Source organism: Nicotiana sylvestris, chromosome 6 (genome assembly GCF_000393655.2).
Source record: "Nicotiana sylvestris chromosome 6, ASM39365v2, whole genome shotgun sequence".
Lineage (NCBI taxonomy): Eukaryota > Viridiplantae > Streptophyta > Magnoliopsida > Solanales > Solanaceae > Nicotiana > Nicotiana sylvestris.
In genome coordinates, this window is record NC_091062.1 from 57397146 (window position 1) to 57469234 (window position 72089).

The following is a 72089-nucleotide window of genomic DNA, read 5'->3' on the forward strand; positions in this document are numbered from 1 at the left end:
CATCGTCCGAGCGTACTGCACCCGAAGTTTCTAGTTCTAGAGAGGTGGTTCCTTCAAGCGGTCACGCTTCGACCGGGATTGACTCTTCCACGGCCGAGAGGCCCAAATCAACAGAGGTGTGCTCGGCCTTCGAGGAAGTTTACCGACTCCACATTGCGGGGAGCTTTGGCACAGGCCTTCCGTATCTCGCACATTTACTTGTTTATCAAGTTTTTCTTTGGCAGGCCTTTAACAGACTAGGCCCGAGCTGCTCCATTATGGGGCTAGGATCCCGAAAGCTCTGGATAAAGGCAAGCCCCTTAGGATCCTTTGTGAGGAGAAGGAACTTGATTTGACACACTGGTGATATGAAGCGTACCGGAGCTTGAATTACGAGAGCTATTTGATGGAGCAGGTAATTTCCCATCCCGGGTGGGTATGCGTTTCGCTTTTTAACTTCTTAGGTTAACTCTTTGCTTATCCCAGCTGCAGAAAAAGACGGAGGCCCTGGAATGCCTTAGGGGTGAAGCCGACCGAATTAGGAATGACTATGTAGAGCTAAGAGCTCAGGCGCAGGTTCATGCTTCAGAGGAGAAGGGTGCCTTAGCTAAAGTTCCTTCCTTCGAGGTCCAACTCCACTTAGCTCGTGATAACGCTTGAGTTCAAGCGGATATGATCACAAAGCTCAAATCCGAACTTTCGAAGGTCAGGGATGAGATCGTTGATGCCCGGACTAAAGCTGCACTGAGCCGGGCTAAGGCTGATCAAGGGATAGCAATTTATTTGAAGGATGCCACCAATGCCCAAGCTGAGTTGAAGAGGGTCCTCGATTGTGAAGAGAGGATCAAAGAATATGCTATTTGCAGATCTCAAAGAACGTTTCTCGAGGAGATCAGTGCTAGGGGTTTTGTTCTCCCGGAAGAGTTGGCCCAAACGAGGGCGGACGAGCGTGATGCTCGGTTACTTCTATCTGACGCTGAGGAGAGTGAAGATGAGGTTGGTAGGCCATAGCCCTTAGGGGAGGGGCATAGAATTTTCCATCTTGTATGTGATATCTTCACAGAATGTTTGTAGATGGATAATATACTTTTTCACATCTGTAGATAAAAGAAAAACTTGAGGTTTTATTACTTTTGTACCCCTTTCATCTTTACTTCTGATCAGGCGGACTGGTTTCAGAGTTGGTGAGAATCATTATATTTGTGATATGGCCCTGGGGCTGATTAGGTAGGCATGGAGGCTCTTACGCGCTCGATCGATGTGACCTTTAGTGTAAGCTGGCGTTAGAGCTCTTACGCTTTTGCTCAAAGGTTTTGGGTTTAGTCTCCTAGTCGGGCTTCGACTCGAGCCCATTCAACCCTCAAGCTTTTGTGTGTGTATGGGCAGGCGGCAATGGCTCTTACGCCTTGCCCCTTGGGCATTTGTATTTTAATTATTTTGGGTTCAGTCGGCGAGTCGGGTTTCAACTCGAGTGCAATTGACCCTCAAGTTTTGTATTTGCACAGGCTGGTGACAACGGCTCTTACGCCTTGCCCTTAGGCATGTATAGTTAGCTATTTTAAGTCCAATCTCCGAATTGGGTTACGACTTGAGCCATTTTGACCCTCAAGCTTTCAAATTTTAAGCTGGTGACAGTGGCTCTTATGCTTTTGGTCGTTGCGTCCTTTTAGTTTGTGGCCCTGAGGCTCGTTAGGCTGGAGACAATGGCTCTTATGCTTTGCCCTTAGGCATATGTAGGCGTTGTTTTCCTCTCGTTAAGGACTTTTTGAACTGATTTTGCCTGAACCATTGTTAGTTCTAGAAGAACCTCGATTTCAAGTTATTTGAGGCGATGTTCGAGCACCTCGAAAGGTTTAGCTCGTAGGCTGAGTAGCTCGAAGCCTTATGATTTGGAGCTGACATGGTCGAAGCTGTTTTGCCTGTCGAGGGTAGCCTGTTTAACCGGTTCTTTTCGAAGTAGATTCAAAGTAATGGCCTATGATTTTATAGCGACGGTCGGGCGTCCCCATGTCGCGTTAATTTGACTGGTACAACCACATGACCGTAGTTATTTGTGTTTGACCTATGTCGAGCCTATGATTTTATAGCGACGGTCCGGCTTATGCGGACACGGTTCACTTGACCATTTGGCCCAACACATCATTTCTTATTGGAACCTTGTTTGTCGTTCCCTGGTTCTTCCGAGTGGATGACCTCCCAAGGAGGTGCCCACCAGTGTTTGAGGTTGAGTGCAAAAGAAGCCTTGTATGCTTTTCGGATCCTCCTTACGTAGCGTGTAAGTGTTGCCTCATTAAAAACCTTGCCGATGAAAACCCTCTTCAGGACAGAAGTTCGGCCGAAGGAAAAGAGTACAATGGATGTCGTTAAGGCCTTAAGATCTTCGGGTTGTGTTAGTACTATTGACTGCCCTAATCGGGCGCCTGCATATGGGTTAGTGTAAAATAATGAAAAAAAAGAGGTGGTATTACCTTATCGTGGGATGCACCGGCGGTGTTCCGAGATCCAATGTGTCCCTATCGTTTTGGACGAGGACTCGGTACGGTCCTCTGCTGTGTTTAATCGAGCTTAGCCAAAGGCGAAGTTTGATTATCCTTTGGCTCTTTTGATAGTGGAGATATTAGTGACGGCGCTACGTTGCGTACCACGAACACTTCCCTTTCCACATGTTGCTCCCCGTATATGGTCTTAAACCCATCCTCTACCGGGAATTTCATCATTTGGTAGAGGGTGGATGGTACCGCTCTTACATAGTGTATCCATGGTCGCCCGAATAAGGCATTGTATCTCATGTCCCTTTCAATGTCATGGAATTTGGCGTTTTAGGTCGTGCTGGCCATAGTGACCAGGAGGATAATTTCTCCTTTCGTTGTTTTGCTTGCCATGTTGAATCCGTTGAGGACACAAGTGGCAGGCACAATTTGGTCGAGTAGTCTGAGCTACTCTACCACCCTCGACCTGATAATGTTGGCTGAGCTACCTGGATCTACGAGTACACATTTTATCTGAAAAGAATTTACAAGGAAAGCGATTACCAGTGCGTCATTGTGAGGTTGAGACAAGGTCTCGGTGTCTTCTTCGCTGAATGTGAGGGAATCCTCGGTAATATATCCCCAGGTTCGGTTTTCTCTGGTGATGGATATTTTTGTCCTTCTCATCAAAGGTTCTTGGGGAGTGTCGACGCTCCTCCAATATAATGCGGATAACATGTCGTGGCTCATTTGATTCATTTTTCTTGGCCGCCTCTCTTTCTCAGAACTAAATTTTAGCCCAATAGCTCGAAAATTCTTGGCGGTGACTTTTAGTAAGTAGCTTGGCTATTTCCTTGTAGAGCTGGTGGCAATCTTCAGTCCTATGGCCATGTGTATTATTAAGTTCACATACTATGTTGCGATTCCCCTGGGAAGGATTCAACTGAACAGGCCTGTGCCATTTGGTGTCCCTGTTATTGTTGATGGTGAACACGATGTCCGATACATAGAAGTTGAAGTTGTATTCCGATAGGTGAGGTGCCCCTGTTGGCCCTACATTCCTATCGAATATGGCTTTGTTGATGAGTCCTCGAGGGTTCTGCCCTCAGTTCGCCAATCGATCATTGCAAGGCGGATTGCGTCTCGAGGAAACCTACCTATCTTCGGGTTACGGCTGATACCACTCTTTGTTCGTTTCGACTCCTTCTCCAGGAGTCTACTCGGATATACTTAGCCCGAGGGGGCTCCCAACTGGTCATCTTTGATTTTGATCTTTGACTGATACCGATCGTGGGTGTCTGACCAGGTTATGGCAGGACGCTCGATCATATTTTCTTTCAGCTGCCTTGAGGCCACTAAGCTTCGTTCATTTAGTCCTTAAGTGAAGGTCTGCACTGCCCAGTCATCGAAGACCGGGGGTAGTTCCATTTGTTCCGCTTGGAAGCTAGATATGAATTCTCGCAGGATTTCATTCTCCCTTTGCTTAATTTTGAAAACGTCGGACTTCCTCGTCGCTACTTTGATGGCACCGACATGTGCCTTTTCAAAGAAGTCTGCTAGCATGGCGAATGAATCTATGGAGTTTGGATCCAAGTTGTGATACCACATCATGGCCCCTTAGAGAGTATTTCCCCGAACTTTTTCAGCAACACAGACTCAATCTCATCGTTCTTTATATTGTCGCCTTTTACCGCGAAAGTGTATGAAGTAACGTGTTCATTGGGGATTGAGGTCCCGTTGTACTTTGGGAGTTCCGGCATTCTGAACTTCTTTGGAATGGGTTTCGGGGCCACTTCTTCGGGGAACGTCCTTTGTATGAACCTTTTCGAATCCACACCCTTCAAGACCGGGGGTGCGCCCGGAATTTGGTCGACCCTGGAGTTGTAGGTCTCGACCTTATTATCATTGGCTGCTATCATTTTCTCGCCCGATTCGATCCTTTCGGTGAGGTCTTTGACCATTTTCACAATGGTATGGTTGGCTATCTATCCGTTGTTGCTCTATCTCTCAGGTATATGTTCGGCTAGGGAGGCAGTCCCCGACCGATGAGGGGCCTCGAGGGCGATGCTTGAGCTCAGGCTCAAGCTATCGGGGATGATCGGGAGAGGTCTAACAACTAGGATATAATTAAAGGAGGCTCTTTATGGCCAATGACGAACAATAAGTGAATAACAAGTATGAAGGCAATAAATATGAGCAATAATATCGAGAGAACAAGTTATAGAGAAATGAGGGAGAGAGAGTTGTTATTTATCTTGTGTAGAATAGTTGGAGTAACAGCCGCCCCTTACAAAGTGGTAAGGATCCCCGATATACAGGAGGGGAAATCCTACATTGTACAAAATGCATTAATTGTAAAGATAGGGAGATGGTATGGCTAGATGCGACACTTTGGTACATGCTCCGGACAGGACGGCTTTGTCAGACTTAGCCGTGTGCCTTGGGAACTCCCCATTTTTACTCTAACCTCGATCGACATCCCCTTGAGTTCTGGACTCGACCAGCTTCGAGGGAGGGAACTTGGTCACAGCTTTGCATCCTCGAGGCCTCAAGATATTCTTCCGAAGTTAACCAATAGCAAGAAATCGGACCCTCTGATTTCGCCGCATACAAAAACAAGGAAAATTTGCGCCTGTATCAAAGAAAAAATAACTTAGGTTTATCTGAAATTCCAATCAACACCCTTTTAAAATTTTAAAGTGATTATGCAATATAATAGTTCTCAGTGGCAAATTGTATTTATTTAATTTTATTAATTTAGTAATATAAGAGATTTTCCATTGTTTTATATTTTTCTTTATATTGTTTGCAATAAAATAATTATTTAGAACTAATTGTTCTCAAAGTAGATTCAAATACAAAAGTGTCATACTCACTATAATTTAGAGAAATAGAGAGAATAGAAAATTCGCAAGCTACAAAACAAAATATTCTTCCTAAAAGACTTTTCTATACCACTAATTTTGATGAGTAAGAAACTTACTCACATGAGTGTTTTACCAAATCAATTAAAACATGACACATATTTGTACATAAAATTTTATTATTTAACATGATTTATTAATGTTTGTTTTCTATTCATTAATTCACTTAAATATAATAAGTTGAATTGCTCTGATATAAACTCAAATAGAGGTAAAGAGCTACTATTGCTAAGCTATTATGCACATATGATCTATAAGCTTTTTTAATCCTATTATTATAACGACTCGGCGAGTTATTTTGAGTATTTTAGTTCCGTTTATCCTATTTGATGCTTTACATGTGTGTATGTCACGGCCAGGATTTCTCACCCTAGGGAGTCGTGATGGCGCCTACTAGTGAAAGCTAGGCAAGCCAACTATTCCGATTAATTTACCCTTTTTCATTTATTAATCTCTTAACAATTGCAAGTTAACATATTATAAACAACGGAAATAATAAGGCGGAAGAAAGAAATTTAACAATTAAGCTAATACCAATATGAATCCATAAATATAAACCACCCAGAACTAGTATCACTATCTCACTGACTATCAAAGAATACTATAAATAGGGTCTGAATCAAAGAAAATACATGTCTGTCTCTGAAATAGGAAAGAACGGAAGGAAACAAGATAAGAAGGGGACGCCAAGGCCTGCGGACGCCTGCAGGACTACATCGGGTCTCCGATGGACTAAAGGAAGCAACCCCTAGCTAAGATCCGTATGCTCCAGTACTGGGATCTGCACAAAAGAGTGCAGAGTGTAGTATTAGTACAACCAAACCCATGTACCGAGTAAATATTGAGCCTAACCTCGGTGAAGTAGTAACGAGGCTAGGACAAAACAAATAACATAACCTGTAGTTAAACAGTATCTAGCAGAATAGCACTAATAGAAGAAATTTAAAAGTAATGAGGGAGGGGTAACACTCTATGGGGGAAATACCAACGTAAAGAATCACAGTAATAACGAAATAAAATAATTAAGGCACTTGAACCGATAACAACAAGAAATCATAACAAATAGGCAATAAGTGCACGACATCACCCTTCGTGCTTTTACTCTCAATCCTCATCAATGCAATCAAATAATGAAATTGTGCAGGGCATCACCCTTTGTGCTTTATCTCTCTTCCTCACCATATAAGTATAAGAAATGTGCACGGCATTACCCTTCGTACTTTATCTCTCTTCCTCACCATATGCATCAATATTAATGCAAATGTACACGGCATCACCCTTCGTGCTTTATCACTCTTTCCTCACCATATGCATAAGTATGAATGTGCACGGCATCACCCTTCGTACTTTATCTCTCTTTCTTCACCCAATCAATATCAACAACAACATCCCGACAAGGGAATCAACAATAATAATAAATACATCCCGCAAAGGAATCAACAATAAGAATTAAATACGTTCCGGGAAGGGAATCAGCTATAACCAAACTTGTACCAACATTTAACTTCACAAATGAACCTCACTGGAACCAATGATCAACAATAAACAAATACTAAGAAGATAATCATATGTCTTGCTCAACATGGATAATCAACAATTTAGGCATTTATAGTACTTATTAAGAGATACAACGATCACAATTTAAGACTCACGGGCATGCTTGACACCAACATATAGATACTCGTCACAACACCTATACGTCGTACACTACATTAGCACATAGCAGATAAGGCACAATACCTATTCCCTCAAGATAATGTTAGACCAAACACTTACCTCGAACTTCAACGTCCAAACTCAAGCCTCAAACACCGCTTTCCCTTTAGAATTCGACTCCAATTTACTTGTATCTAACCCAAATTAAATTAACAACATCAATAAATGGTAAATAATTCGACTCTAATGCTTGATTATAGGTTTTCTATCATTTTCCCCAAAAAGTCATAAACCGGCCCCGGGTCCGCTTGGTCAAAACTCGAGGTTCGGACCAAAACCCAATCACCCATTCACCCACGAGCCCGAATATGCAATTAGTTTCGAAATCCTACCCCAAAAAGAGGTCTAAATTTCAATTATTCAAAAAGCCCTAACTCTACCCAAATTCTCAATTTCTACCATAAAAACACTAGATTGCTGGATGAAGATTGATAAATGAAAAGGGAAATCAAAAGAAAAAGGTTTAGAATCATATACCAATACTTTGGGGAAGAACATGATTCTTGTAAATCGCCTCAATGCTCTCTAGTTTTTAAAATATGAAAATGTGGGCTAATTCCCGATTTTGCTACTGTTTTAAGAAGACTGGGCAGGCCTTCATCGTGTTCGCGATTGGCCTACCGCGTTCGCGATGGATCAGGCCCAAATGGCCTTCACGTTCGCACTGGATGGCCCGTGTTTGCAGAGCTTTATCTCCTCAGGCCTTCGTATTCGCGGTCAAACTGCCGCGTTCGCATAGAACAAATCGAGCTCCCCTCCCCCAGGCCCACTAACCCTGCGCGTTCGTATGGGCTAGAACGCGTTCGCAAAGGGGTAACCCACCAGAGCTTCACGTTCGCGTCCTGAGCTCCGCGTTCACGAAGAACAAAATGACCCCTCAACTATTTAACTCTACGCGTTCGCGATTGGGGTAACGCGAACGCGATGCACAATTAATCTGAGCACCAGCAGCAGCTATGACAACAGAAAATTCTAAGTCTCAAACATCCCGAACCCCATCATAAACTTACCCGAGCCCTCGAGGCTCTAAACCAAACATGCATACTAACTTAAAAATATCATACGGACTTGCTCGTGCGATAAAATTTCCAAAATAACACTTAGAACTGCAAGTTTAGCATCATAATCAAAGAAAATTCTCAAGAACTCTTAAGTTTCAATTTTCAAATCTGAGGGTCCGATTCACGCCATATGAATTTCGTTTCTTACCAAATTGCACAGGAACAACTTAAATACCATGTAAGAGCTGTATCGGGCTCCGGAACCAACATACGATCCTGATACCATCAAATTCAAACATCTTTAAATTTTTAAAAACTCTTATAATTTCAGTTAAACAATTTTCTTCAAAAATTCATTTCTCGAGCTTGGGACCTCGGAATTCATTTCCGAGCATATGCCCAAGTCCCATATTTCTACAGACCCTCCGGGATCGTCAAATCACAGGTCCAGCTCCGTTTACCCAAAATGATGACCGAAGTCAACTTAAATTTAATTTTTAAGGAAAAATTAGCATTTTCCTCAAATGTTCACATCAAAGCTTTCTGGATTTATGCCTGGGCTGCGCATGCAAATCCAGGTGAGGTAAAAGAAGGTTTTTAAGGCCTCGGAACATAGAATTGACTTTTAAATCAAGTGATGACCTTCTGGGTCATCATATCCTCCACCTCTAAAATAATCGTCCGTCCTCGAACGGATATAGAAAAGAAGTACCTGAGTCGGGAAAAGATGGGGATATCGGCTCCACATATCAGACTCGGACTCCCAAGTAGCTGCCTCGGCAGGCTGACCTCTCTACTGCAAACGAACTGAAGGGAAACTCTTCTATCTCAACTGAAGAACCCGCTAGTCTAGAATAGCTACCGGCTCCTCCTCATAGATCAAGTCCTTGTCCAACTGGACAGTGCTGAAGTCTAAAACGTGGGATGGATCGCCGTGATACTTCCAAAGCATGGACACATGAAACACCGGGTGCACAACTGATAAACTCAACGGCAACGCAAGTCTGTAAGCCACCTCTCCCACTCGATCAAGAATTTTAAAAAGACCAATGAATCTAAGGCTTAGCTTGCCCTTCTTCCCAAATCTCATCATACCCTTCATGGGCAACACCTGAAGCAATACTCGCTCTCCGACCATGATTGCCACATCACGAACCTTATGGTCAACAAAACTCTTCTGCCTGGACTGAGTTGTACGAAGCCTATCATGAATGATCTTAACCTTATCCAAGGTATCCTGAACTAAATCTATACCCAACAACCGAGCCTCTCCCGGCTCAAACCACGCAACTGGCGACCTATATTGCCTACCATATAATGCCTCATAGGGAGCAATCTGAATGCTCGACCGGTAGCTATTCTTGTAGGAAAACTCTGCTAATGGCAAGAACTGACCCCAAGAACCTCCAAAGTCAATAACACAAGCTCGGAGCATATCCTCCAAAATCTGAATAGTGCGCTCGGACTGTTCGTCCATCTGAGGATTAATTGTTATGCTCAACTCAACCCCCATACCCAACTCACGCTATACTGCCCTCCAGAAATGCGAGGTAAACTGTGTACCCCGGTCAGAAATGATAGATACGGGCACACCATGAAGACGAACAATCTCCCGAATATAAATCTCTACCAACTGCTCAGAAGAATAGTAAACTGCCACATGAATGAAATGCGCTGACTTGGTTAGCCTATCAACAATAACCCATACTGCATCGAAATTCCTTTGAGTCTATGGGGGTCCAACAACGGAATCCATAGTGATCTGCTCCCACTTCCACTCAGGAATCTCAATCTTCTGAAACAAACCACTAGGTCTCTGATGCTCGTACTTTACCTGCTGACAATTTAAACACCAAGCTACAAACGCAACATGAATGAAATGCTGCCGCAAATCTTGATACATCTTAGTGGCGCCCGAATAAATAGAATACCGAAAACTATGGGCCTCCTCTAGAATCAACTCACGAAGTCCATCTACATTAGACACACAAATATGACCTTGTATTCTCAAAACTTCATCATCTCCAATTGTAACCTGCTTGGCACCTCTATGTCGCATTGTGTCCTTAAGGACAAGTAAATGGGGATCATCATACTTCCGATCTCGGATACGCTCAAATAATGAAGAACGAGCGACTGTGCAAGCTAACACACGACTGGGCTCAAAAATATCCAACCTCATGAATTGATTGGCTAAGGCCTGAACATCCAAAGCAAGCGGTCTCTCCCCGATCAAAATATACGCAAGGCTGGCCATACTAGCTGACTTCCTACACAAAGCATCGGCCACTACATTGGCCTTCCCCGGATGATACAAGATGTTGTTATCATAGTCTTTCAATAGCTCCAACCACCTCCTATTCCTCAAATTTAGCTCCTTCTACTTGAACAAATATTGCAAACTCTTGTTATCCATGAACACCTCACATGACACGCCATATAAATAATGCCTCCAAATCTTCAATGCATGAACAATGGTTGTTAGCTCCAAATCATGAACTGGGTAATTCTTCTCGTGAATCTTCAACTGCCGCGAAGCATATGCAATAACATTGCCATTCTGTATCAACACTGCACCAAGTCCAACACGAGATGCATCATAATATACTGTATATGGCCCTGAACCTATAGGCAAAACCAACACCGATGCTGTAGTCAAAGCTGTCTTGAGATTCTGAAAGCTTGCCTCATACTCGTCTGACCACCTGAATTGGATACCTTTCTAGGTCAACCTGGTCATCGGGGCTGCAATATATGAAAATCCCTCCACAACCCGACGATAATAGCCTGTAAAACCCAAGAAACTCCGGATCATAGCTAATGTGGGTCTAGGACAGTCCTTGACTGCTGCAATCTTCTTAGGATCCACCTGAATACCCTCTGCTGATACAACATGACCCAAGAATGCAACTGAACTCAACCAAAACTCACCCTTCGAAAACTTAATATATAATTGATTGTCTCTCAAAGTCTGAAGAACGACTCAAAGATGCTGCTCATGCTCCTCCCGGCTGCGAGAATAGATCAAAATATCATCAATGAAGACCATCACGAAGGAATCCAAATAAGACTTGAACACTCGGTTCATCAAATCCATGAACGTTGCCGAGGCATTTGTCAACCCGAATGACATCACTAAGAAATCATAATGCCTGTACCAAGTGCGAAAAGTTGTCTTAGGGACATTGGATGCCCTATTCCTCAACTGATGGAAGCTTGATCTCAAATCAATCTTCGCAAAAACCTTGGCACCCTGAAGCTGATAACACAAATCATCAATCCTCGACAATGGATACTTGTTTTTGATGGTGACCTTGTTCAACTGCCGATAATCTAAACACATCCTCATCGACCCATCCTTCTTCTTGACAAATAACACCGGTGCACCCCAAGGCGCGACACTCAGTCCGATAAAGCCTTTATCCAGCAAGTCCTGCAACTGTTCTTTTAATTCTTTCAACTATGGCGGGGCCATACAATATAGCGGAATAGAAATGGACTGAGTGCCCAGAGCCAAATCAATACAAAAGTCAATGTCCCTGTCGGGTGGCATCCCCCGCAGGTCTGAAGGAAATACCTCTGGAAACTCATGAACAACGGGCACAGAATCCATAGAAGGAACCTCAGCACTAGAATCACGAACGTATGCCAAATAGGCCAAACATCCCTTATCAACCATATGTCGCGCCTTCATATCTGAGATAACCCAATTGGTAGAATGACTAGTAGTCCCTCTCCACTCCAAATGAGGCAACCCCGGCAATGCTAAGGTCATGGTCTTGGCATGATAATCCAATATAGCATGATAAGGGGATAACCAATCCATCCCAGAATGACATCAAAATCCACCATATCGAGAAGTAGGAGATCTACATGGGTGTCAAGACCCCCAGTAACGACCACGCAGGTACGATAAACACGATCTACCACAATAGAATCATCCACTAGTGTAGTATACAGGAGCACTCAAAGAATCACGAGGCATAACCAGATAAGGGGCAAAATAAGATGATACACAAGAATATATGGACCCTAGGTCAAATAGAACTTAGGCATCTCTACTGCATACTGAAACTGTACCTGTGATAACTGCATTAGAGGCCTCAACCTCAGGACTGGCTGGAATAGCATAACAGCGGGGCTGGGCCCCACTACTCTGAACTGCATCCCTAGGATGGCCTCCTACTGGCTGGCTTCCACCTCTAGCTGTCTGGCTTCCACCTCTAGCGGCCTGACCTCCACCTCTAACACCTCTACCCCTACCTCTAGCTGGAAGAGTGGGCGGTGGAACACCCAGTGCTGGAACCATAGCACGAGAACCCTAGTGTTGCTACTCGAGACTCGAGGGCAAAACTTAGCAATGAGCCTCGTATCACCGTAAGTATAGGAAGACTTCGATTGTTGAGATTGCTAACTCTGAAACTGACCCTGACGGCCTAGATAACCACCCTAAAAACTCTAGAGCAGAGGTGCACTGATAGGAGCTGGTGGTGAACTGTAGGGAAACTGATCAGAATACTATATATGAGAACCACGACCACCTAGAGCACCATGATAAGCCTGAAGTGCTGACTGAAATGGCCTAGGAGGATGGAATCTACCAAAAGAATCCCTGCCTCCAGATAAGGCACCATTGAATCTGTCAGAATGACGAGGCATCTTATCAGACCCCTAACCGCTCCCCTGAGCTAAAACTATCTCAACCCGCCTGGCCACATTGGCCACATCCTACAAAGAAATCTCGCTACCTATCTCCTTAGCCATCTGTAGTCTAATAGGTTGAGCGAGTCCCTCAATAAACCTCCTCACCCTCTCTCTCCCGGTGGGGAGTATCAGAAGACCATGACGAGCCAAATCAATAAACCTCGTCTCGTATTGGGTGACAGTCATAGAACCCTATTGGAGATACTCGAACTGCCTGCAGTACTCCTCTCTCTGAGTGATGGGAAGAAACTTCTCGAGAAATAGCTACGAGAACTGGTCCCAAGTGAGAGCTGGTGATTCAGCTGGTCTGGCCAAACAATAATCTCTACACCATTTCTTGGCAGAACCTGACAGACGAAAAGAAGCAAAGTCGACCCCATTGGTCTCCATTATCCCATATTCTGAATAACCTCATAATAGCTGTCTAAACAATCTTGGGTATTCTCTGAATATGTACCACCATAAGTAGTAGTGAACATCTTGGTGAACCTGTCCAACCTGCACAAAGCATCGGCATACATAATTGCTCCATCATCGGTCTTAGCTACTACACCCAGCTGAACTGCTCTAACTAGGTGAGCTGCTGAAGTCTGAAATTGGAGAGCTATCTGCTCTGGAGTGCGGGTAGCGAGAGTCTGTGTACCTCCCCCAGCCTGAGAGACGGCTGGTGCTACAGGAAGTAAGCCTACTTGGGTGACACTCTCCATAAGGCCCATTAGATGCACCAAATTATCCTGGAGTACTGGGGTAACAATGAACCCTTCTAGGACCTAAGCTGGGCCCACCGGAACTGTCTGGGTCGGAAACTCATCATCAAACTCTACCTGAGGCTCCGCCTTTAGTGTTGCTGCTCTAGGGTGAGCTCTGCCCCTAGCACGGATTCGGCCTCATCCTTTGCCCCTCGTGGGAGTTGCTGCTGGGGGATCGAGCTGCTGATTAGCGGATGAAGAAGCGCGTGTTCTCGCCATCTACGAAAGAACACAGTAGAAGTTCAATTAGCATTAAGTAACCAAATCGCAAGACAGAGAAGAATAGATGTCAAACTGTTCCTAACTTTGTAGCCTCTGGGGATAAGCACAGACGTCCCCGTACCGATCCCTCCAACTCTACCAAGCTTGTCCGTGAATTGTGAGACCTAAGCAACCTATAGCTCTGATACCAACATGTCACGACCTGGGTTTCCCACCCCCGGGAGTCGTGATGGAGCCCACTAGTGAAAGCTAGGCAAGCCAACTATTTCAATTAATTTACCCTTTTTCATTTTTAATCTCTTAACAATTGCAAGTTAACATATTATAAATAGCAGAAATAGTAATGTGGAAGAATGAAATTTAACAATTAAACTAATACCAATATGAATCCATAAACATAAACCACCCAGAACAGGTATCACAATCTCACAGACTATCTAAGAATACTATAAATAGGGTCTGAACAAAGAAAATACATGTTTGTCTCTGAAATAGAAAAGAACAGAAAGAAACAAGACAGGAAGGAGACACCAAGGCCTGCGGATGCTTGCAGGACTACCTCGGGTCTCCGATGGACTGAAGGTAGCAACCCCTAGCTAAGGTCCGTATGCTCAGTACCGGGATCTGCACAGAAGAGTGAAGAGTGTATTATCAGTACAACTGACCCCACGTACTGAGTATGTGCCGAGCCTAACCCCAACGAAGTAGTGACGAGGCTAGGACACAACAAACAACATAACCTGCAGTTAAACAGTATCTAGCAAAATAGCAGTAATAGAAGCAATTCAAAAGTAACGCGGGAAGGTAACATACTATAGGGGAAATACCAACATAAAGAATCACAGTAATAACCGAATAAAACAATTAAGGCACTTGAACCGATAACAACAAGAAATCATAACAAACATGCAATAAGTGCACGACATCACCCTTCGTGCTTTTACTCTCAATCCTCACCAATGCAATCAAATAATGAAATTGTGCACGGCATCACCCTTCGTTCTTTATCTCTCTTCCGCACCATATAAGTATTAGAAATGTACACGGCATCACCCTTCGTGCTTTATCTCTCTTCCTCATTATATGCATCAATATCAATGTAAATGTACACGGCATCACCCTTCGTGCTTTATCACTTTTTCCTCACCATATGCATAAGTATGAATGTGCATGGCATCACCCTTCGTGCTTTATCTCTCTTTCCTCACCCAAATAATACCAACAACAACATGTCGGCAAGAAAATCAACAATAATAATAAATTCATCCCGTCAAGGGAATCAACAATAAGAATTAAATACATCCCGACAAGGGAATCAACAATAACCAAATTTGTACCAACATTTAACTTCACAAATGAACCTCAGTAGAACCTAGGATCAATACTAAACAAATAATAAGCAGATAATCATAAGTCTTGCTCAACATGGATAATCAAAAATTTAGGCATTTATATTACTTATTAAGAAACACAACGATAACAATTTAAGACTCACGGGCATGCTTGACACCAATGTATAGATACTCGTCACCACACCTATACGTCGTACATTACACTAGCACATAGCAGATAAGGCACAATACCTATTCCCTCAAGCTAAGATAAGACCAAACACTTACCTCAAACTTCCACGGCCAAACTCAAGCCTCAAACACCGCTTTCCCTTTAGAATTTGCCTCCAATTTTCTTGTATCTAACCCAAATTAATGTAACAACATCAATAAATGGTAAAGAATTCGACTCTAACGCTTGATTATAGGTTTTCTATCATTTTCCCCAAAAAGTCAAAAATCGGCCCCGGGCCCGCTTGGTCAAAACTCGAGGTTCGGACCAAAACCCGATCACCCATTCACTCACAAGGCCGAATATGCAATTAGTTTCAAAATTCGACCCCAAAATGAGGTCTAAATTCCAATTATTCAAAAATCCCTAACTCTACCCAGATTCCCGATTTCTACCATAAAAACCATAGATTTTTGGATAAAAATTGATGAAATGCAAAGGGAAATCGAAAGAAAAAGGTTTAGAATCATATACCAATAATTCCCGATTTTTCTACTATTTTAAGAAGACTGGGCAGGCCTTCATCGCGTTCGAGATGGGCCTACCGCGTTCGCGATAGGTCAGGCCCAAATGGCCTTCGCGTTTGCACTAGGTGGCCTGTGTTCGCGGAGCTTTAGCTCCTCAGGCCTTCGCGTTCGCGGTCAAACGGCCGCGTTTGCATAGAACTAATCGAGCTCCCCTCCCCCAGGCACACTAATCATGCGCGTTCGCGTGAGCCAGAACGCGTTCCCAAAGGGTAACCCACCAGAGCTTCACGTTCGCGTCCCGAGATTCGCTGTGAAGAACAAAATAACCCCTCAACTATTTAACTCTACGCGTTCACGACTGGGGTAATGCAAACGCGATGCACAATTAATCTGAGCACCAGCAGCAGCCAGCATAAATTCTAAGTCTCAAACATCGCGAAGCCCATCCGAATGTCAGCCGAGCCCTCGAAGCTCCAAACCAAACATGCATACTAACCTAAAAACATCATATGGACTTGCTTGTGCGATCAAATCGCCAAAATAACACTTAGAACTACAAGTTTAGCATCAAAATCAAAGAAAATTCTCAATAATTCTTAAGTTTCAATTTTCACAACCGAGGGTCTGATTCATATCATATGAATTCCGTTTCTTACCAAATTGTACAGGCACAACTTAAATACAATGTAAGACCTGTATCGGGATCCGAAACCAACATACAGGCCCGATACCATCAAATTAAAACATCTTTAAAATTTCAAAAACTCTTATAATTTCAGTTAAACAATTTTCTTCCAAAATTCATATCTCGAGCTTGGGACCTCGGAATTAAATTTCGAGCATACACCCAAGTCCCATATTTTCTATGGAACCGCCGGGACCGTCAAATCGCGGGTCCAGGTCCATTTACCCAAAATATTGACCGAAGTCAGATTAAATTCAATTTTTACGGCAAAATTAGCATTTTCCACAAATTTTGACATAAAAGCTTTCCGGATTTACGCCCGGGTCGTGCACTGTTGATACCCAATTTTTCCATATATATTTTAAATATGCAAAATACCTTCAATATAGCATATATATATATATATATATACATATGCATATATAAGTATGTCCAAGGTTTTTATTATTTTTACCATAATTTTAAGGTTTTAAATTGATTTATTTTTCACCCATTTTATCCATAAAATCCACAATAATTATTTCCAAAATTATTGTTTTGATAATTCACCTATTGGATTTCTATATTTATGCCAAAATATGGCTAAGGTAATTTTATAAATTTTTATAATTACATTTAGTATTTTTAAAGCTAAATTACACATAATTGCAATATTAACCCTTTTAAGATTTAATTATGTTCTATAGGCATACAATTGGATCCTGTATTTTTAAATTATTAATTATGTATTTTAAATCATTTTGGCCTTAATTTATTTTCCACAAATTACCTATTATTTTTTATAAATTAAATGGGGGGACATTGGCTATTTAAATAACAGCCAAATTTGGCTTTCAATTATAGCCAAAATTTGACCCCTTTCCGGCCCAATTTCACACCCGAATCACCCGACACATACCTTATTAACCCTTACCCAAACTCGGAACCCACCTACCTTTTTAATCTCGACCGTTGATCTCCCAGATCAATGGTCCTAACGCACCCTTTCCTTTTTAATTTCACCCGACCCCTAAACCTAGTCTCATAATTTAAAGACAGCTGCCCTCAAACTCTCTCATCTCCAAATTCTCTCTCAACTCACCCTAACCCTAATCGCCGTCACCGGCAAGAACCATTGGTGTTTTTGTGCCTTCTACGACCTCCTCTGGTTTCCTATACTCCATGGCTTTTCGACTTCATGAGTCGTTGAGAAGATCTCAAGGAAAGCCACCCTGCTCCGGTTTGAAACTCATTTACTGGCCTGTCTCCGGCCATTTTCGTTTGTAAGAAAGGATTTCCTCTTGTTTTTTTCGTTTGAATCCATGAGTTTTTAACTGATTCTCTTCATCTCTACTATTTTCTGAAAACCCTAGTTCGCTACTGTTCGATTCTTCTCATATCTTTATAGATCTGAGGTGATTTGAGTATTATTAAGCATTTTCCTTTAAAAATATCCTGTTTTAAGTAACTATTTTGATTTTAGTCATTCTTTTCTAAAACTAGGGTTTCTCTGAGTTTTTTTACGCATGTTCTAACTGATTCGTTATGATTAAACATTTTCCCTTGTTTGTTTTGACCGATTTTGTGCTCATACTGCTTTTAACTTGACTCTGTTAAAATCCCTATTTCTTTAAGATTTTCTTTACTTTGTTTCTATGAATGTTAGCATGATTTTCCTTACTTTGCTTCTATGAGGGTTAGCATGCTATCTTTACTTCGTTTCTGTGTGTTATCCTGGTTAATTGAAGTCCTGTGATTACCCTGCTTCGAATATGTTTTCCTGAATCCCTAGCCTACTTATGTCGTTTATGTGTGACTATGCTCACTTTGTTTATTCATCTCTTGCTTCTTTCTGTGACTATGCTTCGAATATGTTTTATTGCTACGTCTGTGGACCTCCTCTATTTATATGTTGAAAGTGCAGACTCATGACTCCCTTTTGATCGATTCTGGTTTCCTTAATTGATGGTGATTGAAAATTTTCTTTCAAAACCCTAAAAGCTCTGCCCTGACTATTAAGCTGACTGATTTCCTTACCATATTTGCTATGATACTTATTTCTACTGAGTTGTGTCCTTAATCAACGCTTTATGAATTTGGTCCTAATCAACTACTCTATGCTACTAAATCTCGACTCCTGCCTTTCCACTTAATTTGATTATTTGCTTGCCTTAATTAATTTTCCCTTGCCTTGTCTGCATTGCTACTTAATTCTTACTGATTGTTTTCTTAGTTTAAAAACTTTCTGAACCTAGCCTTAATTACCTACTCTATACTGGTACTACTTTGAAATCTTTCCTTATTTGTTATACTCCAACCATGTATGATTTCTTTCCTTACTTGCCGCCTGCTCTTTACCGTTTACACTAACTCCCTTAATTAAAGGGAGATTCGAACCAATTTTTTATACTGAGTTCTATAATTAGTGAAGAATTGATTCTTCCCTTATTTTTAACTAGTTTTCAAACTATTATATAAATAACTTTCTTTTACAGTCTTAACACGAACAATTTGTTCAAAAACACACACACACATAAGTTTTCTCTTATCTGTTAGTTGTGCTAACTGCTTGTCTAGCCGGCTGAAAGCCAAGGCTAGACTGTGGAACTCTACTTGCTTTACTTTCTGCATTTTTGCTTCCTTAACTAGTATGTCTCTAGTTTAAATTTGAAACTCAACTTTATGTGTTCCATGCATATACATCCATGCTTGTTACTGTACTAGTTTTTCAATTTGTTTCTAGGTTTGTTGTTATTAAGCATGTCTAAATTTTGCCCTTTATGTGTAATCATCATATCAAACTTTACTTAGTTATTTGATACTTGTCCAACATGTTTACTTGGTTACCTTACCCCTCCCTTGACTGGTATAACCATGTAGTCACTTATTCTTTTAGTGCATTCTATTGGCCCTAATGGTATGTCAAATTTTGTTCAACAAAACTCTTGTCTTCAACATGATCCTGTTGCATTCTTCCCTATGTTTTAAATGTCTGTTACCATGACTGTTTTGTTCAATAGACTCATAAATGTTCTGTATATTTGTTGTGTGAAATGTTTCCCTATTTATGTGGTTTCAAACCTATATGTTCCCAAACCCTTCACCCCTGTTTGTAAGTCTGCTTGTCAAGCACTACAAAAAAAATGGAATTAGCTACGAACGTAGTCGATAATCCGTCGCTACAATGCTCGTAGCTAGTAGAATTTCTTGATAATACGTTGCTAATCCGGCACTAAATGAGATTAGCGACGGATTGTTCTGTTTAGCTACAGAATTTGTCCGTCGCTAAAACCTAATTTTTTAGTAGTGAAGTAAATCTGGGTATTCTATGGTTAATTAGGTTGTTTGTTGAGTATGCTCTTCTCAAAGAATGATTTCAAAACTGATAACTCCTAGTATCTTTAAAAAACTATTTCTAAACCATTTCACTTCTAAACGGCTTTACTAATTCTTTCATCACTATGTCAAGTACTCTCACCTTACTCTTAGTCCACTAAGTTCTGCACCTTTTGTGTGAGACTTGCCGTGGGACCCTTGAACACCCTCTAAACTTGGACACATGAAAGCTGGCCTTTCTACACTGCACTTACTCCGTCTTGGCTATGAAATCTAGGTGTGAGCACTGCCCTGGATCCCTTGAGGTCCTTAGGGAACTCTAACACACCCAGATATGAGAAAGGCTATGAAACAATCTTGGAACTTGAGGTGATTTATTACATAACTCAGAGGGGAAGTCTTAATCATGTCCTAGAAATCTGGGCCTGTTTTCAGGCTCCCTATAGTGTAACTTTTATTTTTCTTATGTAACCCATTTCAGTATTGGTCTGTAATAATCTGTCGTAAATAAGTATTGGGGCTGCCTTAAGTAAAGAAGGAGAGGGTAGTTATATATGCTATCAACATCAATGGGTAGAAACCATGCCTTAGGTTTACATTTCCTATATGTGCATTAGAATCCATGTGTAAGATCAACATATTCAAAGCATGTCATGCATTAGATACCATGTTCTTAGGTTTACTGTTTCAGCATCTCATTTGACATCACTTGATCACTTAGAAATCCTGTTTTAGGCTAAATAAAAGCATTAACATAAAATGTTGCTCCTGCACTTAGAAACCATGCTCTAGGAATTCTGCATATTCTGCAATCATTCTGCATTTTCATATGTGCATATTAGATACCCTGTTTTAGGAATTCGCTCAGTCACACCTAGCTAAACTAATAATACATGAAAAATGACATAAAACAGCCTCATGTTTGATTATCATGTTAAGTGAAACTTGTCACGATCCCTGCATGTCTTTGCAGTATTTAGAATAGCAGCTTTAGGTAAAATAACTTCCAAACTATTTCAATGATTCTGGTAACTGCTACATATTATTTTACGCCTAAGCAAGCCTTAGGTAATATAGCTTAAATAAAACCAGAACCGTCTTTGTTTAACTGTCAGCATGTTAAAATCAGTAGGCATGCCTGATTAAGACTTCCTATTTGAGTTATGTTATGAATATGACTTTGCTATTATCACTTAGATACCATGCTTATGATCTGAATTCAGACCTTAATTGTGTATGAGTCATGTTGTATGTATGTACTCTGTGGAGGTATATCTGAGCCTTTCATTTGTCTTCCATGCTTCCCTTAATTGAAGTCCCACTTGTTTATTATATGTCACCTAAGTATTTTGCCTTTAAACTTGAGGGTCTGCCTAGAACACCCTTCTTATAGGATATGAGTCTTAAATTCCTTCGGGACTGATAGGAAGGGATGGGTAACAATATGCAATAGGGGTCGAGACCAACCCTCGCTTTAATTACCTTCACGAGACAAGAAAGGGTAGATATGGACATGATGACCGATGTGTTAATACCACGTGTAGCCCCTCTTTGAGGAGTGTCATACCAGGTATTACATTGATGTGATCCATATTATAAACACACATAGGATACCCCTCTTTACATTTACAAACATGCTTAGATTGTAATTCTTTTTAAAGTCTTGCATTTCATTAATTGTTTTCAAACATCTATGTAATTAAACTTAAATCCCCTACTATTTAAGCCATACTTGTTTATTTGCTAATTGTACAAATTCACACAAAATTGTTTGGCCGGGAACCACAATAGTGGATCCTGAGGGGTGCCTAACACCTTCCCCTTAGGATAATTTCAAGCCCTTACCCTGTCTCTGCTTACCAAACGTAGTTATAAATGAACTTTATAGGTGCCCTAACTCACCTTAAATCATTAGGTGGCGACTCTTCAAAAATGGAAACCCCCTTTCCCTAAAGGAAAGAGTTGTCCCAACCAAAACGTCATAAACCCAATTTCTAAGGAAAAAGGGGGCGCGCCAACATGGCGACTCTACTGGGGATGACTTTAGGCTTTTACCATTTCATACCGTTTTTGTGAATTTGTACCTCCCAATGTGCAATTACTTGTTTAATTTCTTTAAGCTTTTAAATTCTTCTTCAAAAGCAAAACTGACATATCTTTCTTGTTTCCTTCCTTTATAACTGCTTTAAATTATAAAATTGCTATATTTATCGCCTTCTTAACATGCAAATACATGTCAACATGCTTTTAATTATTGCATAATCATGCTCAACATCATACTCCACTCACGCCAAACAAATACTATAGCAATGCTTGATGAGTGGTTGCGCCATTCCTATATCATTACCACTTAAATTCAAAAAGGCTTATTTGCGGTAAAACTAGTCGATCAGCGGTGCAGTCGACAGTTCTGTGCCTTCCCCCTTGAGTTGTCCGCTCAAGGGTACCAGTCTAAAACCCCATTGAAACCTTACTCTGTTTAAATTGCGCATGCATCATGGTCAAACCTAGCCGGGTCAGTTATGTTGTCCACGTAATGATCCTTTAAGATATCCTTGTCCAAAAGTCTTCCCTAAATCAAGACGGATATCATCACATTCTGTGCATTCATTTGGAGAAGTAAATGCTTCATGCAAATTGTTGATATTTAATAGTCGAGTCCGGTGGGGGTATGGTCTTAACCCTTTTATTTTGCAGAAAATGAAGAACGAGGTCCCCAGCTTATGTATGGTTAGTACACCCTCACTCTTGCTAGACTGGTGGAGGAATATTCCGTCAAATGACCAAATCAACGAATGGAAAGGGAGGGCTGCCAAATCCAGCAAAAATCTGGAATATCTGGAATACAGCCTGTTGGAATTGGAAGGAAAGGTGAGGAAGAGAGTCACCGATTTCCAAAATGCTGAGGGAAATGAAGGAGAACATTTGGCAAAGGCATTTTTACTAGTGAACCTACGCAAACTGGAGGATTTGATCAACGAGAACATTTAACCCAAGAAAGGTCCTTCTAGGACCAAATAGATAAGAATTTACTTTTTCTCTTTATGAATGTAATAAGGCCAATGACCATTAGTGACTTTTGTTTCTTGCATATTTAGTGTCGTTTTGGGATTAGCCTATCTTTATCAATAAAATGAGGCATTTAGCATTAAAAGTTCTCCAAATCTATTTGTCGCTAGGCCTACCTCGGAGACAAAGAGGTTCCCCAATTAGGACACGCTTTACGTTTCCCTACCTTGTGTTTAAATATTGCAATACTTTTTATAATCCTCACTGACTTGATTACCTTTTGTTTTTATTTTTGTTTTTATTATTCCCCTCCTCAAAGGTTAGTTCATTCACTCTAGCATCATCATCTTATTTCACAAGATCTAGGGGCCCTTCATCCACTCCTCCTTTTAGTCACATTAAAGGCAAGAACAAAGGAAAGTATAAAATGGAAGATTTAAACAACATCACGAGAGAACACAGCTGAATGGGTAGAGGCCGTTGATGGCCAGGATATTCGGGTTCCTAACGAGAATGTGTCACAACTTGAACAGAAACTGTTGAAATTCCAAGAAGAGCTCGATCAGGTTCGAAATCTGGCAAACCTCTTATTTTCCCTCAACACCCCAGAAATCAACTTCCCCAACTCTCAAAACCCTACACTTCCTCAAAATATCCAAAAACAGCAGAATCATCCTGCGCCTTATCATCACGCTGCTCTACCAAAGAACCAATGTAACACCTACCATACCCCAAACAACACTCCACTACTCATCCCAGAACTTCAGAACTCCACAAACGACCATTTCCACACGCATACAACAGGCCACCATAACACTCCTATCTACGTGAAGACGATACCACACTCCACCCAACCTATCTCATGCACACCTAAGTCTGATGAAAAGGATCTGCTTATCAGGAACTTGGCCGAGGAACTTAAGAAACTGACCAGCCGGATTCAGGGCATTGCGGGAAGCAAAGGAATCGAGGGGCTGAACTATGAGGACCTTTGCATACAGCCTGATGTCGAACTGCCTGAGGGGTACAAACCTCCTAAGTTCAAAATGCTTGATGGAACGGTTGATCCAAGGGTCCATCTGAGGACATATTGTGACAAGCTGGTTGGAGTTAGGAAGGATGAAAGGATCCGCATGAAGCTTTTCATGAGGAGTTTGAAAGGAGATGCATTATATTGGTACATCAGCCAAGATCCTAGGAAGTGAACATTCACGGAGACAGTAGCAACCCTATATATAGTCGCCAGACCATTCGGGTGATCGAGGGAAGAATGAAGTTGGGTGGAGAAACTTACCACCACATTGAGTGGGTCAATGCTATCGACAAAGACAAATGGTGGGATAGAAAAATCAAGAGTATACTGAGTTGGAATGGGTACGAACCCGGCAAAGGGCTCGGCAAGAACCTCCAAGGAATCTCTAAACCCATAAAACTCAAGAAACATGGCACTACCTTCGGTTTGGGATATGAATACACCTGGGAAAAAATCAATAATTGGTCGCCACCATGGCGTGGTCCTTACTATCCACTAGAGCAGCCAATACTGCATCAGGAGCAGACCTTCCAACAGGCCAATATTATTTATGGGTCAGATGAAGAATAAGCACTTGCAGCAGTGAAGAACTTGTTTCTAGAGGACAGTTATGTAGACTATGGCGTTATTCCTGAGGATGAGGGGGAGGAAGGCCCTTCTATACAGGATGTGAGCAGAGGGTCACATCTCAAGGACCATCAAGACAACCAAAGTCCGACGAGCCTCTGGGTAGTAAGGCTAAAACAAGCATTATTCACTATTTTTTTTACTAAATGATTTTCTTTTCGCATTTTTCAATTCCTGCAATAAGATCTTCGATGTTCAAAAAGGTTATTCAATTTATCAAAGCATTATGATTTTTATTATGAATTAATATTTATTGCTATCATTTTCTCTCATTGCATTACCAATACAACATTACTATTACTTGTCTTGATGAACCAATGATTGTGACATGCAATGAGACAACGCAACAAACGGACATGGATTGAGAAGATGACATTCCTGGCGAGATTGTCAAATAAGTTGAGAACTTTGAGAACATACCTAAGTCCAACCTGGATGAGACCGAAATTATCAACCTGGGAGATGCAGGAAACGTCAAGGAAATGCGAATCAGCATTCAACTATCACCATCAGAAAAGAAAGAATACACAGAATTTCTAAAGGAGTATGAGGAAATATTCGCCTTGTTGTATGATGACATGACTTGTCTAAGTACATCTATTGTGGCTCACAAACTGCCAACCGATCCAACGTGTCCACCGGTAAAGCAAAAGCTCACAAAGTTCAAACTTGATATGAGTTTGAATATCAAGGAAGAAGTCACCAAGAAGATCAACGCTAAGGTTCTCAGGGTAGTAGAATCCCCGACATGGTTATCTAATATTGTGCCAGTGCCAAAGAAGGATGGAAAGGCCAGAGTCTGTGTCGACTACTAGGATCTCAACCGGGCCAGTCCAAAAGATGACTTCCATTTGCCAAATATTCACATCCTGATTTACAATTGCGCCAAACATGAGCTCTAGTCATTCGTAGATTGCTTCGCTGGTTATCATCAAATCTAGATGGATGAGGAAGATGCTGAGAAAATGGCTTTATTACACCGTAGGGAGTGTACTATTACAAGATAATGCCATTTGGCCTGAAGAATGCAGGGGCCACCTACATGAGGGCCATGACTTCCATCTTTCATGATATGATACACAAGGAGATAGAGGTATATGTGGATGATGTTATTATGAAATCCAAGAAGGCCACTGACCACATAGAAGATTTGAGGAAGTTCTTCAATAGACTACAGAGATACAACCTGAAACTAAACCCCGCAAAATGCGCATTTGGGGTTCCTGCTGGGAAATTACTTGGGTTTATTGTGAGCCGCCGAGGAATAGAACTGGATCCATCGAAAGTCAAAGGCATTCAGGAACTACCACCGCCAAAGAACAAGAAGGATGTGATGAGTTTATTGGAAAGGCCTAACTACATTAGCCGATTCATAGCATAGTCTACAGTTATCTGTGAGCCAATCTTTAAGATGTTAAAGAAGGACGCCGCCACCAAATGGACCGATGACTACCAAAAGGACTTCGATAAAATCAAGGAGTACCTGTCAACACCACCAGTCTTAGTCCTGCCCGAGCCAGGTAGACCCTTATTACTCTACCTTGCAGTGTTAGATGTAGCTTTCGGCTACGTTCTAGGGTAGCACAATGAAACAGGGAGGGAGGATCAAGCCATTTATTATCTCAGTAAGAATTTCACCCCGTACGAAGCCCGGTATTCTCTATTGGAATGCACATGTTGTGCTTTTACTTGGGTAGCTCAGAATCTGAGACATTACTTCTGCGCCTATACTATATATCTTATATCGAGAATGAATCCCTTGAAGTACATCTTTCAGAAGCCCATGCCCACTGGTAAGCTAGCCAAGTGGAAAATCCTGTTGAGTGAGTTCGACATTGTTTACGTAACTGAGAAAGCGGTCAAGGGACAGGCACTAGCAAACCACCTTGCTGAAAACCCCGTGGATGGAAGATACGAACCCCTGAAAACGTATTTTCCTGATAAAGAGGTATCATTCATAGGAGAAGACATTGCAGAATATTATGACAATTGGATAATGGTCTTCGATGGGGAGACAAACTTCAAAGGAGTTGGCATAGGAGCAGTCCTAATATCAGAAACCGGTCAGCATTATCCGGTGTCTGCCAAACTCAGGTTCCCCTGCACCAACAATATGGCCGAGTATGAAGCCTACATCTTAGGACTCAAAATGGCCATTGACATGAACGTTCAAGAGCTGTTAGTGATTGGAGATTCAGACTTCCTTATACATCAGGTACAAGGAGAATGGACGACCAAGAACTCCAAGATACTCCCGTATCTATATCATGTACGGGAATTGAGAAAGAGGTTCACGAAGATGGAATTCCAGCATGTTCCTAGAATCCAGAATGAGTTCGCTGATGCATTGGCTACCCTATCATCTATGATACAACATCCCGACAAGAATTTCTTTGATCCCATTCTGGTGAAAATCCATAATCATCCAGCTTATTGTGCCCATGTCGAAGAGGAAGCAGACGAAAATCTTTGGTTTCATTATATCAAGGAATATTTGGAAAAATGAGAGTACCCGGAGCTTGTTAATTCTACTTAGAAATGCACACTTTAGAGATTGTCCAACAACTTTTTTCAGAGAGGAATCCTGAATAGGAGGACTCCTGATTTAGGATTATTAAGATGTGTTGTCGCAAAGCAAGCATCCAGGCTACTAGAGGAAATTCATGTTGGGGCCTGCGGTCCACATATGAATGATTTCGTCTTAGGAAAGAAGATACTCCGGGCGGGATACTTTTGGATGGCTATAAAGATGGACTGCATCCAGTATGTCCGGAAATGCCACCGCTGTCAGATACCTGCAGACATGATAAAGGTACCTCCAAGCAAGCTTAACACAACAAGCTCATCATGGCCGTTCGCCGCTTGGGGAATGGACGTTATTGGACTAATCAATCCTGCTGCTTCCAACGGACACAGGTTTATCCTAGTAGCCATCGACTATTTCACCAAATGGGCCGAAGCAGCATCTTACAAAGTAATGACTAAGAAAGTCGTGACAGACTTTGTCCGCGACCGCATTGTTTGTCGATTCGGAATTCCAAAGTCAATCATTACTGATAATGGCTCCAACCTCTACAATGACTTGATGAAAGCTTTGTGCGAAACTTTCAAGATCAGACACAAGAATTCCATAGCCTACAAGCCTTAGATGAATGAAGTTGTAGAAGCTGCCAACAAGAATATCAAGAAGATACTGAGGAAAATGATAAAGAATCACAGACTGTGGCACGAGAAGTTATCATTTTCTCTATTAGGGTATCGCACCACAGTCCTCACATCAACCGGGGCAACCCCATATATGATGGTTTATGGTACAGAGGTTGTCATTCCCGCTGAGGTGGAAATTCCTTCCCTAAGGATCATACAAGAAGTGGAGCTCGACGACGTAGAGTGGGTAAAAAGTCGGTATGAGCAACTAGCCCTTATAGGCGGAAAGAGAATGAATGCAGTCTGTCATAGTAAACTCTATCAAAACAGAATGTCCAAAGCCTTCAACAAAAGAGTCAAGCCAAGACAGTTCACATTGGGACAGCTGGTGTTAAAGAAAATTTTTCCGCATCAAGATGAAGCCAAAGGGAAGTTCTCTCCCAACTGGCAGGGTCCATACATGGTTCACTGGGTTTTGACAAGAGGAACCCTCATACTTGGAGAAATGGATGGAGAAGTCTGGCCAAAGCCGATCAATTCAGATGTAGTCAAGCGTTACTATGTGTAATATTTGTGCTTTCCTTATATGATTTAAATTGAACTACGCCTGACCTGATTCCCGTTTAAAAGGGGATACGTAAGCAGCCCTATGAGTTCGGTCACAATTCAATAAAATTTCATTTCCCTCCACAATTAGAGACTGGGGTAGAATTTTAAGGAGGACCCTCAAAATTCCAAAGCAATTTCATCTAATCGCCGCACGAGCAACAGTCAGAAACGTCAACCCATCAAACTGGGGTAGAATTTTGAGGAGGACCCTCAAAATTCTGTAGCAAGAGAGGTTATAATGTCATGAACTACGTCACAAACGTTGGTTCATCTAAAAGCTATTTTCAATTTATGTCATGCTTTTACAAAATCATTCTTGTCATTATTGAAACTACTTTTTTAGCAACGCTACCCCAACGATACAGATACTATCACCAGATCAAAGCCGAACAAGTCAAGCAAAGCCAGCGGGGACACAAACTAACCTTCTCCCTTACAAAACTCACAATTTTTCTTTGGATGTAGGCACTAGGATTGCGAAATCATTAAACATACTGTACGCCCATGCGACACACATTTTTCAAGAATACGACTCTCAGAACCGTTGCACCTGCCAACATTTGCTATCAGCATACATCAGTGATGTTCCGTATGTCACAATTCCCCCAGTAATCACAATGCTGCAATCTGCTCTCAGATAAGAAAACTTTATTGTTATTTGTTTTCTTATTTCTTGCATAAGGCTACCATTCTGCCTTCCGAGACTAGACGTTGTCTCCATCTCTATTCGCATTGCATAAGGCTATACCATTCTGCCTTCCGAGACTAAATGTTGTCTCTATCTGCATTTTTGCATAAGGCTACCATTCTGCCTTTCGACGTTAAGCTCTACCTCCATCTGCATCTGCATTTCATAAGGCTACCATTCTACCTTCCAATCTACATAAGGCTACCATTCTGCCTTCCAATCTGCATAAGGCTACCATTCTGCCTTTTGAGACTAAACGCTGCCTCCATCTGCATCTGCATCGCATAAGGCTACCATGCTGCTTTCCAATCTGCATAAGGCTATCATTCTGCCTTCCGAGGTTAAGCTCTACCTCCATTTGCATCTACATTGCATAAGGTTACTATTCTGCCTTCCAATTTGCATACGGCTTTCATTCTGCCTTCCGAGGCTAAGCTCTACCTCCAATTTCTTCGAAACTAAGCATTATCTCAAGCACTATTTATCTAGCTTCTCTTATAGGCCAAGCTCTGTCCTTCAATTCACAAGACAAAGCTCTGTCTTGTCCGCATCATACTACTGCATCCTTCATGGGCTGAAATATCGCCAACTCATCCAAAGGCGTCATCGTTCGGAGGCACCATCTTCATAGCCCGAGAACACCATATCATGGCCCGAGGATCTCTTTCAATCTTTTGCATATCATTATTCAAAGGCGTCATGGTTCGGAGGAACCATCCTCATAGTTTGAGAACATCATGTCATGGCTTGCGAATCCCTTATCATATGCTTCATGACCCAGTACATCATGGTCTAAGGACATCATCCTCATCGTCCGAAGACAACATTCATGGTCCAATGGGAATTTGCATCGTGTTTAAATTTATGCGCAATATATGTTTGTTTTGCTTCTATTTGCAGGTAAGCCGGCGAGCAATGGCTACCCCAGTAGGAGCGATCCCGCTTCAGTTCCCTCAGCCATATCAAACCTAACCATTCTCGTAAACCGTTCACTCACCCAGCACTAGATGTTGCGTCCGTTCTTGAAATGGCTTCATCGGTATACTCCGCTAATGGATCCAGAACTACATACAGCCTAATTCCTGTGAAACTAGGGATATATAGGCAGCTCAGAAGCCAGGGTGCGGCCTAAATCTTCCCAAATCATTTCGCTTGGTCAAAATTGGCCATCATAGCTTTACCCAACAACTCTTTCATCATTCCCAGTAAAGAAGGGCAGCTGTTAATACTCAATATTTCCCTATATATTTTAAATATGTAAGATACCTTCAAAATAGCACATATATGCATATATAAGTATGTCCAAGGTTTTTATTATTTTTTCCATAATTTTAATGTTTTAAACTAATTTATTTTTATCCCCTTTTATCCATAAAATCCCCAATAATTATTTCCAAAATTATTGTTTTGATAATTCACCTATTGTATTTCTATAATTATGCCAAGATATGGCTAAGGTAATTTTTATAAATTACTAAATTGCACATAATTTCAATATTACCCCTTTAAGATTTAATTATGTTCTTTTTTTTATAAACAACTTTTCTATTTCATTCCATCAAAAGAATATACATTACATTCAGTAGATGCTGACCATATACTCATCCTTTATTATAAACTCTAGTACGAGGTTCCTTCTTAAGCTAGGACTATACATGACAATCCAGTACTTTAATGCTATTATATAAGAAACCAGTAAAAGACTCTAGCATACTAAGGGTAGCAGTTTATCTTCTGCAGAGCTTCTTTCCAGTTTTGTATTGAGACCCCCTTCAGGTGTATGTGGATAGCTATTTCTTTGCAGATGTTGTTGATTATCAGTTTACTTACTTGGAATCTCAGCTTATTTCTTTCTCTCCATATAGCATTCACCAGCATGCCAAATACACATGTAACTATTGCACATTGTCCATTTCTCCTTTTAGCATTCTTGCTTACCCATTCGACTTCACTCTGCCAGTCACAAATAGGTCTATCATATCCCAACCATCTTAGCAGCCTCAGCCATAGTTACTTTGTCAGCGAACATTCAAAGAAAAGATGGTCAAAAGTCTCAACAGCTTGCTCGCAAAAAATACACTGCTGTGGAGTTTGTATACAAAACTTCAGTAGCCTCTCCACTGTTGCCAATCTATTATGTAATGCAAGCCACAGTATAAATTTGAATCTTGGATGCATGTGTGGCTACAAGATAATGCTCTTCCACTGGACCTTTTGATGTTGAGGGAATTGAAGCCTGTACAATTTTTTAATGCTGAATAATTTACCCCTATGTAGCTGGTGCAATCTGCTTTCCAAATCCCGTTGAATTCCTTAAAGCTCATTTACCATCCTTCTTGCCTCAATTTTTTTTTCTAATTTCCCAGGCTGCATTCCTAGGTATAGTCATATCTTCAATCGTATAGTTCTTTATGTGGTAAATGTGCATCCATTTTATCCATAGACTATCCTTCTTCTTAGCCACTGCCCATAAATGCTTTGCAATAGCAGCTTTATTTCAGTATAGCATGTTCATTACATTAAGCCCCCCTGTACTCTGTGGCAAACATATTGTTTCCCAAGAAATCAAAGCTCTCCTTGACACAGTAGCTGAACCAGTCCACAAAAATGATCTGCAGATTGCCTCAATCATCTTCATCACTTTCTTTTGTAATAAAAATATTTGTGTCCAATACGATTGCACACCAAATAAAATTGATCTTATCAATTGAAGTCACCCTGCATATGATAATAATCTCGATGTCCAGCAATTTATCTTCTGAGTTACCTTCTCTACTAGTGGCCAGCACTGAGCAATGGATAGCTTTTTGGAATCCAATGGTACCCCAAGGTACTTGAAAGGTAGGCTGCCTTCAGGGAGCCCCAGCTCTTGTAAAATTTCCTCTTTTTTCCAAATTGAAACTCCAGCTATAAAGACAAAACTCTTGTCAGCATTTGCTTGAAGACCTGATACCATAGAGAATTTGTGAAAAGCCTATTTTAATAGCCTAACAGATTGTATATCAGCCTTGCAAAATATTAGCAAGTCATCCGCAAAACAGACATGTACCACACCCAATTTCTTGCACCTATGATGGAATTTGAAGTCTTTCATCTTTGTCAATTGCATGAATTCCGTTTGCAAATACTCCATGGCCAGGACAAAGAGATAGGGAGACATTGTGTCTCCTTGCCTTATGCCCCTCTTGCCTTTGAAAGGTGTTGTCAGTCCACAATTTATGTTTGGAGAATATGTAACTGATGAAATGCATTCCATTACCTATCTTGTGAATTTGTAAGGAAACCCTATGTCAGTAAGCAATCTTTCTAAAAAACACCATTCTACTGTGTCGTAAGCTTTCCTCAAATCCACTTTAAGAACACATCTTAGGGAGATACCCTTTCTATTATATCCTTTGAACAATTCATGTGTGAACAAAATGTTGTCTGTAATACTTCTACCTTCTATAAATGCTAACTGTGATCTCCCAATTAGACCTCCATTGACTAGTTTTAGTCTTGCTGTGAGGACCTTTGTGATGATCTTATACAGTGTTGTACATCATGCTATGGGCCTATAGTCTTTAACTCGACTAGGATTTTGCACTTTAGGAATCAGTGTTATAGCAGTACTGCTCACTCCTTTATGCAGCCTCCCAGTCACAAAAAAACCTTCATAGCCTCATATATGTCATCACTTACTATTGGCCAATGTCTTGTAAAAAATTCAATTGGAAACCCATCCACTCATGGTGCCTTATCATGGGGCATATCTTTTATTGCCTGAAGTATTTCATCTCTTGTAACTACTTTGATTAGATCCTCCTTCTGCTGCATATTAAGACAAGGTCCTTGACGTATGGCCTCAGAATTTGGACATTCACATGTAGTGTTATTCTCCCCCAGTAGCTTCCTAAAGAACTTGACAAACTCTTCCTCCACCAGTATAGGATCAGATACATTGTCTCCCAAGTCAGTGTAGATAGAGTTTATAGTATTTGTGTTTGTCCTCAGCTTCAACTGTGCATGGAAATACTTAGAATTTGAGTCTCCACAAGATATCCAAAGTGCTCTAGATTTCTGATGTATAATCTGTTCCTCTATGCTGCTACATTTCTCTACTTCCATCAAAGCCATTTTTTCTTGATCAATCAACCTTTGACCCATATGTTTGTGCTTTAGTTCACTCAGAATGGCTTCAAGTTTCTACCTGGCCTTATTGAGTTGAAGCTTATAGGAAGCCATATAAGTGTTCAATTCCTTCAGTTCAGTTTTTAAATCTTTAAGCTTATTCCATACCCTGTGGATGTTGCCTCCATTTACCTCTTGATTCCATACCTTTTCCACTATGCCTGCAAAGTCAGCATGATCCATCACAGATCTATACAATTTAAAAGGTTTTGGATGCAGGTTCCTTTTTTGATCTACAGCCTTGCATTGTAGTAGAATAGGGGAGTGGTATGACACCTCAGGATTTAGAAAATCTGCTTCAATATGACTGTACTTCTGCATCCACTCAACATTCCCCAGTGCCCAGTCAATTCTACTATAAACCCTCTTTTCCAGTTGTTGTTTGTTGCACCAAGTATAGAACCATCCCAAACTCTTCAATTGTGTGAGTTGCAGGGTAATAATTGCATCCTGGAACCCCTTGATCTCACTTTGTGTAATTGGAGCCCCTATCCTATCATCAGTGTGGAGGACATTATTAAAGTCTCCACTAAGTAGCCAACTCTTCTTAATAGTTGCTCATAAATTCACAAGTTTATCCCATAGTTGTTGCCTTTTGTTTACCTCATTACTTGCATACACCACAGTTATCAAAGTCTTGAAAGTGGAACTTCTTTCTTGGACTTCACAATGTATAAACTGTTCATCAAGCAACAGTATCTGCACCTCAACATTTTATTTCCACAATAGCCAAATCCTTCTATTTGGATGTTCCTTGTAGTTACAGCAAAATCTCCAATCACTACATACTTTATTCATTATCCTGTTAGCCTTCATTTCCTTTACTCTTGTTTCTAAACAGCCTATAAACTCAACCTTATGTTTCCTCAGAAAGATTTTTAACTCTTTCTGCTTATGGGCCTTGTTTAGACCCCTTATATTCCAAGTGCATAGGATCATTTTTGGGTGAAGCAGGATGGGCCAGCGTCCCCTGGATCATCTTCTATCTGCAGCAATGAGAATCTGTTTGTGGACTGCATCATAACTACTGCACTTTGCTGTACACTTTTCCCTTTCATTTTTCCATTATCAGTAAGCTTATCATCTCTTTTGTCATTTGTTTGTTGCATGTCCCCTTCATTTCTAGTATGTTGAATCACATCATCCTTCCTCTTATCTTTTGGCATCCATTTCAAGGTCCCTCTGTGTTGTTGCTTCTTTTTCCCAGCATCCCTTTGTTGGACTTTTACTTCCACTGCCTTTTCATGCACTTTCTTGAGCCAACATTCGTTTGAATTATGCCCAAATCTAATGCAGTCACAACAATACTTTGGCTTCCATTCATATTCAATTTGCTGAATTATTACTCCCCTCTTAGTTTGCATTTCAAAAATATCTGATAGTGGTTGGGATATGTCAGTTTCCACCAAAACTCTTGCATAGGACACGTTTTCCATTTCAGCAGTGATCTTATCAGTGTACAAAGACTTACCAACAATACTAGATAGTTTACTAAGTGCTTCTGTAGAACAAAAACCCAGTGGTAGACCTGGAAATGTGATCCACAAGGGAATCACACTCACACTTCCTAGATCAAATTTGAAATCCATTCTCCATTGTTGCAGCACAAAAGGCTTGGTGTGATATGTATAAGGTCCTGCTTGGAGTACTAGGTCCCTATCTTTAGTATTTTCAAACCTGAAAATATTGTATCCATCCTCATGATATAGAATTTGAGGCTTCTCAACAAAACTCCATACATTTGTGACATAGTTGTCCATTGCTTTCTCATAAGGGTTGTCACCTAGCACAAACCCAATCAAAGCTGTGCTCCAGTAGGTCTCATGTCCCTTCGTATCCTCATCTTCAATTTGCACGACAAAAGTACCATCCCTCATAGCAGGAGGTACATAGCATAATGTTTTCCCCTTTTGAGAGCTTCAATTTTTCTGTATGGCTTCCTTTTTCCTCTCAACTTCCACTAGACATGTCATATCTTGTCGGATCTGCCCTGAGTTTACCTGTGCTGAAAATTGCAATCGCCGATGGACTTGCGCAGCTTCCGTGGTTTCCTTCAGCAGAGTTTGCGCTTCATTTTTTTCAATTTCTTCCCTAATTGGCTGAAATTTTTGTGGCAAAAAACTACCAAAAGTTACCGGAAGTAATCTCTGTTGAATACATGTGTCCGGCGTCACTGTTGTTCCGTCAATTTCCCCATCCTTTGCTGGTTTATGAAAAACTGTAGGTGCACTACCCATTCCTATTAACCAGCGACTAGGTTGATTGTGAGCAAGTGTTTCCTCCTTTCCTTCATATTCCTTAGCTTCCGACGGGGATGGAAGCTTCTTCCTATGTTTAGCCATGGCTGAAGCGCAGGTTAGCTAAAACTTGCTTAACATGCGCCTGCAGAGCTAAAGCGCAGGTTCCTCTTTATTTTTTTCAAACTTAGTGTTTCGCCGTAAAATTTTAGATTTAATTATATTCTATATGCATAAAATTGGACCCTGTATTTTTAAATTGTTAATTATGTATTTTAAATCATTATGGCATTAATTTATTTTACAGAAATTAGCTATTATTTTTTATAAATAAATGGGGAAAATTGGCTATTTAAATAACAACCAAATTTGGCTTTCAATTATATCCAAAATTGGACCCCTTTCTAGCCCAATTTCACGCCCAATTTCACGCCCGAATCACCCGACACATACCCTATTAACCCTTACCCAAACCCGGAACCCACCTACCTTTTTTAATCTCGACCGTTGTTCTCCTAGATCAACGGTCCAAACGCACCCTTTCCTTTTTAATTTCACTTGACCCCTAACCCTAGTTTCATAATTCAGAGATAGCCGCTCTCAAACTCTCTCATCTCCAAATTCTCTCTCAACTCACCCTAACCCTAATCACCGTCACCGGCGAGAACCTTCTTCCTATGGTGTTTTCGTGCCTTCTCTGACCACCTCTAGTCTCCTATACTCCATGGCTCTTCGACTTCATGAGTCCTTGAGAAGATCTTAAGGAAAGCCAACCTTCTCAGGTTTGAAACTCGTTTACTGGCCTATCTCCGGCTATTTTCGTTTGTAAGAAAGGATTTCCTCTTGTTTTTTTTTTCGTTTGAATCCATGAGTTTTTAGCCGATTCTTTTCATCTCTACTATTTTCTGAAAACCCTAGTTCGCTATTGTTCGATTCTTCTCAGATCTTTATAGATCCGAGGTGATTCGAGTATTATTAAGCGATTTTCTTTAAAAAATCTCCTGTTTTAACTAACTACTTGGATTTTAGTCATTCTTTTCTAAAACTAGGGTTTCTTGGAGTTCTTTCATGCATGTTCTAACTGATTTCATTATGATTAAACCTTTTCCCTAGTTTGTTTTGACCGATTTTGTACTCTTACTGCTTTTAACTTGACTCTGTTAAAAGCCCTATTTTTTAAGATTTTCTTTACTTTGTTTTTATGAATGTTAGCATGATTTTCCTTACTTTGCTTCTATGAGGGTTAGCATGCTATCTTTACTTTGTTTCTATGTGTTAGCCTGCTGACTTGAAGTCGTGTGATTAGCCTACTTCGAATATGTTTTCCTGAATCCCTAGCCTACTTTTTGTCGTTTTTGTGTGACTATGCTCACTTTGTTTGTTCATCTCTTGCTTCTTTCTGTGACTATGCTTTGAATATGTTTTCTTGTTACGTCTGTGGACCTCCTCTATTTATATGTTGAAAGAGTACAGTCATGACTCCCTTTTGATCGATTCTGGTTTCCTTAATTGATGGTGATTGATAATTTTCTTTCAAAACCCTAAAAGTTTTGCCCCGTTTGTTAAGCTGACTGATTTTCTTACCATATTTGCTATAATACTTATTTCTACTGAGTTGTGTCCTTAATTAAGGCTTTATGAATTTGGTCCTAATCGACTACTCTATGCTACTAAATCTCGACTCCTACCTTTCCACTTAATTTGATTAGTTGCTTGCCTTAATTAATTTTCCCTTGCCTTGTCTGCATTGCAACTTAATTCTTACTGATTGTTTCCTTAGTTTAAAAACTTTCTGAACCTAGCCTTAATTACATTCTCTGTACTGGTACTACTTTGAAAGCTTTCCTTATTTGTTATACTCTAGCCATGTATGATTTCTTTCGTTACTTGCTGCTTGCTCTTTACTGTTTACACTGACTCCCTTAATTAAAGGGAGATTCGAACCAATTTCTTATACTGAGTTCAATAATTACTGAAGAATTGATTCTTGCCTTATTTTTAACCAGTTTTCAAACTACTATATAAATGACTCTCTTCTACAGTCTTAACACGAACAATTAGTTCAAAAACACACACACACAAAGATAAAAGTTTTCTCTTATCTACTACTTGTGCTAACTGCTTGTCTAGCCTACTGAAAGCCAAGGCTAGACTGTGGAACTCTACTTGCTTTACATTCTGCATTTTTTGCTTCCTTAACTGGTATGTCTCTAGTTTAAATTTGAAACTCAAGTTTATGTCTTCCATGCCTATACATCCATGCTTGTTACTGTACTAGTTTTTCAATTGATTTCTAGGTTTATTGTTATTAAGCATGTCTAAATTCTGCCCTTATATGTAATCATCATATCATACTTTACTTAGTTCTTTGATACTTGTCCAACATGTTCACTTGGTTCCCTTACCCCACCCTTAACTGTCATAACCATGTAGTCACTTAGTCTTTTAATGCATTCTATTGGCCATAATGGCATGTCAAATTTTGTTCAACAAAACTCTTGTGTTCAACATGATCCTGCTGCATTTTTCCCTATGTTTTAAATGTTTGTTACCACAACTGCTTTGTTCAATAGACTCATAGCCGTTCTGTATATTTGTTGTGCCAAATATTTCCCTATTTATGTGGTTTCAAACCTATATGTTCCCAATTACTTAACCCCTATTTGTAAGTCTACTTGTCAAGTAAATCTGGGTATTCTATGGTTAATTGGGTTGTTTGCTGAGTATGCTTTTTTCAAAGAATGATTTCAAAACCGATAACTCCTAGTATCTTTAAAAAACTATTTGTAAACCTTTTCACTTCTATACTACTTTACTAAATATTTCATCACTATGTCGATGTAAGGCCCCGTGAAATTTCTACTCAAAAACCCGAGTCTTGTGGTGCCAAGTTAGGATCATGTGTTAGAAATTCATAAACATTCTTCGCAGCGAGCAAGATCATCGCGGTTCGGACCCTATGGATTGATCTATGCATTAAAAAGTTAAAGAATAGTGTTTTCCACAAAAGTACGATTCTACAGTCAACTCTGCAGTCGCATAATAGCTCTGCGGACCGCATAGTCACCGCAGAGTCAGGCAGTGTGAAGGTTAATTTTGAGGTAAACTATGCGGCCAAATATGTGATCGCATAATCGATATGCGGGCCGCATAGTCTTCTTATTATCCCCTTGGAACTTTTGCGAGGATCAATTCTGCGGTGAATTTTGTGACCGCAGAACAGGTATGCGGACCGCATTCTGGTCCCATACCCAGGCAAATTGTTCAGGTTTTTGGGAGCATTTTTGTGGACCATTCTGCGGGCCGCATATCAATTTTTCGATCGCATATGCGATCGCAGATCTGAGTCGAGGCTCCAGATTTCTAAATTTTAAACCCAAACCCCTATCGTTATATTCTGTGCAATAGCTCATTTTGAGCCGATTTCCTGGTGCTTTTAGAGTGAGAGGGAGGGTCTAAGAGAGGGGAAGTGCCTTTCATCAAAAAGTGGTCCACAATCCTTGTTAAAAACATTGAAGATAATCAAGTGGAGCACCAAAACCTTCATCCCATGAGGTAAGACTTCATCACATTAGCTCTTAATTTTATACATAGCTATAAAGGGTCATTAGTGAGGAAATTTATGGGGATAAGGGTGATTGCATTGGATGCATGTGTTCTTAGAAGATATGGGCAAATTATAAATAGAGAAGCATGGGGAATGAGCTAAGTGTAATCCTGCATAAAAGGACCATAAGGCTTTAATAAACACTCAATGCTTTATAAAATGCTCAAGTGAGCTTATATTATGATCTTTTCCTGATTATGGGTTCAATTGTGCTATATTTCTTAAATAGATTGAAGTGCGAACATTCTAGAACATTATAGGATTAAGGAAAGCTTAGTTGAGGTATGTATGGCTAAAACCCCGTCTTTTAGAAATTGAGCTCCATTAGTGTTTGTGTAAATAGGGTAAGATTAAAGTTGAATTGTTGTATTTATTGTAGTTTCACATGAATTTGGGGTTGCAACCTTATATGCGTGAAAGATGTGTCTCGATATGATCCATGTGCTATTCTTGATAACTTGAAAAGAGGCAAGGAATATGAATCATGTAAAGAAATGCTTAGACCTTAAATTGAGATTGAAGCTGCATATGTTGTGCGATCTATGTGAAGTATCCTCTATGCTTACAGTGTCATTTGCTCATGTGTGCACCTATTACTCTAAATTACAAATCTAACATTGAAATTGGGAATGATATGAAATGTGGCATAATGCCAAATATATGACGTGATAGTTGTGGCCCCAAGTGCCCATGAAATGATATATATGAAACAAAGATTGAATTGAGATGATTGATGGAAAAGGGAAACGCCTTGGTAAGGCGGCCTAGCCGATCGGTCCGTGATCGAACGCCATGCCGCACACATGGTGGTATTGTGCTGATATTGAATTTCGAAAAGTGAGAATGAGATTGTGATTGAGGTACATGTCCTAAATGAGGCAACCTAGTCGATCGGGTCGAGATCGGACTCCGCTCAAGCTAGCAGTGGTATAGTGAACAACGATGAACAGTATGAAATGCCCCAAACTAAAGGTTGTGGAAACAAATGTGAAAATTATATGATTCTCTTACCTTGATAATGTTGTGATCGTTTAAAGCTTTTGAGTTATACTTGTGATTTCTTTATGTTTGGTATGAAAGTTCTTTCTAACTAGATGGTGTTTAGTTATACATACGAGTACTGTTCCATGGTACTAACATCCCTTTTGCTGGGGGCGCTACATTTTTAAATGAATGTAGGTGGCTCCATTGTAGATAGTGCCGATCGCGCGTAGCGGAGTACCTTGTTCTCAAAGTCTTGGTGAGCCCCTTTCTCCTTCAAGGGGTTATATTGTACATCTTTTGTTGTGGACTCCCACTTTTGAGGTATAGTCGGAGCCTTGTTGCCGGCATTGTCATACTTGTCTTTTGTATCTTTAGAGGCTCCGTAGACATATGTATGGGTTATGTACGGGTGTTGGATAGGTCTACGAACTATGTTGTAATTCTAACTCTTGCTTCTATAAAGTGTAATTGTATTGAATCTTGGAACTTAACTACGTCTTAACGTTATGATATAAAATGAACTAACAACGTTGAATGTACTATCTTTCCTCGTGTAAATAAATGAAATTATGGTTTTCTTAATCATATTGAGTTGGGTAGGAAGTGTTTGATAAGGCTTGCTCAGTTGGGGTCACTCGATTGAGTGCCGGTCATGCCTCCCAAGGTTGGGGGCGCGATAGTCAAGCACTCTCACCTTACTCTTAGACCACTAAGTTCTGCCCCTTTTGTGTGAGACTTGCCTTGGGCCCCTTGAGCTCCCTCTGAACTTTGACACATGAAAGTTGGCCTTTCCACACCGCACTTACTCCGTCTTGGCTATGAAATCTGGGTGTGAGCATTGCCCGGGATCCCTTGAGGTCCTTAGGGAACTTTGACACACCAAGATATGAGAAAGTCTATGAAACAATCTTGGCACTTGAGGTGATTTATTACATAACTCAGAGGGGAAGTCTTAATCAGGTCCTGGAAATCTGGGCCTGTTTTCAGGCTCCCTATAGTGTAACTTTTAGTTTTCTTATGTAATTCATTTCAGTATTGGTCTGTAATAATCTGTCGTAAATAAGTATTGGGACTGGCTAGTGAGAAGGAGAGGGTAGTTATATATGCTATCAACATCAATGGGTAGAAACCATACCTTAGGTTTACATTTCCTATATATGCATTAGAATCCATGCATAAGATCAACATATTCAAAGCATATCATGCATTAGATACCATGTTCTTAGGTTTACTGTTTCAGCATCTCATTTGACATCACTTGATCACTTAGAAATCCTGCTTTAGGCTAAATAAAAGCATTAACATAAAATGTTGCTCCTGCACTTAGAAACCATGCTCTAGGAATTCTACATATTCTGCAATCATTTTGCATTTTCATATGTGCGTATTATATACCCTGTTTTAGGAATTCGCTCAGTCACACCTAGGTAAACTAATAATACATGAAAAATGACATAAAACAGCCTCATGTTTGATTATCATGTTAAGTGAAACTGGTCACGATCCCTGCATGTCTTTGCAATATTTAGAATAGAAGCTTTAGGTAAAATAACTTCCAAACTATTTCAATGATTCTAGTAACTGCTGCATATTATCTTACACCTAGGAAAGCCTTAGGTAATATAGCTTAAATAAAACCAGAACCTTCTTTGTTTAACTGTCAGCATATTAAAATCAGTAGGCAGACCTGATTAAGACTTCCTGTTTGAGTTATGTTATAAATATGACTCTGCTCTTATCACTTAGATACCATGATTAGGATCTGAATTCATACCTTAATTGTGTATGAGTCATGATGTTTATGTCTACAGTGTGGAGGTATATCTGAGCCTTTCATTTGTCTTCCATGCTTCCCTTAATTGAAGTCCCACTTGTTTATTATATGTCACCTAAGTATTTTGCCTTTAAACTTGAAGGTCTACCTAGAACTCCCTTCTTATAGGATAGGAGTCTTAAATTCCTTCGGGACTGATAGGAAGGGACGGGTAACAGCATGCAATAGGGGTCGAGACCAACCCTCTCTTTAATTACCTTCACGAGATAGGAAAGGGTAGATATGGACATGATGACGGATATGTTAATACCACGTGTAGCCCCTCTTTGAGGAGTGTCATACCAGGTATTACATTGATGTGATCCATATTATAAACACACATAAGACACCCCTCTTTACATTCACAAACATGCTTAGATTGTAATTCTTTGTAAAGTTTTGCCTTTCATTAATTGTTTTCAAACATCTATGTATTTAAACATAAATCCCTTATTATTTGAGTCATACTTGTTTATTTGCTAATTGTACAAATTCACATAAAATTGTTTGGCCGGAAACCACACTAGTGGATCATGAGGGGTGCCCATACCCTGTCTCTGATTACCAAACGTAGTTATAAATGAACTCTATAGGTGCCCTAACACACCTTAAATCGTCAGGTGGCGACTCTTCGAAAATGCAAAACCCATTTCCCAAAATGAAAGAGTTGTCCCAACCAAAATATCATAAACCCGATTTCAAAGGAAAAAGGCGGCGCGGCATGCACGAAAATCGAGGTGAGGTAAAAGGTGAATTTTAAGGCCTCAGAACACATAATTGACTTAGAATTGACTCTTATACGTGACTTGCCTAGGTGGTTGGTTTGTTTTCGGGGAGGTTTTGGGGTGAATTGGGACACTTAGTCCCAAGGATGGAAGATTAAGTTATAAGAGTTGACTGGAGTTTGAGGAATTAGACTTTTATGTAAACAACTCCAGAATATTATTTTGATGATTCCAATAGGTTCTTATGTTAATTTTGGACTTTACCATATGTCCGAATTTGGATTTGGATGTCCGTAGGTTAGTTTGATGCTTTTGGCAATGTGAAAAGTTGAAGGTTTGGAAGATTAATAGGTTTGACCGAAAGTTGACTTTGATGATATCGGGATCATATAGTAGTTTAAGGAGTTTGAATAGATCCATTGTATCATTTGGGATTTGTATGTAAAATTTGAGGTTATTGCGAGTTAAATTGATTTGGTTCGACATAAGTTTTGGACGTTGAATGTTCATTAGTTCATTAGTCTTGAATCGTGGTGCGATTCAAGATTTTGATATTTTTTATGTGATGTGATGCCTCGAGTAGGTTCGTGTTATATTTTGAGATGTGTTAGTATGATTGGATGAGGTCCTAGGGGGCCTAGGTGTGTTTCATATTGATTTCGGACCATTTCGAGACTTTGTTACATTGCTCAAGTTGCTGGGAATGATATTTTCGCAACTACGGATCTCCGGTCGCATATGCGATGCCGAAAAAGTGGCCTAGGAGGCGTAGATGTGATGTTTGGACTGGAGGAACTAGGTCCACAAATGCATAGGATTCTCCGCAGAAGTGAATGCGCGTCTGCTATGTGAGGTCCACAGAAGCGGGTGCGTAGGTGCGTGCAATGATCTGCATAAGCAAAATTTTGAGACTTAAGTGGAGACTGCATATGCGATGCTTTTTCCGTAGATGAGGTATCGCAGATGCGACAGAGGGACCACAGGTGCGGATTAACTATCAGATTTTTATATTCGAAGGGTTTGGTCATTTTTAATTATTTAGAGTTGTAGAGCTCGGTTGGGGGCATTTTTTGGGATATATTTCACTACAATTGAAGAGGTAAAAGATGTTTATTCAATTTTGATGATAGATATTAATTACCCATGGATTATTACATCTAGTTTATGTAAATTTAAGGTAAAATTTGGGAATTTTTGACTAAGATTTTAGAGAGTGAAAATTGATTATTTGAGGATCAATTTGAGGTTGGACTTGGGTGAAACACATAAATTTAGCGTAACTACCCGATCGATTGTTTTATGTATTTGAGCCCCGTTTTCCCTTTTGATGCTTCACACATATGTATTTGTGGTTTTATGACTTTTGGGGATGGTTAGTTTCATTCCGAAAAGATTTTGGGTTGATTTGGATCCATTTGTGCTTGGTGTAGAAGCTTAAGTTGGAAATATTGATCGAAGTTTGAATTTTATGAAAACACTCCTGGAACAGTGTTTTCATGGCTCTAATAGGTTTGTATTGTAGATTTGGACTTGGGCGTATGCCCGAAATTGCATTGTGAGGTCCCTAAGTTGATTTGACTTGTTTTGCCGAAAGTTGGCAATTTGAGGTTTAGAAGTTTTCCTAAGTTTGACCATAGATTAACGTTATGGCTATTGGGTTCAGAATTTGGTTTTGGGACTTGGAATAGGTCCGTTTTGCTATTTGGAACTTGTCTGCAAAATTTGGTGTCATTTGGAGTTGGTTTGATAGGACTCAGACGTTTGGTTGCAATACTAGAGGTTCTTGAGTTTTCTTTTGAATTTCATGTGTTTCGATGTCCAATTCATGGTTCTAATTGTTATTTTGGAATTTTGATCGGGCTAGAGATTTTGTATGATATTCTTAGACTTCTGTGGATGTTTAGATTGGAGCCCGAGGGCTCGGTGAGTTTCAGACGTGTTCCAAAATGGTTCGGACTCAATTCCAGGTTGTTGGTGTACTGGTGCTCCAGTTATCGCAATTGCGAGCACCATTATTGCAATTAAGATCATAATAGGAGGATATCACGTGTCGCATTTGCGATATCTTGATCGCAATTGTGAAGATAGACTGGGACAGGGTAGTTTCGCATTTGCGACTAACATGTAGCATTTGTGAGGGGAGCAGACTTCGCCAATGTGAAGCCAATGTCGCATTTGCGACTTCCCTTTAGTCTTTTAGGTGTGAGAACGCGATTTTTGCCCTATATGAATTACTCCCATAAATTCAAAACAAAATAACTTCTTTTCATTATTTGTCATTTTTGTGGATTTTGTGGCATTTTTTTGATAATTGTTTGCATTTGTCTGTGCATGCTTATTTTATTTAATTCATGAAAATTCAAAAAAAAAACACTGCATTTGTGTTAGAATTTATTTTCACATTTTTAGTATTAATTAATAAGTTATTTTATAAGAATGGAAAAATCACAAAAAATAGTTTATTTTGCACTTTTTAATTTTAATTTCGAACTTTGGTAGTTTTCTTTGAATTTGGTTTTTAATTATTTGTGGTAAATGTTATTTATAGTTAATTAATGTAATAGCATAATTTGATTAGTGATTAATTTAGGTTTATTTTTATGTCTAAATTTAAAAAGAATTTTGGAAAAAAAAAGAAGAAGAAGAAGAAGAAGAAGAAGAAGAAGAAGAAGAAAGGAATTGGAAATAAGAAAAGGGGTGTTTTGGGCTAACATTGCCAAGCCCAAATGCTTCCCCCCATTAGCTCGTCCAAGCTAGGCCCAAGATCCTTTGTCTTACCCGGTCCAAGTAGTCCATCACCCAGGCCATTGAAACGACGTCGTAAGGGAGTGGAATGACGTCGTTTCGAGTTCAGTTTGCCTTAACAAATCCTGGCCCTTCATCTTGCTTCATCCGATGGTCCATAGCATATCTCTTAATCACATAAGAGTGTCTGAAACTTCAGAAAACCACTCAGTTCATCCAAACACTTCTGTACTTCGTCTCTTCCATGTCAAAACCCTAATCTCCCATTGTTACCGGCGATACATCTCTAAATCGCCACCAAATCTCGACCACATAATCCCCAAAGTCCCTTAAGCACTAAACTACAACCATTTTCCCCAAATCTTCTCCAATGGTCTTTAATTTCATATCGTAAAAAATGGAACCCTGATTCTTTCCTTACATCTGTTCCATCATGCAAGGTCGATGTTATTCGCCAAGCACCGAGATCGTTTCGATCCGAAATGAGTGTTAGGCGGTTGTTCTCACGAGAACAACCCGACTAACACTCGTTTTTTATCCAAATAAAACTGGTCGGAGTTTATCAAAGGTGTAGGGTGAGGTATTTCTTCTTTTGGTTTCTCTCTCCTCACTTATCTCTGTGTTTCTTCTTTATTTTCTACATCCTCTTCCCTTCTGTTAGTTTTCTTTGATAAAGTCACTGGGATATTAGCATCTTCTTTTGTTTCCTTTCCATCTATTTTCCTTAATTTGTCGATTCTGTTCTTGGTTCTCAATTTCTATTTACAAGCTATTTTAGTTTTGTTTTCCATAAAAAAGGAGATATGAGTCATTGGTTTTCTGTTTTGTTCCGGGCATTGATTACTGATTTTAGTCTTGGCTTAGCTCGAAAATCAAGCCCAATCTGTTGGTTTGTGTTTGATAAATTGATAACAAGTTCACAAACATTGTTCTAAAATGCCCACAACCTTGTTTCCTTTTTATTCGATTTGGGCTTGACCGTATTGGGCTATTTAAGCCAGGCCTCACTTGGTGTCTGGATTTACCAGGTCACCTTGACCCACATCTGTTTTGGGTCTGCCAGTAGTTTAAAGGGTAAATAACAGAGGTTTAGAAGGGTAACTTAGGGAAAATGACTTAGGGAATCTGGATATAACCGCTTTGGAAGTTTCTAGGAAAGGGAAATGTGGATTAAACTGAAATTTTAAATTTTACACTAGGGATTTCTAAGCTAAAATGAAAATTTCAGAAGGTTTTAAAGTGCAATTGTGAAATCTTTGAGGCTGCCCTAGTGTCTTGCCTATAAGGGCATCCTAACTTGACTCTCAAGTCAGAGGGGAAGAGATAAAAAATATAGAAAATTGAAACAGCTGCTCCTTCTCTAAAAAATTTCTGAAACAACCTCGAATTCCTGGCATTTTCCTGAAAAATTACTGAAGTTATGCTCAGATTTTTGTTTTTCTGGTCCTGATAACTTAGCTCGAACCATTGAAGTTCATGGTTTGCATTATTGGTTAAGAATGGTTTGAGTTTTGGTATTTCAGAGTCTGGTTTGGATTTCTGTGGTTCCTACTGTTCCATTGTTGATTTAAGGGTTGGTTTTGAATCATTTGGGTCCTGGTCATTGAAATCTGGGTTTTGGTTGTTGTCATTGTGCATTGCTGAAACCAGAACTGAGTCTTGCTGCTACTGATTTATCCTGACACTCCCATTTGATTTTCTTGTTTTGTTTCTATATTCAGGTACTCTATCTTGAGCTCTACTAAACATGTGAATTCAGATTTGATGCTTGAAATGAAAGAGTGGAATTTAGAGCACAGCTTCAATTAGTGTTGTATTTTGTTTGCACAGCACTGTGTTATAGTTTCATTTCATTTCCTAGTTGATTTCTAGGTGATTTGAGGACTGTTTAACATTGCTTTAGTAAAAGTTTAGTTGGGACACGAATGATATATTTATGCTTAAGTTCTGTTGGAAATAATGGATGTTTAGTCTAAGAATGTTCAGTTCAAATGTGGGTCGATTTGACCCATATGATTCTGTTGAGCTATGAACTGTTTAGGGCTTCAGCTATTTGTTCTTTTTGATAATTCTGGTTCGAGTTCTGATGAGAGTTAACTTTGTTTGTTTTGTAATAATTTCCTCTTAAGTTTGTTAAATGCTAAGAATGATCGTAAGTAATTGTTTGTCAGTCACCTAGCTCGAGCAAATATTTTAAGCAGTATGAAATGGTCTTTCGAAAATAGTTCTGAAAAATGGACTTCAGCATGATTACGTGATAATTATTTAGTTTCAAATTTCCATATGATTATATGTTCATTTTCTGCTGAAGCAGTATGAATCATTTTCTGAGTAGCGAATTGTGTGTATGCTTCGTGAGATCGATTTTAATCCCAATATATGTGTTGGCCTTTTGTGCCATTGCAGGGGCTCGAACTTGGGTCCCAGTATTGTGAGTTGCTCAAATTTGGCTTCCTGAGCCTAAGCCATGCTGTTAAGGAATTAGCAAGCTTTGGTATGCGTTGTTGGGTTTCACTTCGAGCCCAAAGCTTGCAATAACTTTTCTGCTTAATTTTAATCGGCATATGTTAAAATCTGATTGTTTCTGTTATAAGGGTTCTATACGTGGATATTTGAGTATTCAACTTATGCATGCCTCATTGAATTGGGCTTTTTGCTTGGGTTTGGGTGGAAGTCACCAAATAGCTGATAATCTGGCATCTCGGTGATTGCTTGGGCCATTGGGCCCCACAACAGGCCAGGCCCGAATTTTGAAAACGAAATAAAATGGCTCTCACTTAGTCTCAATTTTGATTCACATTTGAATTCAATCGTGGATTAAAAGTAGTTGTAATTTCTTTAGCCTCAGTTCATTGACGGATCTTTGTAATTGATTTTGAGGTGTTCCATGCCGAACAAAATGACAATTGTATGGCCTTCGCTTAGTTAATATGAGAATCCTTAGAACTCGAGGCATGCCATTTAGTTAAATTTCCATGGTCCTCGCAAAGTTACAAACGTGTAGTTGCTTTAGGCGCGTTGCTTTAATAATTTACCTTCCTAAACTCGGGTGTGCATTTATGTGACCCAAATCCAAATCCCAACAACGTTAAATAAAATATATCGGGGACCGCGGGTGCATTTATACGACATGGTTCATGACATGTTTTAAATAACATTGAAATCTCCGTAAAAATTATTAAATAAAAGCAGCTAATAAGTTAAAATTCACATAGGTTTAAAAGTGTTCTAAAATCGGATAATAGGCCAAATAATAATAATTGAGCAACCGTGCTAAAACCACGGAACTCGGGAATGCCTAACACCTTCTCCCAGGTTAACAGAATTCCTTACCTGGATTTCTGTGTTCACGGACTGAAAAACAGAGTCAATCTTTCCTCGATTCGGGATTCTAAACCGGTGGCTTCGGACATCATAAAATTATCCCAAGTGGCGACTCTGAATCTTTAAATGAAATAATCCCGTTTCGATTGTCCTTAAATTGGAAAAACTCCCTTATATACTCACTTCCAGGGTGTAGGTAAAGAGGAGGTGTGACAGCTCTGGCAACTCTGCTGGGTATCGAACCTAGAATCTCTGGTTCAGGGTTTAGAATTTGAGCTTAAATAAATTGTTTTATTGAGCTTTATTTATTATCTGATTTTATTAAATGTTTGGGCCTAATGTGCTAAATATTGCTTTTACCGCTTTGATATTATCTGAAACTGTATATAAACTGCTATGAAACCTTTCTCTTCTCATCTTCGGGGATGTGCTCGCTGGTCGAGACTCCCTATTCTGTTAGTGTCATACCTTGAAATAATAAAGAGGCTCGGACACGTTACAAAGCCGGATGGCCTTTTGGTTCCTGGTACGTAGCCCGCTCCTCGGCTCGAGTTGTCCGCTCGGGTACACAGTCTAGAACAAATACCCAGGTTTTGAACCTAGAATAACTCAGCCTCATGTCGGATCCCTAGTAGGAACGTTTGTTTGCATCATGTGCATTTGACTTTGGAGACTCAACATAGGGGTTGGGTCTATCTAGGACAGATGTACCTGAAATGTAAAGACCATTAGGATGCATCTTACTTGCTACTTGCGCATTCATTTGCTTCGGATTTGTATGTTGACCGGCTTACAAGAAAAACTTAGATGGTTGAGAGGGATAAGTGCCTGTTCTGAAAAACCAATGTCCCAAACATATCGAAACTCAGTCGAAATTTTGAAAAAAAAAAAGAATTTTGTAATTTTCATAAAAAAGAAAAAAAAGGAGAAATCTTTGTGTTTTAGAAAGGAAAAGTAGTTGGTTTTATTTTGACAAATTTGCCCGAACTATGCTAGTTTGATTCTAATAGGGTGTGAGATACGTAGGCAACCCTCATCGGGTCCAACTTCTTTCTGCAAAAATAGCCCAAAAGAAACAAAAATTTTTACTTTTATTTGAAAATAATTAGGGTGATGCCATTCTTGTCAAAAATAGCCGAATGTCCCTAAAAGGGCGCCGGAAGGCTGCTTTTGCAAGAACATCCGCATGTGGCCATTTTCAAGGTTTTCACTGGTTAGCCAACACAGCCTTAAAATCCTCGTCTCCGAGGTGCTGAAAGGCCGTATTTGCAAAACCGGATTTCATTCAATTTGGAAAAAAATGTGTCAATTTGTTTTTGAGTCAATTGAATCATGATTTTTGCTTAACCACCCTAATAAATGTGCAGAATGAGCACAAGTCAGAATTTGCCAATAACAATCGTGAACAAGATCCCTTTGGAGTTGCATATGTGGTGGGATGATCTGGGTAAATCGGGACAAGACACGGTCAATCTATACTTGGGAGGCCTCTCTAGGTTACTAAAGATTAATCCTAGGGGAGACATCATAAAGGCGTTGGTTACATTTTGTGACCCGGCCCATAACGTATTTCATTTCTCAGATTTTGATCTTACCCCAACATTGGAAGAATAGCCGGATATATTGGGAATCCCAAAGTTCCCCTGAGACACCAGTACCTGATTTCTCTAAGGGCCATAGCCGTACACAGGTTCTTAGACATTTTGAAAATAAGCAGGGAGGTCCACAACCCAGACTCAGCAACTGGGTTTTGTACTTTGCAGTTTATATACAACAGATATGGTCATATAGGAGGGTTCAACAAGCCGGAAAATAAAATCTGCAACAAAGGAAACCGCCTTAAGTGGGAAGAACACATGTGTTTTGCATTTATGGTGGTCTTTTTGGGACTTTTTGTGTTTCCTAGAAAAGATGGGAATATTGACATACGAGTAGCCGGAATTGTCAGCACTTTGCTTACTCACGCCAACAGCATCCTCGCACCCATGATAGTAGCTAAAATCTTCCACGCTCTCACAGCCTGCAAAGCCGGAGGAGACTTTTTCGAGGGGTGCAACGTGTTGTTGCAGATGTGGATGATCGAACACTTATGCCATCATCCTCAATTTATGAGTTATGGGTCGACAGAGAAAACATGCGTAGAAGAATTTTACAAAAGGGTTAACGGGATCAGCCTGTCGGAGGGGGTCACAGAGTGGGTAGCGCGCCTCCGTTCCATCACTACAAACCAAATAGAGTGGACATTTGGATGGCTATCTGTGGATGAGGTCATATACATGCCAGCCATCGGGCCTCATTTCCTCTTGATGGGACTCAGGAGTATCTAACCTTATGCTCCATATCGGGTTTTGAGGCAGCAGGGGAGATGCCAGATAGTTCCGAGAAATGAAGATCTTAGTGCCCAAGTAGTCGAGATCGGACCTAACGGTCAGTTTCATGAAGCAGCAGTCCGCCAAATTTGGAGCGAATGTCAATACTTAACAGCCAATACATGTGTACGTGATCGATCCAAAGGTGAGGTTTCACCAGGGTACCATGCTTAGTATAGGCGAGAAATTGAGTTTGGGAGGCCGGCTAAAAGACCCCATCTTCAGGAATTCGTCAAGGCGTCACAGGAACAATGGGCTTGGTTGACTAAGGAGAATGAGTACAGGGCCACAATAGGAAGGTTGGAAAAACAAGTCAAAGAACTTCAATTCGAGAATAGCTTGCAAGCAGTGGCGGACGAAGGTGAAAAGAAAAAGCAAGCCAAAGAAAATGATGCCCTTGGAACCAAAATTCAGAATGAAAATAGCGGCAGAAACCCCGCCCAAAGTTCCAAAAATGAAAAACTCATAAATAACCTGAGGCAGAAAGTAAGTGACTATAGTTTTGATTTGAAAAAGGCAGAAAGTGAACTAGCCAGGGTTTGAAAGCAATTGGATAAAAACCCAGATGAACGAGCACGCCTGGTTAAGCAGTTGAATGAGAAGTACGACAATGAGGTTGCCGGATTAAAGAAAATGGTCATCGCCACGGAAAACAAAATGATCAAACAGGCGAAAGACTTTCAACCTTGAAAGGGAACATTGTTATACAGCATTGGCACAATTAGAAATAGATTTGCAACAACTTCATGAGCAGAATCATGCGGCTGAGAAAACTTTGGAAGCCAGGACCCAGCAGATCAGGTGTTTGTTGCAAGAAAAAGGTGTCATAAGAGAAAGAATTAGAACCATCGCCGATTACATTGTTGTGAAGTGCCGCCTGTGAGGATATGACTCGCACCACCTTCTTCGTGGCAGTGATGACATTTGTTAAACAAATAATGAGTGACTTGGATCGACTTCAAAGGGATCTTGCTTATAGGCCCGCGGCGAGACCGAATAATGTCCCGCGGGCACCAGGTGCATTAATGTATTCATGATTTTTTCATTTGAGTTTATATTTCCTTTTCTATTAGAGTCTGTCAGTTGTTTTGAGTCTGTATTTCCTTTCTGCTGGAGTCTGTCAGTTGTGTTTGAGTCTGTATTTTCTTTTGAGTATGATAGTTTATTTTTGGAGTCTATATTTTGTCTTTTCATCAGCGTCTGTTAGTTTCCCTTGGTGTCTGTTAGTTTTGAGTCTTTGTAATCAAAGCATTTGCATTTATGAAAATTGAAAATCCCAAAAAATGTTTTACTATTTACTTTCACTCTTATCTCCCAGAACTATGCTCGGTCTGATTCATGCGGGGTCATGATACGTAAGCAATCTCCATAGGATTCGACCAGACAAGTGAAAAGAGAGAGGAAAAACAAGGGAGGAAAAGAAAGGAAAAGAGAGAATAATAAGAAAACTAAGAGAAAGAGGCAATGGCAAAACCAGAGGGAAATGGGAGGATGAAAACATAGAAAAGCAAAGGCTAGAATGAAAAAAGAGAAAAAGGGAGGAAGTTGCAAATGGAAAAGCCGGGATGACGCAAGAAGCTGATCAAATGCATAATAGAAACGGTTAACTGCTTAGGTGCATTCATTCCCCAAAATGTGCGGTTACCAATATGTTAAATCCCTAATCGCTAACAAGGTTGATGTTGATGTATTGAACTCAGGCAGGTGGTTAGTTGATTGGCATTCTAGCAACTCACTCATTAAACACCCGATCAAAAGACAAGCTGAACATGGCCAACCAAGAATTGGAGGCAAGTATTGTTGACCCGTCAAAAGAGGTGGAAGAATTGGATGTTAATGCGATGAAGGAAGAGATATATAAGTTAAAGCAGCAAATGGTTGAAATGTACCAAGCCTGGGCAAAGGGGAATCTACCACCGGTTTATCCCGCCAACTCTGCTTATAACCCACCATTGGCTCAATCTCAGGAACCTCCTACTATGAACTCATCTCCAGCCTTTCCCCTCTACCAACAATGCCATGGCACTACTTCCTATACATCCCAAACTCCTCCACCCAGACAAGTCCTGCACCATCCCCCACCAATCACACTTGTTTTTGTGGCACCTCCACCTATTGCATTATACCGATCTTCCATTGAACCTCTGTTGCAGACTCACAACAACCAGTATTATCCCTCTGAACCCACCTTCAAAGTTCCGGAACCATATTCCTACACCCCTCATCTTGATCTCCCGGCAGAGACCGAGAAGCCACCCAAAAATCCCGAACATGAGGAGATGATCAGAAAGGTCAAAAGCTTAGAACAATCATTCAGAGATATGAGGGGGATGGGAGGTCAAGTAAGTGTAGCCTATAAAGATTTATGTCTGTTCCCAGATGTTCAGTTACCAGCAGGGTTCAAGATGCCTAAGTTTGATCTGTACGACAGGCATGGCGACCTAGTAGCACACTTAAGAGGATTTTGTAGCAAGATGAGAGGAGCAGGTGGAAGGGACGAATTGCTAATGGCATATTTCAGCCAAAGTTTGAGCGGATCAGCATTAGAATGGTATACCAGACAAGATCACAGTAGGTGGTACACATGGGACGATTTGGCCCAAGCCTTCGCCTGCCATTTTCAGTACAATCTTGAAATTATCCCAGACCGTCTGTCATTAACAAAGATTGAGAAGAAGCCCGGTGAGAGTTTCAGGGAATATGGATTCCGTTGGAGAGAGAAAGCAGCAAGGGTTGACCCTCCGATGAAAGAAAGTGAGATGGTTGATTATTTCTTGCAGGCTTTGGAACCCACTTATTTTGGTCATTTGGTATTAGCAGTGGGCAAGTCCTTTAATGAGGTTGTAAAAATGGGAGGCATGGTTGATGAGGGACTCAAGTCCAACAAGATCATGAGTTATTCAGCAATCAAAGCGACCACCTAGGCCATTCAAAATGGTACTGGATGTGTACTCGGGAAGAAGAAGAAAGAGGATGTTGCGACAATTGAGTCGGGAGCTTGGGTTGGATCCAGGGGCCCCTCACGGTACTACAACCAGTCTCGACCCTACCCTCAAACTTACCCTCACACTCTCTATAGCCCACAACAACACAACTACCCACCACCAGATCCCCATTTTTTCGTCCATCACACACAAACCTATACCCAACCTCCCGCTCACGCACAATGGCGTGCGCCAGCTCCACAATATCCATACCCAGATCCACAAAATACCTATCCACCCCCAAGAGCCTATAGAAATCCCCCTAGAACAGGTTTTCGGCCAAATCAAGCCTTTAAGAATGAGAGGTTGCAGAAGCAGAAGACTCTCACTCCATTGGGAGAATCATATACTAGTATATTCCACAGATTGAGACAGTTGGGTATGTTGAATTCGATCGAGGCTAAATTGCCAAATCCCCCTCCTAGAAATCTTGACCGCTCGGTGAGTTGTGAGTATTGTTCAGGGGCCCCGGGTCATGACACAGAGAAATGCTGGAAATTGAAAACAGCTATTCAAGAGCTCATTGATACTAATCGGATTGAAGTCCAAGATCCGGAGGCACCCAATATCAACCAGAACCCATTGCCAGCCCATCAAGAGACAAATATGGTTGAGATAGTGCATAAGGGAGGGGAGCCTAAGAAGCCTTCGCAAACTGTCATGATGATTTGGGCCAGTGAAGCCAAACCGTTTGAAAAGTCAACAAGTGAGAAGTCTGTGATCAAGTTGAACGGGGTAAATAATGAACTGTCTGTGGGGGTTAAGAAGGGGTCCTCAAGTGACGTTGAAGGAAAACATAAAAGAGCGAAAGTGGTTGTGCCAGGAGTGACAAACAAGCCTGTGGCAATTGTGAAGGGTGCCCGCACAGATCCTGTCATTATCAAACCGGTAACTCAAATACCGATAGTCAACAACAAGGCAGTCCCATGGAATTATGAACGAGTGACAGTGACTGACAAGGGGAAAGAGGTGAAAGAAGAAGTGTGTGAGACCCATGGTTTGACTCGATTGGGGAGATGCTTTGCCCCCGAAAAGTTGAGAAAAACTAAGAACTCCAAAGATAACCCAGTGTTGGTGAAGAAAGTTGTAACTGAGGAAGAAGTAGAGGATTTCTTGAGAAAAATGAAAGTGCAGGATTATTCCATCGTGGAGCAGTTGAGGAAGACACCGGCTCAGATTTCATTGTTGTCATTATTGATCCATTCAGACGAACACCATCGGGCTTTGATGAAGATCTTAAACGAGGCCCACATTCCTAACAAAATCTTAGTAAACCACTTCAAAAAGATAGCTAACAAGATATTTGAGGTAAACAGAGTCACTTTTTCTAATGATGAGTTGCCCGTGGAGAGTACTGAGCAGAATAGAGCACTCTATCTGACGGTGAAATGCGAAGATTCCGTGGTTACTCAGGTATTGGTTGACAATGGGTCTAGTATGAACATTTGTCCTCTTTCCACATTGAACAAGCTAAAAGTGGACGATGATAGAATTCACAAGAACAACATTTGTGTTCGGGGGTTCGACGGCTGGGGCAAAGATTCAGTGGGTGATATAATACTAGAGTTAACCATAGTGCCCGTTGAGTTCACTATGGAATTTCAAGTGTTGGATGTGGCAGTCTCTTATAACCTTTTACTGGGGCGCCCCTGAATTCATGTTGCCAAAGCGGTTCCGTCTACTCTGCATCAAATGGTCAAGTTTGAATGGGATCGACAGGAAATTGTTGTGCACAACAAAGCTAATTTGTGTGTTCCCAATGATGCCATTGTCCCGCTCATAGAGGTTGAAGATGACAAGGGGCCATGGGTTTATCAAATTTTTGACACAGTGCCGGTAGAGAAAATTCTAGAAGGGAAGTGTGCTCCAACTCCCAGGATAGCTGTTGTATCAGTCATGGTAGCCGTTGAAATATTGAAAAATGGTTATATACCAGGTAAGGGTTTGGGTGCATCTCTGCAAGGTATCGTACAGCCGGTTTCTCTTCCTAAAAATTTGGATACATTTGGTCTGGGGTTCAAGCCCACAATCGCAGACGTGAGGAGAGCTAGAAAATAAAACAGAGAGCATGGGCCCTTCCAAAGCCAGTCCCGCGTCTTTCCAAATCATTTTCCAGGCCTGCTACTGGAAAGCGCCCAGTGACGACGGTTCCCAGTTTGGTGGTTGATATGGATCGAGATTTGATGGAAAAGTTCGAGAAAATATTCGACGAAGTGAACATGGTGGAAGCAGGAGAGGTTTCTAGCAAGGCGAATGTGCAATTTGTTGGACCCAGTGCAAAGATTAACAATTGGGAAGCTACTCATCTCCCCACCAGGAAGGAGTTTTGGTAGTTTGCTTTGATTTTCTTTCATTTTATCTGGATTATCCAAGGGTTGTAGTTCAAATTCTATGTTTCGTCCGTTTGGATGTATAAGCCTTGCTATCTCTAATTTCAATAAAATGCAATTTCCGTTTTTCTCCCTTCCTGATAGTTTTATTTTTGTTTTTCTTTTCTTCCTTGTACAGTTCTTTTTATGCTAGCTTCAATGATATGACATGCATGCGGAATCTCTGGCCCAGTCTTAAAAGTCAATATAATTCTGAAATATTAATTCAAGAAATAGAGTGTGATGTTGAATCGAAATATGACGAGGATGAAGACTTTGAAGAGATTAGTAAAGAATTAAGCCATTTTGAAGAAAAACCCAAGCCTAACCTGAGTGATACAGAAGCAATCAATTTAGGGGACCAAGATAATGTCCGGGAAACTAAAATAAGTGTCCATCTTGAACCACAACTCAAAGAGGAGGTAATTAAAACACCGTTCGAGTATAAAGATGTTTCTGCATGGTCCTATGACGACATGCCAGGTCTAAGCACTGGCTTGGTGGTTCACAAATTCCCACTGATCTGGCATTCCCCCCTGTCAAGCAGAAGCTTAGGAAATTTAAAACTGATATGAGTGTGAAGATTAAGGAAGAGGTCACCAAGCAGTTCGAGGCCAAAGTTATTCGAGTCACCCGATATCCCACCTGGTTAGCCAATGTTGTACATGTGCCGAAGAAGGATGGCAAGACCAGGGTGTGCGTTGATAATCGATACCTCGACAAGGCAAGTCCCAAGGATAACTTCCCATTGCCGAACATCCATATATTGATCGATAATTGTGCCAAACATGAGATTAGTTCTTTTGTGGATTGTTATGCGGGCTACCACCAGATCTTAATGGATGAGGAAGACGTAGAAAAGATGGCATTCATCACGTCGTGGGGAACGTACTGCTATTGGGTCATGCCATTTGGTTTGAAAAATGTTGCGGCAACCTACATGAGGGCAATGACGACCATATTCCATGACATGATACACAGGGAGATCGAGGTTTATGTGGATGATGTGATTGTAAAGTCTAGAAAGCAGTCTGACCATGTCAGAGACCTGAGAAAGTTCTTCCAAAGGCTTCGTAGGTACAATCTCAAGTTTAATCCTACAAAATGCACGTTCGGTGTTCCGTCTGGAAAGTTGTTGGGATTCATAGTCAGTCGCCGAGGTATTGAATTAGACCCATCAAAGATCAAAGCTATCCAGGAGTTGCCACCCCCATAGAACAAGACTGGGGTGATGAGTTTGTTGGGGATATTGAATTACATCAACCGGTTTATTGCTAAGCTCTCGACAATTTGTGAGCCTATTTTCAAACTGTTAAAGAAAGATGTTGCAGGCAAGTGGACAGACGAATGTCAGGAAGCATTTGATAAGATAAAGGGGTACTTGTCAAGCCCACCTGTATTGGTCCCGCCAGAACCAGGGAGACCTTTGATTCTGTATTTGACAGTCTTGGACAATTCATTTGGATGTGTGTTGGGACAGCATAACATCACTGGCAGGAAGGAACAAGCCATATATTATCTCAGCAAAAAGTTCACATCTTACAAGGTTAAGTACACTCATCTTGAGAGGACGTGTTGCGCCCTAACTTGGGTAGCCCAGAAGTTGAAACTTTATTTGTCATCTTATACTACTTACCTTATCTCTCGCTTGGATCCATTGAAGTATATCTTCCAGAAGCCTATGCCCACATCAAACAACGCTAAAACCACGAATCACGCCTAGATTCAAGCCTAATGAACTTTGAACTTCTAATTTCTACATTCGATGTCGAAACCTATCAAATCATGTCTGATTGACCCCAAATTTTTCACACAAATCACAAATGACACCACAGACCTACTCCAACTCTCGAAACTCCAATCCGATCCTGGTATCTACAAAGTCCACTCTCGGTCAAACTTTCAAAATTTCCAACTTTCGCCATTTTAAGCCTAATTCCCCTACAGACCTCCAAATCACAATCCGGACATACTCTTAAGTCCAATATAACCCAACGGAGCTAACGAAACCGACTATCCAACCTTGAGACTAAGTTTCTCAACTTAAGCTTTCAACCTTGAGACTAAGTGTCTCAATTCATTCTGAAATCCCTCCGGGCATGAACCAACTGTCCCCGGCAAGTCATATAACAATTGTAAAGCATAAAATGAGTGGGGGAATGAGACTACAACTCTCAAAACAGTCGGCCAGGTCGTTACATCCTCCCCTTCTTAAACAAATGTTGTCCTCGAATGGGTCTAGAAACGTACCTGGAGTCTCAAATAGGTGTGGATATCTACTCTGCATCTCCCGCTGGGTCTCCCAAGTAGCCTCCTCCACTGGCTGACCTCTCCATTGCACCATAACTAAAGTTATATCCTTTGACCTCAACTTTCTAAACTACTAACCCAAAATTGCCACCGACTCCACATCAAAAGTCAAATCACCATATAGCTGAACAGTGCTGAAATCCAAAATATGAGACGGATCGCTGACATACTTCCGAAGCACAGAAACTTGAAATACTGGATGCACACTCGACAAACTAGGTGGCAAGGCAAGTTTGTAATCCACCTCTCCAATCCTCTGAAGCACCTCAAACGACCCAATATACCGAGGGCTCAACTTGCCCTTTTCCCGAATTTCATAACACCCTTCATGGGCAAAACCTTGAGTAGTACCTTCTTCCCAACCATGGAAGCAACATCAACCTTCCTATCAGCGTAAATCTTCTTCAGGATTGCGCCGTGTGAAGCCGATCCTGAATCAATTCAACCTTGTCCAAAGCATCCTAAACCAAGTCAATACCACATAGCCTAGCCTCACCCGGCTCAAACCAAACCACTTGAGATCGACACCGTCTCCCATAAAAAGCATCATACGGAGACATCTGAATGCTCGACTGGTAGTTGTTGTTGTAGGCAAACTTCGCGAGTGGCAGAAACTGATCCCAAGAACCCCCGAAATCAATGACACAAGCGTGTAGCATATCCTCCAATATCTGAATGTTGCGCTGGGACTGTCCGTCCGTATGAAGGTGAAATGTCGTACTCAACTCGACCTGGGTGCCCAACTCTCGCTGCATGTCTCTCCAAAATTGTGTTGTAAACTACATGCCCCGATCTGAAATAATGGACACTGGCACACCATGAAGGCGAACAATCTCGCGGATGTAAATCTCATCCAACCACTCTGAAGAATAAGTATCCCCAATTGGAATGAAATGCGTGGACTTAGTCATCTAATCCACAACCACCCAAATGGCATCAAACTTCCTCAAAGTTCGTGGAAGCCCAACTACGAAATCTATGGTAATACGCTCTCATTTCCACTCTAGAATATTTAGCCTCTGAAGTAATCCACTCAGTCTCTAATGCTCATACTTTACCTGCTGACAGTTAAGGCACTGATCTACAAACCCCACTATATCATTCTTCATTCTCCTCCACCAATAGTGCTACCTCAAGTCATGGTACATCTTCACGGCACCCGGATGAATGAAATACCGTGAACTGTGGGCCTCCTCAAGAATCGACTCAAGTAACCCATCTACATTGGGCACACATATCCGGCCATGCATCCTCAACACCCTATCATCCCCAATAGTAACATATCTGACATCATCCTGCTGAACATTGTCCTTAAGGACAAGCAAATGAGGATCATCATATTGGTGCTCTCTAATGCGATCATATAAGGAAGACCGAGAAACCACACAAGCTAGAACCCCACTAGGCTTCGAAACATCAAATCTCATGAACTGGTTGGCCAAGGCCTTAACATCAACTGTAAGAGGTCTCTCACCCATAGGAAAGAATGCAAGACTACCCATACTCACTGTCTTCCTACTCAAGGGATCAGCCACCATATTGGCCTTCCCGAGATGATATAGAATAGTAATATCATAGTCCTTTAGCAGCTCCAACCATTTTTGCTGCCTCAAACTTAGATCCTTCTATTTGAACAAGTGCTGGAAACTCCGATGATCTGTGAATACCTCACAAGACATGCCACAGAGATAGTGCTTCCAAATCTTCAATGCATGAACAATGGCGGCCAATTCCAAATCATGATAAGGGTAGTTCTTCACATAGGGCTTCAACTAGTGCGAAGCATCTGCAATCAGTCTACCCTCCTGTATCAAGACACACCCAATACCAATCCGAAAAGCATCATAATACACTGTATAAGATCCTGAAGCTGAAGGCAAAACTAACTAGAGTCGTGGTCAAGGCAGTCTTGTTCTTCTGAAAGCTCTCCTCACACTCATCCGACCACCTGAAAGGAGCACCCTTTTGGGTCAATTTGGTCAAAGGCGATGCAATAAACGAGAAACCTGCCACGAAGTGATGATAATAACAGGCCAAATTGAGAAAGCTTCGAATCTCTGTAGCTGAGGACGGTCTAGGCCAACTCTGAATTGTCTCTATCTTCTTCGGATCCACCTGAATCCCCTCACTAGACACCACGTGCCCCAAGAACGACACTGAACTAAGCCAAAACTCACATTTGGAGAACTTGGCACTCCCTCAAGTGCTGCAACACAATCCTCAAATGTTGGGCATGCTCCTCCTGGCTACGAGAGTACACCAGGAGATCATCAATGAATACTATGAACAACGAGTCAAGATAAGACTGAAATACATTCTTCATGGGCGTTGGTCAGCCGAAAAGACATCACAAGGAACTCATAATGACCATAACGGGTCCTAAATGATGTCTTTAGAAAATTCAAGTCCTGGATCTTCAACTAGTGATATCCAGACTTCAAATCAATTTTAGAGAACACCCTCACTCCCTGACGCTAGTCAAATAGATTATCAATACGTGTCAAAGGATACTTGTTCTTCATTGTAACTTTGTTCAACTGCCTATAACAGATGCACATACGCATGGTACTATCCTTCTTCTTCACAAACAGAACCGGTGCACCCCAAGGCAAAACACTAGGCCTAATAAACCCCTTATCAAGAAGTTGTTGAAATTGTTCTTTCAATTCCTTCAACTCAACTGGTGCCATACAATACAAAGGAATAGAAATGGGCTGAGTGCCCGGAACCAAGTCAGTACCAACATCAATATCCCTGATAGGTGGCAGCCTGGCAGGTCTGCAGGAAAGACTTCTAGAAAGTCTCGTACCATCGGAACAAAATCAATAGCAGGGGTATCAGCACCAACATCCTTTACAAAGGCCAATTAAGATAAATAACCCATCCCAACCATCCATTGGGCCTTAAAATATGAAATCACTCTACTGTAAACATAATCTAAAGAACCTCTCCACTCAGTTCATGGCAACCCCGACATCGCCAATGTCATGGTCTTAGCATGACAATCAAGAATAGCAAGACATGGAGATAACCAATCCATACCTAAGACCACATCAAAATCAACCATACTAAGGAATATGAGATCAACTCTAGTCTCCAATCCCCCAATAGTCACTATACACGACCAGTATACATGGTCCATAACAATAGTATCGCCCACTGGCGTAGATACGTGAATAGATAAAACTAGGGACTCATAGGGCATATCCAAATAATGGGCAAAATACGATTATATATACGAATAAGTGGAACCAGGGTCAAATAATACAGAAGAATATCTGTGGCATACTAAGATAATATATAAGATCACTATGTTTGAAGTAATGGCATCTGGTCTAGCAAGAAGAGCATAAATCGGGCTGGCCTCCACCTAATTGACTTTCCCCTCTAGGACAACCCCTAGCTACTTGAGCCTCACCCCGAGCTAGCTGTATGAGTGGTGATGTAACTGCTGTTGATGTCGTAGTCTAACTCCTCTACTGAGTTAAACCTCCCGAAAGGCAGGGATAATGTCTCTTTATGTGACCCAAATCTCCACACTCAAAACAATCCTTCCCTACAAATGGCGGTGAGTACTGAGGCAAACCCTAAGAACCAAATAACTGTCAGAAGAACCTGGTGCGGATGAACCCTGTATTGATGGTGCACGAGGTAAACTCTGAGTTGAAAGGGCAGTAAGAGATGACTAACCATGATGGGCGATGTATGAACCATGACAAGATGATGTACCATGGTGAAATACATGAGCCAGCTGGGCATGCCTATAAGGACATCCCCTACTATGGTAGAACTAACCCCTAGAAGGAACACCGTTGAAACCACCCGAACTACGAGGCCTCTTGGCCTCCCTCTCTCTATGCCCTGCAGACTATCTCTATCTATTGAGCAATATCAACCACCTCGTAAAAAGTGGCACCAAATACCCTCTCCCTAGTCATAACCAACTGCAACTAATATGTGAGGCCATCAATGCTCCAAATCCTCTCCCTATCCGTGGGAACTAACCTAACTGCATGACGAGCCAACTCTAAAAACCTTATATTTTACTGTGTCACAGACATGCCCCTTGACGTAGCCGCTCAAACTGTCTGCGTAGGTCCTCCCTACGAGATTGCGGCACGAACGTCTCCAAGAAGAGAATAGAGAACTCATTCCATGAAAGTGTTGCTGTACCAATCGGCATGCGCTTCTCATAAGCCTCCCACCATCTAAAGGCAGCCCCCATAAACTAAAAAATAGTAAATGAGACCCCACTAGTCTCCAGAATATCTGTCATGCGAAGAATCTGGTGGTACTTATCCAAGAAGCCCTGGCATCCTTTGACTCAGCCCCGCTAAATGATGGAGGCTGAAGCCTCCAAATCTCTTGAGTCTCCTCTGCTCATCATCAGACATAACGGGAACCACCTGGACCTGAGTAGCTGCTACCGATTGGGCTGGTAGTGCCCTCGTTATCTGTAGTCCCTGCATCACCTGCTCTGGTGTACAGACAACGGGAGTCTGAGTACCTCCCCCGGCCTGAGAAATGGATGTTGTGGTCCAAACTAAAATTGCTTGAGCAAGGCTAGTGCGCACGATCATTATCTGAGCCAAAGCCCCCTAAAGGCCTGGATTCACAATGGGCACAGCTGGTGCCTGAGTTTTCCCCACTGGCTCAATTGTATCTGGTACTTGCTCCTAAGCTAGAGTAACTGGTGGGTCTGTAGGTGACGCTCTAGCTGTTGTACGAGTCGCAACTCTGCCCCTACCACGGACCCTACCACGACCTAGGCCTCTCGCGGCCCTAGCTGGTGGTACTAGTGTTTGTCCATCCTTTCCGGTAGCATGTGTCCTTACCATCTATGAGAGAATAGAATAACAGAAGTTTAGTTACTGGAATTAAAAAATCTGCATGACAAAAATACAAGAATGTGAAGTTTCCTAAGGGTTCGACAGCCTATCGAAGATAAGTACAGACGTCTCCGTACTGATCCGCAAGACTCTACTAAACCTGCTCAAGACTCGTGAGACCTATGTAACCTAGGCTCCAATACCAACTTGTCACGACCTAAAACCAATCCATCATGATGGTTCCTATCATAGAACTAGGCGGGCCGACGACTTAGACATTCCCAACACTCTAAAGCTTTGAAAGATACGGAAGTAGTTAAATTTAAGGAAATCTTTTAAAAACAGAATCAGAAATCATAACTAAATAAAAATTCTCTCCCAAAACCGAGGCGTCACCGAGTACATGAGCATCTACATAGAGATATAGTCTAATACACCTCCTAGAGAATAAAATTGAAACATAAAATGAAAGACAAGGGAGGAGAGTCAAGGTCTGCGAATGCCAAGAAGCTACCTCAACAATCTCCGAAAATCCGGACTCCATAACTCAGCAACTGCCATGACCAGAAGCACCTGGATCTGCTCATGAGGTTCTAGGTGTAGTGTGAGTACAACCAACTCAAGAAGTAATAAATCTAACCTTTGGACTGAAAATAGTGACAAACGCAGTAGCTACAGTTTAACATAGATATAACAGTACAGAAATGTAGGCATATTTTCAAGTTCGACAGTTAAACTCAATACAAGTAAGATAGATAATTTCTAAATGATATGAGGAATATGTCTTCTCTACATCTACATAACAATGACATGTTGTATGTGTTGCACCATGCTGACAGCCTCATGTACTCGGGCTCTCAGAATACTCAATCACTCATACTGTATATGGCCAATCCATCCCAGGGAAGATCTGTCCCAATATATATACATCAACTGACAGTCAGTCACTCATTATTGTATAGGGCCAATCCAGCCCAGGGGAAGTCATCCCAGGTATAAAGATTCGGGCAAGATCCATGCCTAGGGAAGATCCATCCCTCAATATAAATCAAATGCGCTCATTGGGGGTGTGTACAGACTCTAGAGGGACTTCTTCATCTCAAGCGCTATAATAAGCCAGATCCAAGCATAAATCAATAAAACGTGCTGCGGCGTGCAGCCCGATCCCATAATTGTCACTCACAATTAGGCCATCGGCCTTACTCAATCATCAATCTCTCCAATCTCTCTCTCTCTCCCTCTCTCTCTCTCTCTCTCTCTCTTTCTCTTTCTCTCTCTCGGGCTCATAATGTCGTGAAACTAGCCCAAAAATGAAGATATGATGTATTAATAAATAGAAACAGAGACTGAGAACTGTGTTAAAAAATATGACTGAGTACAAAATTTCAATGTAATCACTAAGTCAACAGCAAGAAACGGCCACTATAGGTCCCAACAGTACTAGCATATAGCCTAAATATGATTTATAGCATTATTGGCAGCTCAATAACTTTATCACATGATGAAAACACGAATATCAACAAGATAAATCCACTATACAGTTCCATGGAATCGAGCATGCCACTGTTCTTACGGTGCACTCCCAAATGCCCGCCACTTGGCATATGCATCATCTCAACACCAATTATATAACACATAATTCTGGGTTTCGAACCCTCAGAGCCAAGTTAGAAGTGTTACTTATCTCAATATGCGCAAATCTCTACTCCAATACACCTTTGCCTCACAACACGGCCTTTGAGTGCCTCGAATCTAGCCACAAACAATTTGATACAATCAACACGAGCTAAAGGAATCAATTCCATAAGAAAGTACTAAGATTTTAATCAAATGTCAAAAAGTCAACTCAAAAGTCGGCCCCCAGGCCCACTGTTGTGACCAAACACACACGCAACAAGTAATAAAGTGACTCAAAAGTCGAATGTCGAACCCACAGAAACTTTGATCAATCATTAATGAATCAAACTAAAATCAATTAATTGTCCAAGCTAATCAAGAGTGATGTTTTTCTATTAATCTACTATTGCAGAAATTTAATAGGTAATAACTAATTTATCTAGAATGCAAACGTGTATGCTGAGGTTTTAATTCAAAGGAGAGGAAGATTCCCGGTTTGTGGTTGGTTTATCAATCCTTTTAAGTTCAATAATCGCACTCGTTAGTTCAGATTATCTATGATTGCTAATTCACCAGATCATTCATATGAATAGCATGTTCCCACAATACTATTCGTTTATCCACAATATATCAATCCTATATTCCTATGGTATTGAGTCTATCAAGAACGAATATAATATGGTATTTAATTAAGCAAGACTGTTAGGTATATTCCTATGCTAATCGCGAAATCGTTCCCCGAGCCACGGGTTCAGAAACAAGCTCTCTTTAATTCTACTCTAATCTAAACATGGCTTTCCCAAGTATAGCATAGATAGTAGGGTGAAATGGTAGCTACAACAAGTCACAACTTAAAACTAGAATTAAAGAAACAATCACAAGATGATAATCCGAATTAATGAAGATGTAATTAATAAACGTTAATAATCAATGCAACAACAATCCTAGAAACTAGAGTGCATAGCCACTCATGTTCGTAGTAACAATTTTTCAAGTATTTTGCATAAACAAATTATAAAGAAAAGATGAAGGAATGAAGAACTCGATGATTTTCTCCTCCAAAAGTTGTTCCACGTGATGTTCTTGCCTCCAAATAATGTCCAACCCCTCAAAAATAGGTTTAGAACCCCTTTTATACATGTTGGAGACGTTTAGGGTTGAAATCCCCAAGTCCCAACCGAATTAGGATAAAATCCGCCCTTTGGCGTCTCGCTTGGCGCTTGGCGCCAACTAGGACAACAAACCTTTTGGTCTTCTATCTTTGGCATTTTAGTTGATGCCTAGCATCAACCTGGACAGTGAATATTTTAGCATGCTCTCAACGGCATTTTGGTTGGTTCCTAGTGCCAACCTGGGCACCAAACTTATACTTCCTCCGAATTCTTCCCTTTTTGACATCAATTTGCATGCAAACTCCTCAAATTACTTCCAATTGGCTCCTACACATAAAAATAACATTATTAAGCTCAAGTCACAAATATTTATACTAAAGTTAACAAGATCGAGGCATAATGCAAGGCAAATTACATGCAAAAACATGGATTTTTAGCCAAACATCACCACCCCATACTTAAGCTCTTGCTCGTCCTCGAGCAACCAACAATTAACACTATTCTTGAGCACTTTACATTTACACATTTGAAGCACACTACACCATTGACCATGGTTGATAGAAACAATTAAACTGTAGCATATGCATTAAGAACACACTTCCCTTTAACTTTTGTCATTCTCAAAAATATTTAAGCAAAGACAACATGCTCAGAACGGTTCTAGCCTCAATAACTGACTCAATGACTAAATTCACTCATGGCTTGAACATCCAACATCCTCGAGAAGTCTAATAACGTTACCTATCCCTCATGAAACCATGTGCCCTCACAACAAGAACAAACGAGTGAGTTGTATCCACACATTCAAATCAAATTCTCAAATATATTTTAAAGACTCATATATATCAAAGAAAATCATTCACTATCACAAAAGAAGTCACGTGCATGCAATTGGTACCATAGGCTTTCCCTTAATGTAAATCTCTACTAATGTAGGCTTGCTCGATCTAAAATCAATTAGGACTTTTTCATAGTTGTAATGTGAGCTAAGGGACGGGAAGGATATATTTAGGAATAGTGGCCTAACCTCCCAAGCAATTTAACACATCAAATAATTAACTTCAAGCGCATAATCTTCAATTTCACAACTAAAATCATCCCCAACAACGTTCCCTCTTTCTTTAAGCACTACTTTACTTCATACCCACTAGCAAGAACAAGATGTCAATTCATTCATCTATATTTTTCCTTCTATTCTTTTTCAGATTTTTCTTCTTTACAATTTTTGCTAGTGGTGTATTCTTTTACAAAACAAGTGCACCTTTCTTCCTTTCATTGGTTCCACTCGAAAGCCACCCAAATTCCCTCCTTACTTCTTTTAGCGCTCATTTCACTATTAAAGTTCTTTAAGAGGTAAAAGGATATAAAAAATGTCAATTAAGAAATAAAAAGTGTATAGGCTTGTAATGTGGGTGCCAAATAAAAGTCTATAAGCTCAAAATGGTTAACTAGGGATAGATCTTATTTGTGATACGCATTTAAGCTTGAAAAGATCAAAGATAGCCAAAAATCATTTTTCAAACCGAGTCTCACCTAAAATTTCGTTTCAATTCACATACCCTGCAAGTTCTAGACACAAGCACAATGACATGGACTACATAAAAATCTCACTTCACACATGGCATATTACTCACTAAGGACGGTTTCATTCCGACTCTCGAACTAAAGCAAGTATTCATGGAGCCACAAGATATTAATCATTAAGCACAAAGTGAACATAAGTCAAGACTACGATACATAGGCATCATGAGACATGCAATCCAATTTATAGCGGCATCATGATCTGTTTCAAAATATAGGAAAAATACTACACATGCCAAAGCCTAAATATGTTACTATCAAACAAGTCAAGGGAGCCTAGGAATCTCATCCTTCTTCCTCCATTTTTTTCCGAAGTCCTACTGTAAAAAATAAAAATAAAACTACTACCTGGTTCAAATTACATCCCATGAAAAAGAACGGAGGTGCAAAGAAAAACCACGGGGGGATTATTACTACCTAAAGGAAACTAAAAGACTTATTTTTGGATTGTTTAGACTTTAATCCGTCAAGAAAACTGTCTAGGAGATCCATCATCGGGAAAAGTCCAATTTTTTTTACTTTTTTCGATTTTTCTTATTTTCCACATTTAAAAAAATTAAACTACTAAATACTACATAACTACGAAAACAAAAATAAGAAGCTAAAATCAAATAAGAAGTTAACATTTTTCCTAACATACTACTACTAATTATCTAGAGGAATTCTCCCACCCCATATTTAAAAGGAGCAGTGTCCCCAATGCACAAAAAAAGCAAAAAAATAAAAAGGGTGGAAAAGAAACTCCCTGAAAGGCCAAAGGCCGAAGCAATAGCGGCTCACATCTACTCAGAATTCCCCCAGATATAGTCCTTTGTGTTGGCACCCCACACTTAGTTCTCACCTTCTAGCTCACTTTTGCACACTTTCTCTAGCTTTGCTCCCTATAATCAAATTTCTATAAAATAAAACGACATTTCAAAAATAATATAATAAAAAAATCAAACCTAAAACAAAGCAGTAAAGATGAGTTGCCTCCTAACAAGTGCCTGATTTAATGTCGTGGTACGACACATAATATCGTCTAATCATTGGCAAGTAACACCTTCGACTTCTGACAGCCAAAGTCACCTCCATAATAGTTCTTTACTCTTTGTCCGGTCACAAAGAACGTCCTCTCTCCACCTAAGACGCGCAGCTCAATTGCATCATGTGGAGTGACTCTCACTATCTCAAACGGGCCTGACCATCTCGATTTGAGCTTCCCCGGAAAGAGTCTCAACCTCGAATTGAACAAGAGAACCAATTGGCCTGGTTCGAACTCGTGATTGTGAATATGCTTATCATGCCAGAGCTTGGTCTTTTCTTTATATAATTTGTCATTCTCATACGCATGCAAGAGAAACTCATCAAGCTCGTTCAATTGCAACAATCGTTTTTCACCCACTAATTCTGCATCAAAATTCAGCTTCTTTATCACTCAATAGGCCTCGTGCTCAAGTTCCACCAATAAATGGCATGCCTTCCCATAAACCAGCTTGTAAGGAGAGGTACCAATTGGCATTTTGTAGGTGGTCTGGTATGCCCATAGAGCACCATCAAGCTTTGCAGCCCAATCTTTCCTACTTGCACCAACCGTCTTCTCCAGAATCTACTTTATCTCTTTATTTGACACTTCAACTTGTCCACTAGTCTGAGGATGGTAGGCGGTCGCAACCTTCTATTTGACCTTGTATTTCGCTAAGATATTGTCCAACAACTTGTTACAAAAATGAGAGCCTCCATCACTTATCATCACCCTCGGGGTGCCGAACCTTGTAAAGATATACTTTTTCACAATGTTAATGATGGTCGGCAAAAAATGCATATATTTACCCATTGTTATCTCATATTCTAGTACTTTTATTCGTCATTTGAGTATTAGTTATATTATTTTGTGCTTAATATTATATTTTAACTGTGTGGGAATAAAGTGGTATGAAGATCAAGAGATTTGGAACAAAATTGAATAAAACGCAGAAAAAAAAAGAAAGAAAATTAAATGAATTTAAAAAGGGGGGACACCCTTTGACTTTTTGTCCCCCAAGTTGAAGACAAACAAAAAATGAAGACCAATTCAAAGCAAGCTAGGATGTTAAAAATTACAATCGCTCACTGCTTTCAGCGCCAGGACCGACGCTTGGCGCTAGCCAGGACGCTGGAGGCGGAAACTTTTTCTATTTCATTCGGGACAAGGTTATTTCGGCCTTACACGGTCCCTACTTGTATAAAAGGGGTCCTAAACCTATTTTGGAGGAGAAAAACGTTTTTTGAGAGTAAAATACAAGCACAGAGTCGTCATGGAAGCCGGAATTCATCAAGTTTCATCTTTCTTCCTTCAAACTTAGTAATTTTTATGTTTCTTTGTATGATTTGTTGTTTGGCGACAATGTCTATGTGGAGCTAAACTTCACGTTCTAGGGTTGTGGTTCTTTCATGACTATTGTTATTCGGATATTGATTTTGATTTCTTAGTTTATCATATTGGTTTATTTATTCAATCCTGCACTTATTATTTGATTACTTGATCACCAATTGAATACTATCTATGAATCTAGAGTTGAATTCGAAAGTGGGAATTCTAGATTGCATATAGGATTGAGTAGAGCAAGTTCTTGAACCTGGACATCGGGGAACGAATTCGCGGTTAGGATAGACATTACCTAATTGTCTTGCTTGGTTGATTTACAAGAATTATAAATGTGTTCTTGTTGATTCTAACTCCATAGACATATAGGCGTTAGGTTAGCTTGAATAGGCGGGTAAGAACTCGACAAATTCTTATGAGCAATATTAACTCTGTCAACCAGTAAACTAGATAAATTAGTTAGTCAATTCAATAGAAGAATGCAATATGATTGTTACATAGCCCATAACCCTAGATCGTTTTCATATTATTGATAACATTAAAATATGCTCTTCCTTTGTTCAAAGTTTATTATTTGATTTCTTTTTATTTTAATTAGTTTAGAATCAAATACTTCTAGGTTTAATTCTTGTTTATATAATTAAGATAGTCTAATTTAGTTAATAGTTAATCACAAGTCCTCGTGCGATCGACATCCGACTTTTAGTCACTTTATTACTTGATGACAACGTATACTTGCGTGTGCGTTTGGCCGCAACAAGTTTTTGGTGCCGTTGTCGGGGACTTAGAAATTAACTATTCTACTAAATTAGACTTTTACTATTATCTTTACAAGTTTTATTTTTTTTTCTTTGTAAATATTTTTAATTTTATAACTATTTGATTGATTTTTCTCTTAGTGTGTTTCTAATTCTCTCAGCATGACATCTGGGGATGAAGCATACAGAGATAAGGTTATTGATGAAGACGCATGATTGACGAAAGATTTTTATGGCCCTTATTTTTGGGCTTTTCATGACCTGACATCTTGAAAGTCTGAATTTGAATATGGGAGTAAGGGTTGGTATTGTGATGAACATTATCGATTAAGAGAATATTCGCAACGGCGTTGTTTGCTAACAACGTTTTTAAATGATTGGTCTAAGGAGAGAGTTGATCTTGCATAAGAAATTGACAGGTTTAGCTTTGAGTACAAAGGTTGATGCATGTAACGCCCAACAATTTAGTGATAAGTTGTGTGAAGCTGAAAAGGATCTTCTAGACCAAATTGAGGAGCTAAAATGAGAATACCAATTATTAGAGCAAAATATTATTAATGATGCCAAGGTTGACGAAGAGTGCAAAATTGAGGATGTCAAAAATAATACAATTTTGGAGTTGGAGCATATTGGACCTCATTCTAAACACTTTTCAGCATTATGTTTAGTTGGCAACATGGGAATTGATCCAGTCGTTCATATGGAGGAGTCAACGAATGAGGAACAAAGTGTTTATATTCTGAAATTTGCCATACCAAGGAGGCAAAATGGCATTCCTCACTTAAGGGCCAAGAAGTGTAAGATGCGATATGTATTGCTTGGTTTTTTTAATTTTACACCACCGGCCCAAGAACGGGATACAAAAGTTGATGCAAAGTTGGGGGCGCAATTCATATCTTCAAAGTGGAAGTAAAAGTAGTACGAAAGTGATGGCGTCATGCCGCAACGTTAAATCAAGCGCTTGTTGGAAGGCAATCCAATTTTACTTTTCTTTTTTACTTTTGTTTATTTTTATTGTGCTATTTGTTTTTTGTAGCATTATTTTTGTGTTTTGTAGGAGTAGGAGCATGAAGTCAAAGCCAATAGGCATGTGCAAAATCGAGCAGGTGGTTGAAACTAAGTGTGAGGTACCCGCACAAGAGATCATACCAGGGAGAAGTCTGAGTATCCCGTGAGTTGCTAATTCTTTGGCCTTTGGCCTACCAGGGAGTTTCTTTTACCCTCTTATTATTTTCAGTGTGCATTGAGAACATTGCACAATTTTAAGTTTGGGGTGAGGAGATTGTCTAAGTGATTTTCTAGACT

At 40.4% G+C, this 72089-nt stretch overlaps 2 protein-coding genes across 2 annotated transcripts; both read right to left on the minus strand.

Annotated features, from left to right (window-relative positions):
• Positions 1 to 13679: 13679 nt before the first annotated feature.
• LOC138870658 (uncharacterized) lies at positions 13680 to 32162 on the minus strand. Its single transcript, XM_070148485.1, has 4 exons — positions 31961 to 32162; positions 31674 to 31852; positions 30737 to 30859; positions 13680 to 13760 (listed from the first exon to the last, which is right to left on the minus strand). Exons 1-4 carry the CDS (start codon positions 32160 to 32162, stop codon positions 13680 to 13682), a joined length of 585 nt encoding a protein of 194 aa, XP_070004586.1.
• Positions 32163 to 32632: 470 nt separating this feature from the next.
• LOC138870659 (uncharacterized) lies at positions 32633 to 34015 on the minus strand. The gene is made up of 4 exons (XM_070148486.1): positions 33866 to 34015; positions 33680 to 33775; positions 33096 to 33619; positions 32633 to 33041 (listed from the first exon to the last, which is right to left on the minus strand). Exons 1-4 carry the CDS (start codon positions 34013 to 34015, stop codon positions 32633 to 32635), a joined length of 1179 nt encoding a protein of 392 aa, XP_070004587.1.
• Positions 34016 to 72089: the final 38074 nt, after the last annotated feature.

Bases quoted from the DNA above. Each gene is read 5' to 3' on its own strand.
- LOC138870658 (XM_070148485.1), bottom strand. From the start codon at position 32,162: ATGGAATGCATTTCATCAGTTACATATTCTCCAAACATAAATTGTGGA. The intron at 31,853-31,960 runs GTGTGGTACATG...CTATGGTATCAG, and splicing joins TCATAGGTGCAAGAAATTGG to GTCTTCAAGCAAATGCTGAC. The intron at 30,860-31,673 runs GTAACTCAGAAG...TGTGACTGGCAG, and splicing joins GCTGGCCACTAGTAGAGAAG to AGTGAAGTCGAATGGGTAAG.
- LOC138870659 (XM_070148486.1), bottom strand. From the start codon at position 34,015: ATGATCCTATGCACTTGGAATATAAGGGGTCTAAACAAGGCCCATAAG. The intron at 33,776-33,865 runs GTATGTAGTGAT...GTTGAGGTGCAG, and splicing joins CTAACAGGATAATGAATAAA to ATACTGTTGCTTGATGAACA. The intron at 33,042-33,095 runs GTAGAAACTTGA...TATGGGTCAAAG, and splicing joins CTTCAACTCAATAAGGCCAG to GTTGATTGATCAAGAAAAAA.